The sequence below is a fragment of the Microcaecilia unicolor genome, chromosome 1 (assembly GCF_901765095.1).
Source record: "Microcaecilia unicolor chromosome 1, aMicUni1.1, whole genome shotgun sequence".
In the NCBI taxonomy this organism is placed as follows: Eukaryota; Metazoa; Chordata; class Amphibia; order Gymnophiona; family Siphonopidae; genus Microcaecilia; species Microcaecilia unicolor.
The window spans coordinates 87,547,452-87,619,540 of record NC_044031.1 but is presented as its reverse complement, the minus strand read 5'-3'; the positions used below and the strand labels follow the sequence as shown (position 1 = coordinate 87,619,540).

The window sequence follows — 72,089 nt, the reverse complement described above, 5'->3', positions numbered from 1 at the left end:
ATTATTAGGAAAGGTATGGAAAACAGGTGTGAGGATGTTATAATGCCGTTGTATCGCTCCACGGTGCGACCGTACCTTGAGTATTGTGTTCAATTCTGGTCACTGCATCTCAGGAAAGATATAGTAGAATTGGAAAAGGTGCAGCGAAGGGCGACTAAAATGATAGCGGGGATGGGACGACTTCCCTACGAAGAAAGACTAAGGAGGCTAGGGCTTTTCAGCTTGGAGAAGAGACTGCTGAGGGGAGACATGATAGAGGTATATAAAATAATGAGTGGAATGGAACAGGTGGATGTGAAGCGTCTGTTCACGCTTTCCAAAAATACTAGGACTAGGGGGCATGCGATGAAACTACAGTGTAGTAAATTTAAACAAATCAGAGAAAAGTTTCTTCACCCAATGCATAATTAAACTCTGGAATTCGTTGCCGGAGAACGTGGTGAAGGCGGTTAGCTTAGCAGAGTTTAAAAAGGGGTTAGACGGTTTCCTAAAGGACAAGTCCATAAACCACTACTAAATGGACTTGGGAAAAATCCACAATTCCAGGAATAACATGTATAGAATGTTTGTACGTTTGGGAAGCTTTCCAGGTGCCCTTGGCCTGGATTGGCCGCTGTCGTGGACAGGATGCTGGGCTCGATGGACCCTTGGTCTTTTCCCAGTGTGGCATTACTTATGTACTTATGTACATCAATAAAAATCTTTAATTAATAATTTCTTAAACAACACATATAAATCAGAACATCCTCTGTATGGGGGTCGCCATACCGAAGATTAAAGCTGCTGCTCCACTTCTGTGAAGGAACCACTGCTGAAGTAAGTCTCATATCTTTTTACCATTAGAACCTTTTTATATACAATTGGTCTTTTATAGAGTGGGTTTCTTTCACACCCCTAGGTGTTTTAAAAAAAATATCTTTATTGAAGTGCAGGAAATAAACATCCAAAACATAACGAGAATACAGAATATAGCAGCAGTCCATATGTGAACTTATACAAGTAAGCTCAGTATGCAACCTTTCCGTAGCCATAAGAGAATACAGAACATCCTGCACACTTTTTAAATTCCCCAATGTATAGATCCCCTACTCCCTCCAGCCCCTCCCCCTACCCTTCCCTCCCACCAAATCCTGGAGTATCTTGAGGGCCTGAGGATAACACTTCATAAAGCTGCCAAAGAGATCTATATGCATGTCAGTGCTTACCACCAGAAGATGTAAGCCTCTCTCTCTCTCTCCCAACGAGCCATTTAGAGCATCTTTGCAGTCCAGTGTTGCACAGTTGGCGGGCACTCCACCACCCAGTTCACTAAGATAGTCTTTCTAGCCAGCATTAGTGCACAGAAAGCGCCCCTGGGAGGGAGATAGCCCCTGATCACTTAGTTGAGACTCATCCCCAAGAAGTAACACTCTGTAAGACCATTCAACAGGTTCATACAACATGCGCTCTAAGACACCCAGCACACCAAACCAAAAATCCAGGAAATGATGTACTAGAGTGTCTATCGTACATTGACAGCATACACATTTATTGTCATCCCAGAGACCCATTTGTTTCCCCCTTGGCCTTGTTATAAAAGTTCCATGTAATAACTTGAATTGCATTTCTTGTAAATTGCACTAGGAGTAGCTTTAAAAGCCCAGACAAAGTATTTGGAGAGCATCTCCACCGTGATCTCCTCCCCCAGCTGCTCTCCCTACCACCTGGCTAAACCAGCAAAAGAAGATGTCACCCGGTGTTCCCTACCTATGGCATACCATGCTGTCAATGTATTTGCCTGCGCACGTATCTGACAGAAAAGTTTATCTAGCAAAGAGAAAGCTGGACCATGAGCCCTCACGGGGGTCAGCAACACACAGTAATGTCTCCATTGCAAAAACGGCAAAAAATCTCCACGTGTCAGACGCCAACTCTCCTGCGCTTGTTCAAAAGTAGGAAAAGTGCCCCCCCCCTGGAGTTGTGAGATGCCCCATGTAATGACAACCACCTCGTGCCCAAGCTCTGAAGCGTGCCGTGCCCAGCAGGAAAATGAGAATTTTCAATCGCCGCTAACAAGGGGGAAGGACCTGACGCTCCCCCCAGGCCGCCGCGCCACCACACCCAAGCTCACCTCAATGGACGAAGCAGGGGGTGCAACCCCCTCCTTGCCCTCCCAGCTGGCAACTGTAGAAGGTTGAAAGCCGAGTAAGGGAAAGAACCACCCTCCCAGATAGAACACGGCACAAATTTAGAAGCCCCCGTGTGCAGCTCATGAACCCACCTGAGCAGAGCTGCCACATTATACAGACTGAGATCCGGTAGTTTAAGCCCCCCCCCCCCAGCCCGGGTCTTTGTAAAATCGGCAAATCCAATCCGTGCTCTTTGGCCCGCCCAGTGGCGTTCCTAGGGTGGCTGACACCCGGGGCGGATCGCTGATGCGCCCCCCCCCCCCCCCAGTGCAGTGCGACCCCCACCCCCATGAAAGGACACCCCCCCGGGTGCATTTTTACCTGCTGGGGGGGGGGGGGGTGCCATGCGCCTGTCGGCTTCGCTCGTTCCCTGCTCCCTCTGTCCCGGAACAGGAAGTAACCCCTAACTTCCTCAGTCTGTCTAATTTTTATGGCAAAAGGTTCGAGCGATAGTATAAAAAGCATAGGTGATAGTGGACAACCCTGTCTCCTGCCTTGCTCTAAAGTGAAAGCCAGGGTTAAGGCTTCATTTATCAAAATCTGAGCAGTAGGATCACTATATAAAGATTGAACTCCCCCCAAGAATTCCCCCATAATCCCAAATTGAGACAGCACCCAAAATAGGTAATCCCACAGAATTTTGTCAAAGGCTTTCTCTGCATCCAGGCTTGTAATAATAGCATCTCCTGGGATACCTCCTAGCGTCTGTAGGACCGTCAGTGCCTGTAAAATATTGGAAGAAGCATACCTGCTCGGTACAAAGTCCGCTTGGTCTGCATGGATCAACTCTGGTAGAAATTTTCCCAATCTATGAGCTAGAATATTCACAAATAGTTTAATATCTTGATTGAGGAGTGAGATAGGGTGATAGGAGTCAAGCAGCTCCGCATATCTCTCCGGTTTAGGAAGCACTACAATATGAGCATATGTCAGTCTTCCCCCCGCCTCCCCCATAGTACATAAGTGATTACAGAGTTCCTGGAAGGGAGGACTAATTTTCTCACCCAAGATTTTGTAAAACTCAGGGCTTAATCCATCTGGCCCAGGCGCCTTCACCAGCTTTAGACGCCGCATAGCATGACATATCTCCGACCCCACGATGGGGTCGTTCAGAGAGTCCTGCTGGTCCTGCATCAGCTGAGGCAATCTAAGGTCCTGGAAAAATGACTCCTCTGCCCCCTGTCAGTTTCCCCTTTGTCATATAATGCCTTGTAGAATTTCACAAAGCATTCTGTATCTCCTCTGCTGCTGTTCCCAATCTACCCTCCTGCGATCTTACCTTAACTACTACTACTTGTCATTTCTATAGCGCTACAAGGCATACGCAGCGCCTTAACTATAGCCTGCTTCACACCCCCCCCCCCCCCGTGTCTGACCAATGTGGCCAGCAACTTCTCAGCCTTATTTCCCCATCTAAAAAGATTGTACTTGTACATATGGATATCCTGAGACGTCCTGGCATTCAAAAGGTCATTAATTTGCCTATGTATGGAGTAATATTCCTGTCTCACTGCCTCATCCCTTGTAAGAATATGCTTCCCTCTCAACTGCTGTAGCTGGTCAGACAGGGCCACCAGTTGGCAATTTCGTTCTCTACGGGTTTTTGCTGTATATGCCAGGATGTGCCCCCTTAACACTGCCTTGCCCGCTTCCTAATAAGTAGTGGGGTCAACTGACTCAGGATCGTAATCGAGGAGGTAATTATCCCACGTCTGAGTCAAGAAGGATCGGAAGTCCAGATCTAAATATAAGGTAGGATTCATATGCCATACTTCTCGATACCCTGTCCTCACTTGAATTCCAGGGCTCTGTCCTTTCCTGGTTCTCTTCCTACCTCTCCCTCCGCACCTTTAGTGTTCACTCTGGTGGCTCCTCTTCTACTTCTATCCCTCTGCCTGTCAGCGTACCTCAGGGTTCTGTTCTTGGTCCCCTCCTCTTTTCTATCTACACTTCTTCCCTTGGCTCATTAATCTCATCCCATGGCTTTTCCTACCATCTCTATGCTGATGACTCCCAAATCTACCTTTCTACCCCTGATATCTCACCTTGCATCCAAACCAAAGTTTCAGCGTGCTTGTCTGACATTGCTGTCTGGATGTCTCAACGCCACCTGAAATTAAATATGACCAAAACCGAGCTTCTCATTTTCCCCCCCAAACCCATCTCCCCGCTCCCCCCGTTTTCTATTTCTGTTGATGGCTCTCTCATTCTCCCTGTCTCCTCAGCTCGAAACCTTGGGGTCATCTTTGACTCTTCTCTCTCCTCTGCTCACATCCAGCAGATTGCCAAGACCTGTCGTATCTTTCTTTACAACATCCGTAAAATCCGCCCCTTTCTTTCCGAGCACTCTACCAAAACCCTCATCCACATCCTTGTCACCTCTCATTTAGACTACTGCAATCTGCTTCTTGCTGGCCTCCCACTCAGTCACCTCTCCCCTCTCCAGTCGGTTCAAAACTCTGCTGCCCGTCTCATCTTCCGCCAGGGTCGCTTTACTCATACTACCCCTCTCCTCAAGACCCTTCACTGGCTCCCTATCCGTTTTCGCATCCTGTTCAAACTTCTTCTACTAACCTATAAATGTACTCACTCTGCTGCTCCCCAGTATCTCTCCACACTCGTCCATCCCTACACCCCTTCCCGTGCACTCCGCTCCATGGATAAATCCTTCTTATCTGTTCCCTTCTCCACTACTGCCAACTCCAGACTTCGCGCCTTCTGTCTCGCTGCATCCTATGCCTGGAATAAACTTCCTGAGCCCCTACGTCTTGCCCCATCCTTGGCCACCTTTAAATCTAGACTGAAAGCCCACCTCTTTAACATTGCTTTTGACTCATAACCATTTGTAACCACTCGCCTCCACCTACCCTCCTCTCTTCCTTCCCGTTCACATTAATTGATTTGATTTGCTTACTTTATTTATTTTTGTCTATTAGATTGTAAGCTCTTTGAGCAGGGACTGTGTTTCTTCTATGTTTGTGCAGTGCTGCGTATGCCTTGTAGTGCTATAGAAATGCTAAATAGTAGTAGTAGTAGCCTCGTTCCCTCTCCCTGATGCCAATGCACATCCACCCAAACCAGGCAATGATCTGAAACCGCCCCATCCACAATGTCAGCAGCTACCGCCTGAGAGGGGAAAGACGGGTCTAGAAGCAAATAGTCAAGTAGTGCATGCACATCATGCACCTGGGAGAAAAAGGTGTAGTCATGAGACTCTGGATGTAACAGCCTCCAAATATCTAAAAGCCACAGTTCACGCAAAAGAAAGTTCACCCCCTATCCTTCCAAGCAGAAGGTCTAGCTCTTGCTGGCCTACAATCTATAAGAGGGTCTACTGTGATGTTGAAGTCCCCTCCCATTATTAACTGATATCTGCTGACCGACACCAACTGCACAAGTACACAAGAGAAAAAAGAGTGAAAATAAACATTAGGGGCATATACTGAACAGAGAGCAACTTTCTTACTCGCCACTTCCTCCATCCATAAAACAAAATGGCCTACCGGATCTTGAACCAATTTATGCATGATAACGTGATGTTTCTTATGGAACAAAATAGCTACTCCCGTCTGCCTACTGTTGAAGGAAGAATAAGCTAATTCTCCCACCCAATTTCACTTCAACTTTAAGTGTTCCACCTGTGAAAGATGCGTGTCCTGTAGAAACAATACATCCACCTTCATTGTAGAACAATAAGATAAAATCTTTGTACACTTTATAGGGGAATGAATACCATCCAAATTCAGTGAACCAATTCTTAAGGTTACTCATATATCAGAAAAACATATGGTTATGCATGCTAGCCTATCAGAAAAAATGGTAACTCCGGAAGCGATGTCCCAGTTCCGCCGCCCCCTTTCATTAATGTCCCAAAGAACACCAACAATCCTGTATAACATCCAAAGGATTCCCCAAGTCTCCAGGCGAACCACCCCAACCATAGACCCCTCCTTCTTAAGCCCTCCCCAAACCCCCCTTCCCCTTCAACTTCCCCTCCCACACAGACACTCACAAGATGCTAGTCACACCCCCCACTCAAACAACCAGACCCCCTCACTTCCTCTTGTCCCCTCCAATCCCTCTCGATAGAAAAACCCCAACCATAGCCCAACCACAACCCCCCCCAAGAACAGACAGTGTTACAATATCCCCTCAAAGTAGCCACTCCCCCCACCCACTCCTTCCCCTTCCCAATCAGAACCCAACACAAATGCAAAAGAGAATCACTTTGCTTCCACATTCAGGTCTAACATAAAAACTGTATATGTATGTATGCAAAGCAACAGAAAATCCACAATATCATCTCACAGCTTCTGTAATAAGTAAAAAGTAAAAATGTTCAATGTTCCATCATCTTGGGCTTCCTTTAATCCTGCAGCGACAATCATGAGAATTCCCCCAAGGGACTTTCCTCAGTCCACAGAGTTACTCTTAAAAATAACCTTGCAAAAACAGATAGATACTCTGCCCCGTCTATGCAAACCTGGCTTTGCCAGTTATATATTCACTGACAAAGTATCACAGTGCCATATGAGAGGAAGCAATAAAAATACAAAGAAATAATAATAATAACTCCACACAATTCCAGTCCCCAAATTGTAGGAACTTGCATTTTTGAGGCTAGATCACAGGCGATCAGGCAGGCTTACACAGCTCTTCACTACCCTCTGTATTCTTTAGGTCAGCCTCTCCATAAAAGTTTGGATCTCCTCTGGTTTCTCCATGAAAAGAACATTGCCATCATGGACCACTCGCACACATGCAGGATATTGCAAGGAGAACTTAACCCCTTTAGTGAAAAGCTGAGAACAGTATGGCGACAGGCGCCGGTGCAACTCAGAAACTCTTGGCGAGAAATCTTGGAACAGCAGCACTTTGGTTCCCTGGTAGGCCAGATTTCTGCGCTGTCAGAACTTGACCATTAGTTGGGCCTTGTCGGCATAATTAAGAACGTGGGCAATCATAGGGCGTGGTCTACTATTCTGGTCTCTTAGCACTCCCACGTGGTGCACCCGCTCAGCCCACATCCTCTGCTCTTCCACATTGAGGTCCAACTGCTGAGGAAGCCATGACTCCACCAGATCCCATAGCTCTTTATCTTTCACACTATCAGGTAGGCCAACCAACTGGATATTATTGTGCTGGCTCCTGTTCTCTTGGTCATCAACTCTGTCCTGCAAAAATTTGCATCGCTTCTCCAATGCTGCCAGCTGGGAAGTCATATCGCTGGTGAGATCCTCCTGATGCGAGAGCCTATCTTCTGCTTGCTGAATTCGTGTGCCCTGCATTGTCAGATTTTCTTTAAACTCATCCATGAAGGTGTGCAATGTCGACAGTTTATCATCTAATATAGCTGCCATGTGCCGCATTATTTCTTTGATCGCTGCCTCCTGTAGCGCGGTCACTGGCGGTGCTTGAGCTTGAGGTTCCCCTGTCTTTTCCTGTACCGACGCCATCTTGGCCGCGTGTCTTCCTCCGTGTTTCCTGGGCGCTCGTGGGGTCTTAGCTGGCATACCTGGTACACTGTACTAACTCACCACCATGATTTCACCAGCGGCTCCGTAAGTGTTTGCTAAACTTGAAAGCAAGTAAGTGGGTCCCAAACGGGATGGGAAGCAGGTTTAAAAAGCCGTTTTTTGCAGCAAAGGTGAGGAAAGCAGCCGTCAGGCGTCCACTCAGGTCTCAGCCATCACATGACCCCCCCCCCCCCCCCCCCCCCCCCAGGTGTTTTAATGTTTTTAGTCTTATTTTCAGCCTTCATTTCAGGAATGCTCTTATACTGTGTGAACGTCCCATGACCTCTTTTATAAAGGTTTTTTTACCCTTTTGGCTTTGACACAGATAAAATTAAAAACAACTTCCTTGTGCCTAAGCTAGATGCCTTTATTAGTATGCTTTTCCATTATTCCTCTAGGTCATCTTGGATGATCAGTTGTGCTATCTGGGCTAAGCCCTTTTTTGTCCCTGGCTAGGAATGTTTGCTTTGACTTTTATTGTTTGCTCAATGAGTCTAACCTTTTAGTCTTTTATGTTCTAATTTTATGTGTGTGTTGTTTAAGAAATTATTAAAGATTTTTATTGATATGCTTTGTATATGTTTTTGGTATATCCTATAATTGGCTTTTTTATGTAAATGTAGTTTTTTATTGTTTTAATATTTGGTTATATATCCTTTATTTCTAAACTGAACTGCAATGATTTTGCTGCATAGTTTGCCAACAAAATTAAAAGTCTCCGCCAGGATTTACAGGCAATCCCACCCAGTCAACCAGGGGTGCACAAACTCGCCCCCTGCTGACAGAGACGGATGGGACACTTTTAACCCAATGACAGAGGAGAGCCTTGACAAAATCCTAAGAGACCTTCAACCAACTACCTGCTCCCTCGACCCCTGCCCATCAAAAATAGTGCAGCAGGCAAGTATGGGCCTCATAGAAGGTGCCACAAAAATTGTGAACACCTCTCTTTCTAATGGGCAACTACCAACAGTATTAAAAAGGACAGTGGTTCGCCCTAAAGAAAAACAACTTTGACCAGGACAAACTTGAAAGTCACAGGCCAATATCCAACATCCCATTTCTAGGAAAATTCATAGAACAAACAGTCTGTGTTCAGCTTAATGATTGGTTAGAAAAAAGAAACTGGCAAGATCCATGTCACTCTGGATTCAGACCCCTTTATGGAACAGAAAAAGTCCTCGTATCCCTACTAGATGATCTTCACAGAAACCGAGACAAGGGATTTCCCTAAATGTTAGTACTGCTAGATGTCTCAGCAGCTTTTGACACTGTGGATCATGATATCATGCTAGCACGACTGACAGAAACAAGTATCAATGGAACAGTGCTTGCCTGGTTCAGATCCTATCAGCCATGCAACAATCCATAATGTTTGGCAGCAACTCATCACCACCATGGAAACTGACCTGTGGGGTACCACAAGGATTGATACTGTCACCTATTCTGTTCAGTATCTTCCTCAAGCCACTAGCTGAGCTGATTCGGTCAATGGACATTCAGTTCTACATCTATGCGGATGATGTGCAACTACTCATACCCATTGAACCTGATTTACCTACAGCCTTGAATAAAATGACTACCTGTCTAACATCAATTCAAGAATGGGCTAAACACAACAAACTTTGCCTGAGCCCAAGTAAAAATGAGCTTCTCTGGGTCCCTAACACAAGTGGATACGTTGAAATCTTCTGTTCAGTGTGTGATGGTGGACAAAAAAAGCAAACAGGATGCTAGGAATTATTAGGAAAGGGATGCAAAATAAGACCAAGAATATTATAATGCCTCTGTATCACTCCATGGTGCAATCTCACTTTGAATATTGCATTAAATTCTGGTTGCCATATCTCATAAAAGATATAGTGGAAGTAGAAAAGGTTCAGTGAAGAGCAACCAAAATGATAAACAGGATGGAACTCCTCTCATATGAGGAAATGCTAAAGAGGTTAGAGCTCTTCAGTTTGGAAAAGAGACAGCTGAGAGGAGATATGATTGAGGTCTACAAAATCCAGAGTGGTATAGAATAGGTAAAAGAGAATTTTTTTTTTCATTCTTTCAAAATGTGCAAAGACCAGGTGACACTCACTGAAATTACATAGAAGTACTTTTAAAACAAATAGGAGGAAATATTTTTTAACTCAAAGCAGGGGCGTAGCTAGGTGGGGCCACGGGGGCATGGGCCCCCACAGATTTAGCCCTGGCTCCCTCTACTTTCGACCCCCCCCCACCGCTGCTGCCCCTCCCCTGTCACTTTCGATCCCCCCTCCAGCCGCCCCTCCCCCCTGCCGTCAGGTACCTTTGCTGGAAGGGGTCCCCAACCCCTGCCAGCCTAAGTCTTCTTCAGACCAGAGCCTTCGCTTATTTGTTTCTGTCAATCCTGACGTCCTGCGTGCATGTCCTGTATGTAGCCCCATGCAGGACGTGCATGCAAGACATCAGGACTGACAGAAACAGATCAGTAAAGGCGCTGGAGACCGGCGCTGAAAATTTCGGCTGGCAGGGGTTGGGGACCCCTGCCAGCAAAGGTACCTGGTGGCGGTGGCGACAGGGAAGGGTCGGCAGTGGGGGAGGAGTCGAAAGTGGCAGGGGTCGTCGGTGGCGGTGGGGTCAAAGGTGGCAGGGGGGTTGGCGGCTGGGGGAGGTGGGCTAAACTGTGCCCCCCACTTTGGGCTCTGGACCCCCCTCCCGCCGAGGTCTGGCTACGCCCCTGACTCAAAGAATAAATAAGCTCTGGAACTCGTTGCCAGAGGATATGGTAACAGCGGTTAGAATATGTGGGTTTAAAAAAAGTTTGGACAAGTTCTTGGAGGAAAAGTCCATAGTCTGTTATTCAGATGGGCAAGGGGGAAGCTATTGCTTGCCCTGGGATTGATAGCATAGAATGTTGTTACTACAGTATAGTTTTACAGGGCAGGCTCAAGGGACTGTGGCACCCTAAGCCAACTTTTACATTGGCATCCCCCATCCAAAATCCAATAGCTCTCTGCCTCCCTCTCTCTCTCTCTAAAGTCTTCCCCCACCCCAGAGTGATAAAAAAGGCAACAAAATCCCAAATCCCAGTCCAGCATCACTCCCCCCTCTCTCCCTCCCCCCCGGTGACATCATCTTCTTTATTTCTATTCAAATATTGCTCTAAAACAATGATTTTTAACATCAAGAACAGTATGTTCTTGCACTGTTTGAGGACTTCATGCAGTGTTTTCTGTATTCCAACTTTTCATTTATCCAACAATGGGTTAGTTCTGTTTCCGTGGGATAATCAGACTGTACTGTATTTGGGTTTCTGCCAGGTATTTCTGACCTGGATTGGCCACTGCTGGAAGCAGGACACTTGGCTAAATGGACTATTTGTTTGACCCAGTATGGCTAGTCTGATGTTCTTATGATCCTCTGTGTATGCTCAAGCTCAATACTTTTTTACATATACAGTCTTAGACTTACTCCTGCCAGAATTCTGTGTGACTGTGGAGCACAGAATGTGCGCACAATTCCACAGCCGCTCAGAATTCATCATTTTTGTGCAGAATCTGCGTTGAGAGGAATTGATTGGCTGGCTGGCTGGCCTCCCCAGCCCACGGTAAAGGCTTGCTTGCTGGCTCCCTCCGCCCCCAAGAGCCTTGGTAGGCCCTCCCCAGGCCTACCTGAATATGCCCTGGTGGTCTAGAGGCCTCAGATCAGTATAACATCAAAAATATTTTTTTAAAGATACCGTATATGAGACAATTGCCCGACACAGGCCGTGTTTCGCCCAAAGAAGGACTAAGTCAGGGGCTAGTCTGTATCTTTATGAAAAAGAACAATTATAAATTGCATATCAGGACAAGGAAAAAAGGAAATTAAAAAAAACCAGCACAAACAGCTTATCTTGTTGTGTTTCCAAATCGCCAGTGAGTAACCTGCTATCAAAGCTTGTCTCATAGACGGTATCTTTAATAAAATATTTTTGATGTCATACTGATCTGCTGACTCATTCTTCATGTTGGATTTTGCAGATCGCTTGCCTTGCTGTTTTCTGGGTCTAGAGGCCTCTTCAGGGGCAGGAAAGAACCCCACTGTTTGCTGCTTGCTGCTCTGGGCTCGTGTTGCTGCTTTTTCAAAATGGCCACCCATCTCGGCGCCCATTGGAAAAAGTGGCGGCACTGCCCCACAGCAGCGGCAGCGGGCAGGAAAGAGTGGGGTTCTTTCCTGCCTCGAAGAGGTACTCCCATGCAGCTCTTCCTGCTCCTACCTCACAGGTGAGTGCACGGGCAGCTGAAAAAATATATGGATGGCGTGTGGGTGCAAGGAGAGAGGGAAGGGGGCTGTAAAAAAAAGATGGATGCTGTATGTGTATATGAGGGCTGTAAAAAATGTGGATGCGGTGGGAGGGGGCTATAAATAAAGGTGGATGCTGTGTGGGGGTGGGGTCTGTAAAAAAAGTGGATCCTACAGGTGGAGTGAGGGGTTGCAAAAAGATGGATACTATATGTGTGTGTGAATGGACGGAGGGAGGGAGGATGTAAAAATTGTGGGTGCTATGTGTGGGTGCAGGGAGAAGGCTGTGAAAAATATTGATGCTGGGAAAAATATGGATGGTATCTGTGTATAGGGAAGGGGGCTGTAATATTGGTTAAATTATGACTAATAAACTTGCTGAATTTTTTGGCGCAAATTTTGAATATTTTTTTTTTGGCACAGAATTCCAGCAGGAGTATAGACTATATAAATTTAACTACTATTATTTTTTTCGAGTATATCTAGTGATTGCATTTCGTTATTATACAGCCTGTAAATACAAGCTGCAGTCTTGAGTCATTTGCTTGCCAGGTGTTTTCAGTGAGGGAGCTGTGTGTGGAGGGGATTCCGATACCCTTGTCAGCCCTGAGCTAGTAACATATAAGCATGACTTTGCAAATCCAAAAAGAGATAGTGAGAGACTCTTATTTGTTGTAAGGGAGGCTCCGCACTGAGAAGCTTTTCTAAGATACAATCACAGAACTCCCAAACTATTTTAAATGTATGGTATTTACGACAAAACATGTACAGTGTCTGACCTTCAATACTGTTAAGAAGGACTTTGCATAATAACTAAGGTAAGCACAATACCAGCGATCAAAGCTGGTCCTGACATTGACACAAAACGATGCTTATTTCCCAAATAATGTAAATCACTAATCTCCTATAAATTTTATCAAACAGCAGGGTCCCGAGCACTGTATGCGACACGCCCCCGGCCGGATCGGCTTACTTTACAAGTCCCAAGTGGTGCAGAACAATTGCCTCCCCTTCGTTCATAAATCCGCTCCAAGCTACTGACCGGCGCCCAGGCCCCGCCCATCAGCCCCGCCTCCCCTCTGTCTCCGCCCTCCACGGAGTCCAGTGCAAGCAGTGGCCTGCAAAACTCAGCCAATGAGAGGAGACGTAGCTCGCTTGCTCACCACTGAGCAGGCGCGATGGAGTGAAGGCGTAAATAACTGCTCGTGTTGCCGCCGGCTGGCCGGGGTAGGTTACTTAGTTTGTTCTGGTGTTCGATCGAGGTGCCAGAGTGAGTCTGCTGGGGACCCTGTGCCGGTGCCGGGATGCGGTGGTTGGACAGAGCGCTGCTTCGGCAGTTTCGGGTCTTTCGGTGAGTGTGGGTGAACAGGCGGCTTCATCCTTTTAGTTCCGCTTCTTTACGGTGGAGTTGGAAGTCTGGTAATAAGAGTGTTTTTTCTTAGCCAGTTTATAGTTTAAGAATAAGGTTGAGCTGTCAGAATGCGTGCAAATGGCAATGTCTGCAGTTCTTTTCCTTTCAGGAGCTCCTGAAAGGAAAAGAACTGCAGGCACTGCAGTGTTGTATTTGTGCCTCATGTGAACGGAGTGTTCTCCTTCTTCTAGATCAGTAGGTCCCCAAACATTTCCAGAGAAGGGCCTCCTCATAGGGCATATTAAATCAGCGGGAGGGTCCTCTTTGGTGTTTGCAGAGTTGGTTGCTGTACCCCTAACTGTTCTGTTTAACTGATTAAGCTTTGTCCACCTTCTCCCTCCCCCCTTGCTGCTTTGCCCTGCATGCGACTCCTTGGGTCTGATCCGATGCACAATGTTTACCGTGTTGTTAAACGTTTGTTTTAGACCGGTTCTAGCGGATACCTGGTGAAAATAGCCCCGACCAAAAAAAAAAAAAAAAAGACAAAATAGCCCCCTCCCCCTTCTAACCTGGCCCCGACAAAAGGGCCCACCCCTGAGTATTTTACCTGTTCTGCTCCTGCAGCTGTGTGTCTTCTTATGTTGAGCTACCGGTATCCCACAAGAATGTTGGAGAATTGCCCAGGGGTAGGTGGGGGGAGGGTAGGCAGGAGAAGAGGGAGACATGTTGGGAGGTGGGTGGGAAGGAAGGAAGGGTAAGAGATGCACTTGCAGATCATAGGAAGAATAGGACAGAGATGATAGAACATAGGGGTGAAGAGAGAAATATGCTGCACTGGAGAGGGAGTTGAAGGAACAGAGATCACAGATGAGGGAGTGGAGGGATAAGAGGTGCTGGACCCTCAGAGGAAGTGACAGGGAGTTTTCACTACTTATTTTTGTGAAGGTCTGTGGGCTATTTTGTTGGGGCTATCTTGTTCAGGCTATTGTGTTGGGGTAATGTTTTAGCCAGTCTAAAGCAAATGTTATTTAGTGAACAGTGTACAAAGGGGGGTTTTCATGGCTCTAATACTACTTATCACTTCTATAACGCTACAAGGCATACGCAGCGCTGTACACATACATGAAAAGACAGTCCCTGCTCAAAGAGCTCACAATCTAAATAGGACAGGCAAACAGACAGAACAATGAAGAGGTAAGAGAATTAAAGAGGTGGGGATAAAAAGGTACAGGGCAAGTGACTAGTGGTTAGGAGTCAAAAGCAGCATTAAAGAGGTGGGCTTTTAGCCTGGATTTGAAAACGTCCAAAGACGGGGCTAGACGTACAGGCTCGGGAAATCTATTCCAGGTGTGAGGTGCAGCTAGATAAAAGGAACAGAGTCTGGAATTAGCAGTAGAGGAGAAGGGGACAGACGAGAGATTTATCCACAGAACGGAGTACCCCGGGGGGGGGGGGGGGTGCGTAGCGAGAGACAAGAGTGGTGAGGTACTGGGGAGCGGTAGAGTGAATGCACTTATAGGTCAGTAAGAGAAGTTTGAATTGAATGTGGAAACGGATAGGGAGCCAGTGAAGTGACTTGAGGAGGGGGCTAATGTGAGCATAGCGACTCTGGCGGAAAATGAGTTGTGCAGCAGAGTTTTGGACTGATTGAAGAGGAGAGAGATGGCTAAGTGGGAGGCCGGTGAGAAGCAGGTTGCAATAATCTAATGTGTGCCATTAGCAGCTGTGAACCCCGTTCATATGAGCTCAGTAGTATTTTTATTAGCATTCCAGGTGGTGCACCAAGGTCCAATGAGCTAATTTTATGGCTGCTCTGGAGCTGTTGGGAGAGGAAAGCTGCCTGCTTGTGCTCCCTATCTCTTCTTTCCCCCTCCCCCGTTACCCCCCTGCATACAATTCAGTGGGGGTCCGGTGGATCTCCAACCCACTTCCTGCACTTACCCACCCTGACCCTGCACACCCACAAAATTCCCTGGTGGGCCTTGGACTCCCCCCTTGCACCCTAGCAACGGACTCTGGTGGTACTACTACTACTTATTTCTGTGGCGCTACTACACATATGCAGTGCTGTACACTGAACAAGTAAGTGACAGTCCCTGCTCAACAAAGCTTACAATCTAATCAAGACAGATAAACAGGACAGATAAGGGAATTACTTAATGTGGGAATTATAAAACAAACATGTGAATAGGCATTAAAAGCAGCCTCAAAAAGGTGGGCTTTAAGCCTAGATTTGAAGCCGGCCAGAGCTTGATTTACTGATTCAGGAAGTGTATTCCAGGCGTATAGTGCAACAAGATAAAAGGAACGGAGTCTGGAGCTCACAGTGGAGAAGGGTATAGATAAGAGAGATTTACTCGATGCATAGGTGCAGACTCCGTGAGTGCTCGAGCACCTCCAATATTTCACCCACCGGAAATTCGTTCCCTCCCTCCCTCCGAGTTCCAGGGTCGTCCCTCCCTCCTTCCCAGTTCCAGGCCTCCTCTTTCCGAATTTTTAAAGTCATCTTTTTTTTTTTTTTTGTTACATTTGTACCCCGCGCTTTCCCACTCATGGCAGGCTCAATGCGGCTTACATGGGGCAATGGAGGGTTAAGTGACTTGCCCAGAGTCACAAGGAGCTGCCTGTGCCTGAAGTGGGAATCGAACTCCGTTCCTCAGTTCCCCAGGACCAAAGTCCACCACCCTAACCACTAGGCCACTCCTCCACGCTTGACTTACCTCGTCGAGGTTACGTGGGCCGGCAGCAGCGGTAAAAAACGTGCAGGCTCGGTGCTTGCTTCAGTTTTCCCTTCTCTTGCAGCTCTGGTCCCGCCCTCATTTCCTGTTTCCGCAAGGGTGGGACCAGAGCTGAGAGAGAGAGAAGGGAAAACTGAAGTAAGTGCTGAGCCTGCACGCTTTTTACCGCTGCTGCCGGCCGTCCTAACCCCGACGAGGTAAGTCAAGATGACATTTAAAATTCGGAGGGAGGGGGGCGGCGGAATGCACCCCCTGTAAAAAAAAAAAAAAGTCAGCACCTCAAAGTTGGCTCCTATGACTTGATGAATGGAGATCCTGGAGAGACGTGTGGAGAGGTACTGAGGAGCTGCAGAGTGAATGCTGTTGTAAATCAATAAGAGGAGTTTGAATTGTATACAAAAATGGATTGGGAGCCATGAAGTGACTTGAGGTTAGGGCTAAATGAGCATAGCGACACTGGCGGAATATAAGTCATGCAGCAGAGTTTTGATCAGATTGAAGGGGAGAGAGACGGCTTAGTGGGAGACCTGTGAGAAGCAAGTCACAGTAGTCTAAGCGAGAGGTGATAGCCCTCCACGGTACCTTAAAAAAAGTTGGGCAGGAGCAACAGGTCCTGCCTTGGTGCTGTTAATTTCAAAATTGCAGTGCCCAGCCCCTGCCCGATGCACTGGGCTAAATACCATATAAGGAGAAAAACTCCTTATGTGGAGTTAGCCTGGTGCATTCCAGAATTTTGAAAGTTGTGGTGCCAAGGCAGGAGGGAAGAGCTGTTGCTCCAGCCCAACTTAAGTTACCGGGGAGGGGAGGAGGGTTGCTAGACCACCAGGGTCAGATGCTGAGGGGTGGGGGAGGGTGCTCTAAGGCAGGTGTAATTGTGTGTATAAGCCAGTAAGAATATACACACTTTGTATAATGTGCAAATCCCATCCCCTCCATTTATTCTCAACCCCTAGGTAGTGAACATGACCTAGTTTGCGTGAGGCCCCACTCTGGTGTCTTGAAGGATTGTACAGAAAAACTGCTTCATTAGATGATAAACATTTTAAATGCTTCATTTGCTCTGAGTAGTTTCCTATGCAAATGAAAGAAGCTGAAGTTACTTGTGTGTGTGTGTGTATATGTGTGTATATATATATATATATATATATATATATATATATATATATATATATATATATATATATATATATATATATATAGTTTAAAAAAAAAAAAAGAAGAAAGACAAATGCCGGTAGGTCTGTAAACTGGCATTTGAGGACATATCTGTAACTTGTACCTTTTGGCCAAACTTCTTGAAAAGGAGGTAATTTTTATCAGCTTAGTAGTTTCCTTGAGGATAGCAATGCGTTTGAACAGCAAGCAGGTTTTTGAGAAGTTGTGGGACAAAGTCTTTGCAAAATGTAGTTCTAGGCTTTCTAGTTTGTTGGACAATTGGTATTACTGATTGTCTTAGATTTTGTTTAGGTATGAACAACTAACAGTTTTTTGTCCTGGTTGAACTTATTTTGCAAGGAGAGAACATTTTGGGTTGGATGAGAGGGTTCGTGGTCCTCTGTAAAATCACTGGCCTGGGGTGTTCCTCAGGGCTCCTCCCTGTTGTTTCTGTTGAGCTTTTTATTTATTTATTTTTCAGCCTCTGCTACTTTTTCAGTGGACCCTTTTTTTTATATACACAGGCCGTATTCAATTGTTAGTCTCACTGGGGAATAGTTATTAACCACTTGAATGACTGACTGGAATAGATGGCCAGTTGGCTGTGTACTAGTAGATTACTGCCCAGTGTAATAGAGACTAAATGTTATCCTTCAGTGAGCTGGACTGGCCAAGAATTTCATTAACATCGCAAATTAGACGCTTAAACCCATCAAGGATTTTATTAGAAATTTAGTTTCTATTAGATTGTAAGCTCTTTGAGTAGGGACCGTCTTTCTTCTATGTTTGTGCAGCGCAGTGTACGCCTTGTAGCGCTATAGAAATGCTAAATAGTAGTAGTAGTAGTATTTTTTGGAAAGATGACAGCTCTTTGTAACATCAAATTGTTAAAATGAGGCATTTGGCATTTTATAAGTTATGGCTGGTAAAACAACTCAAACTATATCTGCATTCAGTTATGCAAACATTAATTGTCAGCTCCAGAATCACATTTAGAATCATGTTTTATGTGGCATTGCATAAGTAATTAAAAGCTAAGGGCCTCTTATCAAGCTAGCGGTTCCTGTGCAGCAATGCTGACGGAACCCATTGAAAGTGAATGGACTTTGTTGGCATTACCACACTAGGAGCTGCTAGCGTGGTTTGATAAGTGGGTCCTAAATGACTTTGTAGTCTTTATTAGAAAAGGAGGTGTAGAAAATTGATAGATTATACCTTGGATTCTTTAGAAAGGCACCTTATTTATTTATTTTTTGTTACATTTGTACCCCGCACTTTTTCCCACTCATGGCAGGCTCAATGCGGCAGGCAATGGAGAGTTAAGTGACTTGCCCAGAGTCACAAGGAGCTGCCTGTGTCGGGAATCGAACTCAGTTCCTCAGTTCCCCAGGCCCAAAGTCCACCATCCTAACCACTAGGCCACTCCTTCCTTAAGAAATTTGCCAGTTCTTAAAACATAGCTGCTTGATTAGTGTGTTCATGAGGCTAATATGCAATTTGCATGTCAAATACACTGGGAGAAATAGCTCAAAAGCATCTGGAGTCATATTACACTTAGATCTTAATCCATCTATCACGAAACTCCTAGCCACCCGCCTGGGTTTACCCCATGGCCACTTAGAGGGTCTATCCCCAGCACAGCTCAGGTCTGCCTGCACCTGCCGCTTATGCTCTACACTAGCTCCCTCCTCCCACCGACTGGGTCCCAGCTGCCTCTGGGCAAGTTTCCTGCTCTCAAATTATCTCCAGTGATTCCTAGGTTACTGTGGCCACACTCCCAGTGGTCCCACAACTCCTAGAATGCACCCAAAGTCCCAACACACAAACCACCAGGATTCTTAGTCCAGACATGCAGAGGCAATAAACTAAAAATGTTTGTCGTGAAAAATTAGAACAATGAAAAGGAAAGGTGCAATCAGCAAACAATAACAAGTAACTGAATATTGATCATTATCCATCTAAACATTTAGTCACTACCTGAATAGTGCCTGGGAAGATCAGGAACATAAAAATCGAACAGTGTGGAACAAAATAGTGCAATTAGCAAACAATAACAGGTAACAAATATGGATTAATTATAATATTAACTAAACATTTGCATACTTGGGGACAGGTATAAACAATCCCCTTTCAACAGATCTCCTGAAAAATACCAGATTAACTATAAATTGGACCTTAGAGGCTTACTCAGTTATCATATCAATTATTGAGCATTTCAAAGCCATAGTCGTTATTAGTCCAGAACTTAAATTCTAAATTTTACACAAGTTTTTTTTTCTAATTTTATCCAATATTTAAAAACTTTGCTCAGATACTTCACTACTCATCTTATTATTGGTCCTTATAAACAATACATGTACTTCACATGCCATACCCAAACACCTGTCCCAAGCATGCCTGTGAACAGATTGTGTAAAAGTAGATGTAAATATTCACATTGTGCCTACTTTTTACATTCATAACCGGTGAGGTAATTGTATGAGAGGCCTTTTACCTGTGTAAAACAGGGTTTTCATGGAATAAATTCATAACATTACCCCCCTCTTTTTTTTTATTTTTTTTTAAGAGCGAATGTCCTTTAGCCTTCAGTATTGGTTCGGACAGCTTTTCTGCCAGGCTTGTGCTTAGTTTTGTTGGTGATTATTGAATATCAGAATAAGGGAATTCAGTAAACACTTCCTTTTCCTAGGCAGCAATTTACTTGCCTGATTTCTGTGCCCCTGTGTAGGCTACACTCCACCCCTCCTCCCACCCATTTGTGCTTCCTTGCATCCTCTTAGTTGTAAAGTTTGTAAATTAAACCTCTGGCTTCATCCTGGGAAATTTTAAATTAGCTATGCAAGCTTTATTCCTCTAGAAGGCAAATTCCTTGTCAGAGTTGCTTAGATGGTGCCCTGAGGGCCAAATTGTATATTGGCACAGACAAAAATGAGTGCTAAGTGCTATAAATAGTGCTCTGAGTTGGGCACCATTTATAGGATAGCGCGTAGCACTGGGATCAGTTCCAAAATTATAGGTGCGAGGATTTACACCAATTGAAATCTGGTGAAAATCCTTGTGCCTTGTGTCAAAATTAGGGTCAAATCTGCCATGTTCTGTAATACTGTGAGCAAATTCCTGTAATGCACGGATCCAAAAAGGGGGTGTCCCTTTTTGGATCTGTGCATAAAAATGTATGCATGCATCTTTATAGAGTAGTGCCTAATAAGATGTGTGTGCAAGTTCTGTGATTGCCAATTAGCACCAATAATGCTGTCTAGTTATTGTTACTGGCTTGTTAACTAAATTGTATGCACAAATTTGCACAAACTATTTTGAGCGCCATGTATAGAATCCGGGGGGGGAGGGGTGGGGGGGGTGGTAAATGTATTCAAACAGACACATTTCACTGTGCAAATGTTGATATCTGCTTATGCAAAATTTAACTTATTAGTTCCAAAATTGTTGCCAATTAATGAAAGTGTGTTTGGGTTTGAAAGCTGTCCTGCTTTTGTTCAATACCTTTTTTTTTTCTTTTCTTTAGTGCTGCAAGTCTTAATTCATGGAGGAGGACAAGCAGCTCCGCAAGTGAGCGAGCGCTTCAGTATAAAATAGGAGAAAAGATTCACGGATTTACTATTGAGCAGGTAGTGCTACTTATGAAATTGGAAACTCCCTGCCTCTGAGCATTTTGGAGGTCTTAAAGCAAGCAGAATTTGAAGGCTTAAAAGGAGTAGATGGTTTCAGCTTTATCATAATATTCAGTCACGATATAACTGCATCTTGAGTGTTTTTTGTAGTTTTGGTCATCCCATTTCAAAATAAAGATATAACGGATCTAGAAGCGATATAGAGGAGGATGACAAAGTGATGGGGACTATAGAATAACTCCCATACAAAGAAAGGCTGAAGTTAAATCTCGCGGTGTTTTTTCTAGGCACTTAAACTTAAAACGTTACATAGAGGTGTATTTTCAAAGCGCTTAGACTTACAAAGTTACATTGGCAGGATGTATTATGATGACTTAATGGATAGCAATGTAAATTTGTAAGTGCAATATTTGAATAAAGATTTATAATTAAATAAACGGTTGTTTTAGAATGTGCAAATAAATGTCCACCAGTAACTTCAATCTTAATGACTTTATTCCATGCAGGTTTCTAGTACACAGTTCCAACAGCAGCATTCACCTTCAATCTTAAGCACATATAAGCTACCTGAAAGTGTGTGGCAAATAATCCCCTTTAAGCAGTAGGCTATCAGCACATACCAGGATTCAGTACAGACTCTGTCAGCTCCAGTCTGGGCTCTTTATCCAGGGCACAGTAACCGTAGTTCAATTCCAAATAGAAGCAGTTCATTCAATTCATCATCAGTTAAATCACAAAGCAGCAGTTTCTACCTTTTAATCTCTTTACCTTCAGGAGAGTTCAATACTTTAGGGACTTCTCATACCCAAGGGATTTCACCCTGCTTCAGCTTCACTGCTAGATTTAATACTTTAGGGACCTCTCTTTCCCAAGGATTTTCAGCCTGCAAATACTTTTGGGACTTCCACACACCCAAGGGATTTCAGCCTGCTTCAGTACTTTAGGGACCTCTCTTACCCAAGGGTTTTCAGCCTGCAACTGCTTCTCTCCCTCTGCTTCTCCCTTGGGACTCCTTCCCACCTGCCTAATCAATCCCTGGCTTCTCCTACCACAAGCAATCATTCTCCTTCCATTAGCTTCCCCCACACCCATACCAGCTGAGTTGAGCATTAGACTAATGATGAGCTCCTGCACACAGGGTTTCCTATCTCTCTTTCCCCCTAGTGGCAGCCAATCTACACATCCTGCCAGCTTACACCCATGTCTTCCCCTATTTCAGCTAGGAGTCCAGTCTGGGTTCTTCCTCTCACCCCCTGGCTCCTTGCCTGCAATGCCTTCTGGGACTTATATTTCCAACTGAAAGTGCTTTAACCCAACTGTCCTGGAGGTGACTTTATTACTATATATATATATATATATATATATCAAATGACACTGTAGCCTTCAGGCAATTTTAAATTAATACATTACAAAAAGGAAGGCTCTTATAAAGTACACATCAACGAAAACATAATCATTTATTAAATTGAGAAACAATCGCATCTAAAACACACCCCAGAATTGACTTGGTCACAAAAATAAGGCTAATCTCAAAATTGAGAGAAATGAAAACACATTCCCCCTTCAATTTATGCTAAAAATATTAAAGTGAAATCACAATCCCCTTGTAAAGGTTGTACAAATAATACAGATAGCTACAATACTTAACGCCCCCTGGATTGATCTGTGGGACGAAATGGAAAGAAAAATGTGTTCTTTCCTTTAGTCCCAACAGAGCAATTCAGAGGCTCTCCCTTGGAATTGGAATCTGGAGGTTTTGGTTTGTCTATTCGTTCTTGATTTTCCTGAGGTTTTTAGCTCAGATTGTTTGCAGATACAGTTTATAAAAACAAAACAAACACAGAGCAAAAATCCACAAGAGAAATGAGAATAAGAGCAGTTACTGTTCTTTATGGGAGAGCATAGCCCTCATGCACAGTTTGATTTTCACTGATTATTTCCGTTTTGTGTTCTCTTGATCTGTTTTTTACGAGTTGTCTTTTTTCAGAGGCAGCAGATCTTTTTTTCCTTTGTTTATGCTGTTTTGTTATCAAAAACATTGAGAGAAGCTGCTGCTCAGTATTCTATATGGCAGAGCTCTGTCATTCTCTGTCTCCACCTGCTAGTAGATGGATATAACGTGCAAGTTTCTGGATTGATCTGTTGGGACTAAAGGAAAGAATTATCAGGTAAGAACTAATTTTTCCTTCAGAAATGCTCCCTATTTTTGGAGCAGTGCAACTGAATGCATGGAGCTTCATCTGTGATATTCTGGCTTATGCCAGTGGTGGGGAAGATGCCTAATTTCCCTTGTGGGAGTGTATTGTAAGGGAGCATTATTTGAATGAGTATTTCAAGATAGTGTTGAGATTTTATTCTGTTCCTAATTGGGAGCCAGAGAAGTTCCTGAAAAACTGGTTTAATAGGGATGTGGATTTGGACCTTACCAATAGTCTTGCAGCTGTGTTCTATAAAAGGTTGGAGCTGCTTGAGACAATGGAGATACCATGAATAAGGATAAATTAGTATGGCGGCTGTGTTAATCCACTTTAAAGGCCAATTAAAAAAAAACAAAACATCAAAACGAGCAAAGGGGGAGAGGGGTGTGGAAGAAAAATGAGGAAGGAGGTTTTTGTCTTTGTAAGTCTAAGTTCTTTGAAAATGGAGCCCTATATTTGATTAGCTTTCAGAAGTTCCGTTGGTTATTATGAAACATATTTTCAAAGTACAAAGTTCCATAGTAACCTAAGTCTAAGTGCTTTGAAAATGGAGTCTCATAGTTGATTTAGCTTTCAGAAGGTCCATTGGTTACTATGAAACTTATTTTCAAAGTACTTAGACTTACAAAGATCCATAGTAGCCTAAGTCTAAGTACTTTGAAAATGCACCTATATATATGTTAAAGGTGATACCTTTTTTTATTGGCCTAATTTTCCTTTTTCAATTTTGTTTGTATTTTAATGGAATAAGGAGTTGCAGTAGTCTGTGATAGTGAAAGCATGTATTGAAAATATGGTAGTACAAATTAAAATGAGGCGTTAAATGTGAAACATTAAACAGAATCAAAATCGAGGATTCCAGGCATAGCACTGTAAGTGCAAACCCCAACAAGAACGGTTAAAACAATGACAAATCGAAATGTTTTCCTACTGCAGTTCCTGTCACTTTCTCTCTGTAGATGTTTCTAAATGTTGACTGTTCAGGGTTTAGAATTCGTCCAGCTGTATTTAAATTTGCTCAGAGGACTCTTAGCACAGTGATCACCTGCACCAGAAGGAGCCACCATCCTTTCATCTCTACTTTTTAGAAGTTATATACCGAATATATTTGTAATTCTCCGAGGACAAGCAGGCTGCTTGTTCTCACTGATGGGTTGACGTCCTCGGCAGCCCCCTCCATCGGAAAGTTTACTAGCAAAGGCCTTTGCTAGTCCTCGCGCGCCCATGCGCACTGCGCATGCGCAGCCGTCTTCCCGCCCGAAACCGGCTCGAGCCGGCCAGTCTTCTTTCGTCCGCGCTCGGTACGGTCGTGTTACGCCGTTCGTGCCCCAGAGAGTCGACCTCGCGCGTCCTTTTCGACGTGTTTTCTCTTGTTTTTTCTTTCAAAAAGTTCGGGAAGCGCTCCGGAAGTGCTCCGGAAGATCCTTTCGGGTTTTCTGCCCTTCCCGTAATTTTCTCACTTTTGCCCCGTAAGTTTTCTTTCGTTGACGGGGTAGGCCTAGTTTGGCCTCGGTCGAGATTTTTCTCCCTCTAAATTTTGGTGCTTCAAATTTCGCCATTTCGGCTTTTGATTTCGCCGGCGTGATTTTTCCGCCCATGACATCGAAGCCTTCCAGCGGCTTCAAGAAGTGCACCCAGTGCGCCCGGGTAATCTCGCTCACTGATAGGCACTCTGCGTGTCTTCAGTGTCTAGGGGCCCAGCACCGCCCTCAGAACTGCAGTCTGTGTTCCCTGTTACAAAGGCGGACTCAGGTAGCGAGATTAGCCCAGTGGAACGTTTTGTTCTCGGGCTCTTCGTCGACATCGGCACCGGAGGCATCGAGTGCATCGACGTCGTCAGCGTCCGGACCATCTTCCTTGGCTGCCGCTCCATCGACTGCATCGAGGCATCGGACCTCTGCATCGGCGCCGAGGCATCGGGCGACTGCATCGACGTCGGTGGTACCGAGACTTCGTCTGCTGATGTCGTCGGACGGAGGTGCATCGTCAGGAGTGCAGGTGAGGGCTGTCCATTCCCCTGCTGGTGGCGGTGAGCCTTCGGGTGGGTCTCCCCCTACCCTGAGGGCTCCTGCGGTACAGCCCCCCCGGGATCGACCCTCTTCGGTCTCGGCCCCGAGGAAGCGACGGATGGATTCTACGTCCTCCTCGTCGGTGCCGGGGAGCTCCGGTGACATGCTTCGGAAGAAGTCGAAGAAGCATCGACACCGGTCTCCTCCCCGTGTCGGCACCGAGAGCTCTGGGTCGCCGAGGGATTCGGCACCCAGCAGGCATCGGCACCGAGAGGACCGCTCACCCTCTGTTCAGGAGGTGTCGATGCGCTCCACTCTGGACAGCCCGGAACAGCCTCCTCGCCCGGAACAGGTTCTGACGTCGACGCCTGCATCGACCTCTCAGCCTTTTTCTGCAGCCACTCTGAACGAGAGCCTCCGGGCCGTTCTCCCAGAGATTCTGGGAGAGCTGTTGCGCCCTGCGCCTCCGGTACCGTCGAGCGTGGCGCCGGCTGGCCCATCGCCCAGGTTGAGGTCCCCGACGTCGGTACCGCGTGCGGTGCCGACCGCGGCCACCTCCCAGGAGGGCTCCCCGACTACGTCGGCGGAGGGAGCTTCGCCGATGCGGGCCAGGGAGTCTACCTCTCGACGCCCCCATCGTGGACGTGGCTCCACGGAGTCGAGCAGGGCGAGGTTGCAGACACAGGTCCGTGAACTTGTGTCTGACACCGAGGGTGAGGCCTCGTGGGAGGAAGAGGAAGATCCCAGATATTTCTCTGACGAGGAGTCTGAGGGTCTTCCGTCTGATCCCACTCCCTCTCCTGAGAGACAGCTTTCTCCTCCCGAGAGTCTGTCTTTTGCCTCCTTTGTCCGGGAGATGTCTACGGCCATCCCCTTCCCGGTGGTTGTGGAGGACGAGCCCAGGGCTGAAATGTTTGAGCTCCTGGACTATCCTTCTCCACCTAAGGAAGCGTCCACTGTTCCCTTGCACCATGTCCTGAAAAAGACATTGCTTGCGAACTGGACCAAGCCATTAACTAATCCCCACATTCCCAAGAAGATCGAGTCCCAGTACCGGATCCATGGGGACCCAGAGCTGATGCGCACTCAGTTGCCTCATGACTCTGGAGTTGTGGATTTGGCCCTAAAGAAGGCTAAGAGTTCTAGGGAACATGCTTCGGCGCCCCCGGGCAAGGACGCTAGAACCTTAGACTCCTTTGGGAGGAAGGCCTACCATTCCTCTATGCTCGTGTCCAAGATCCAGTCTTACCAGCTCTACACGAGCATACACATGCGGAACAATGTGCGGCAGTTGGCGGGCTTGGTTGATGCTCTTCCCCCTGAGCAAGCCAAGCCTTTTCAGGAGGTGGTCAGGCAGCTGAAGGCGTGCAGAAAATTCCTGGCCAGAGGAGTTTATGACACTTTTGATGTTGCGTCCAGGGCCGCTGCTCAAGGTGTGGTGATGCGCAGGCTCTCATGGCTGCGTGCCGCCGACCTGGAGAATAGAATCCAGCAGCGGATTGCGGACTCGCCTTGCCGTGCGGACAATATTTTTGGTGAAAAAGTCGAACAGGTGGTAGAGTCTCTCCACCAGCGGGACACCGCATTCGACAAATTCGCCCGCCGGCAGCCTTCAGCTTCTACCTCTACAGGTAGACGATTTTTAGGGGGAAGGAAGACTGTTCCCTACTCTTCTGGTAAGCGTAGGTACAATCCTCCTTCCCGACAGCCTGCGGCCCAGGCTAAGCCCCAGCGCGCTCGCTCTCGTCAGCAGCGTGCGACTCAGCAAGGCCCCGCGGCTCCCCAGCAAAAGCAAGGGGCGAGCTTTTGACTGGCTCCAGCAGAGCATAGCCGACATCCAAGTGTCCGTGCCGGGCGACCTGCCAGTCGGAGGGAGGTTGAAAGCTTTTCACCAAAGGTGGCCTCTCATAACCTCCGATCAGTGGGTTCTGCAAATAGTCCAGCAGGGGTACACCCTCAATTTGACCTCAAAACCTCCAAATTGTCCACCGGGAGCTCAGTCTTACAGCTTCCAGCACAAGAAGGTACTTGCAGAGGAACTCTCCGCCCTTCTCAGCGCCAATGCGGTCGAGCCCGTGCCATCCGGGCAAGAAGGGCTGGGATTCTATTCCAGGTACTTCCTTGTGGAAAAGAAAACAGGGGGGATGCGTCCCATCCTAGACCTAAGGGCCCTGAACAAATATCTCGAAAAAGAAAAGTTCAGGATGCTTTCCCTGGGCACCCTTCTCCCCATGATTCAGCAAAACGATTGGCTATGCTCTCTGGACTTGAAGGATGCCTACACACACATCCCGATACTGCCAGCTCACAGACAGTATCTGCGATTTCAGTTGGGCACACGCCACTTCCAGTACTGTGTGCTACCCTTTGGGCTCGCCTCTGCGCCCAGGGTGTTCACCAAGTGCCTAGCTGTGGTAGCAGCGGCGCTTCGCAGGCTGGGGGTGCACGTGTTCCCATATCTCGACGATTGGCTGGTGAAGAACACATCCGAGGCAGGAGCCCTGCAGTCCATGCAGATGACTATTCGCCTACTGGAGCTACTGGGGTTTGTGATAAATTATCCAAAGTCCCACCTTCTTCCAGTGCAGAGACTCGAATTCATAGGAGCTCTGCTGGATTCTCGGACGGCTCGCGCCTATCTCCCAGAGACGAGAGCCAACAACTTGTTGTCCCTCGTCTCGCGGGTGCGAGCGTCCCAGCAGATCACAGCTCGGCAGATGTTGAGATTGCTGGGCCACATGGCCTCCACAGTCCATGTGACTCCCATGGCCCGCCTTCACATGAGATCTGCTCAATGGACCCTAGCCTCCCAGTGGTATCAGGCCGCTGGGGGTCTAGAGGACGTGATCCACCTGTCCACGAGTTTTCTCGAATCCCTGTATTGGTGGACGATTTGGACCAATTTGACTCTGGGACGTCCCTTCCAAATTCCTCAGCCACAAAAAGTGCTGACCACGGATGCACGGATGGGGAGCTCATGTCGATGGGCTTCACACCCAAGGAAGCTGGTCCCTCCAGGAACGCGATCTGCAGATCAATCTTCTGGAGTTACGAGCGATCTGGAACGCTCTGAAGGCTTTCAGAGATCGGCTGTCCCACCAAATTATCCAAATTCAGACAGACAACCAGGTTGCCATGTACTATGTCAACAAGCAGGGGGGCACCGGATCTCGCCCCCTGTGTCAGGAAGCCGTCAGCATGTGGCTCTGGGCTCGCCGTCACGGCATGGTGCTCCAAGCCACATATCTGGCAGGCGTAAACAACAGTCTGGCCGACAGGTTGAGCAGGATTATCCAACCTCACGAGTGGTCGCTCAATTCCCGTGTGGTACGACAGATCTTCCAGGTGTGGGGCACCCCCTTGGTGGATCTCTTCGCATCTCGAGTGAACCACAAAGTCCCTCAGTTCTGTTCCAGGCTTCAGGCCCACGGCAGACTGGCATCGGATGCCTTCCTCCTGGATTGGGGGGAGGGCCTGCTGTATGCTTATCCTCCCATCCCTCTGGTGGGGAAGACTTTGTTGAAACTCAAGCAAGACCGAGGCACCATGATTCTGATTGCTCCTTTTTGGCCGCGTCAGATCTGGTTCCCTCTTCTTCTGGAGTTATCCTCCGAAGAACCGTGGAGATTGGAGTGTTTTCCGACCCTCATCACACAGGACGAAGGGGCTCTTCTGCATCCCAACCTCCAGTCTCTGGCTCTCACGGCCTGGATGTTGAGGGCGTAGACTTTGCCTCTTTGGGTCTGTCACAGGGTGTCTCCCGCATCTTGCTTGCTTCCAGGAAAGACTCCACTAAGAGAAGTTACTTCTTTCATTGGAGGAGGTTTGCCGTCTGGTGTGACAGCAAGGCCCTAGATCCTCGCTCTTGTCCTACACAGACCCTGCTTGAATACCTTCTGCACTTGTCTGAGTCTGGTCTTAAGACCAACTCCGTAAGGGTTCACCTTAGTGCGATCAGTGCATACCATTACCAAGTGGAAGGTAAGCCGATCTCAGGACAGCCTTTAGTTGTTCGCTTCATGAGAGGTTTGCTTTTGTCAAAGCCCCCTGTCAAGCCTCCTACAGTGTCATGGGATCTCAATGTCGTTCTCACCCAGCTGATGAAAGCTCCTTTTGAGCCACTGAATTCCTGCCATCCGAAGTACTTGACCTGGAAGGTCATTTTCTTGGTGGCAGTTACTTCGGCTCGTAGAGTCAGTGAGCTTCAGGCCCTGGTAGCCCAGGCTCCTTACACCAAATTTCATCACAACAGAGTAGTCCTCCGCACTCACCCTAAGTTTCTGCCAAAGGTAGTGTCGGAGTTCCATCTGAACCAGTCAATTGTCTTGCCAACATTCTTTCCCCGTCCTCATTCCTGCCCTGCTGAACGTCAGCTGCACACATTGGACTGCAAGAGAGCATTGGCCTTCTATCTGGAGCGGACACAGCCCAACAGACAGTCCGCCCAATTGTTTGTTTCTTTTGATCCCAATAGGAGGGGAGTGGCTGTAGGGAAACGCACCATATCCAATTGGCTAGCAGATTGCATTTCCTTCACTTATGCCCAGGCGGGGCTGGCTCTTGAGGGTCATGTCACGGCTCATAATGTTAGAGCCATGGCTGCGTCGGTAGCCCACTTGAAGTCAGCCTCTATTGAAGAAATTTGCAAAGCTGCGACGTGGTCATCTGTCCACACATTCACATCTCATTACTGCCTGCAGCAGGATACCCGACGCGACAGTCGGTTCGGGCAGTCAGTTCTTCAGAACCTGTTTGGGCTTTAGGATCCAACTCCACCCCCCGAGGGCCCTGTTTGTTCTGTTCCAGGCTGCACTCTCAGTTAGTTGGTAAATTTTTTTAGGTCAATCTCAGTTATGTCCTCGCCGTTGCGAGGCCCAATTGACCATGGTTGTTGTGTTGAGTGAGCCTGGGGGCTAGGGATACCCCATCAGTGAGAACAAGCAGCCTGCTTGTCCTCGGAGAAAGCGAATGCTACATACCTGTAGAAGGTATTCTCCGAGGACAGCAGGCTGATTGTTCTCACAAACCCGCCCGCCTCCCCTTTGGAGTTGTGTCTTCCCTTGAAGTGTATTGTCTTGCTACATACTGGACTGGCCGGCTCGAGCCGGTTTCGGGCGGGAAGACGGCTGCGCATGCGCAGTGCGCATGGGCGCGCGAGGACTAGCAAAGGCCTTTGCTAGTAAACTTTCCGATGGAGGGGGCTGCCGAGGACGTCAACCCATCAGTGAGAACAATCAGCCTGCTGTCCTCGGAGAATACCTTCTACAGGTATGTAGCATTCGCTTTAAGTTGCTTTACACAGAAAGGCATATGTTATACTGTAGTTATGGTAGTGCAAAGAAATATTTTGTGTGTGGTGATTTGGAAATGTAGTCTGCAATCTCCTTGTTTACGTTCGCTCTCCCAACCTGTCTGCTCATTTCCTTAGCAGTTGTTTTGGCTGCATAATGGAGTGGGGGTACAATTTTCAGTTTGTCTGTGCATGTGGGTAGGACTCTTTTACCTCTATGGAGATTCTGAATATTATGCCCCATGTATGTATGTACATATAATCCCAGAATGGGAGTGTACTGGATATCTTCTTCCAAGCCTAGTTGCTAAAGGATATTTATATTAAAAAAAAAATGGATAGTCCACTCCTAGACATTGGTGCCAAACCAAATCTAACTAAATGGTTCATATGACATGCCCTCATAGTTTTTAAACAAACAGATGTGCTGGCATTTGACCCAGTTAATGACACAAGGTGGTATTAGGCAAGATCTTCTAACCATAAATCCAGTCCTATCTTTGAAAAGATCTCAATGTCTTTGTTTTTTTCATTAATATATGTGGCACATATGGGTTGTGCCCTCCCTGGCAATGTACTTTATACCTTTATAAGATGCCCTGTTCATTTTTAAACAAAGAACAAATGGGCTGGCATTTGACCCAATTACTGTAATGACATGGTATTATCAGGCAAGATCTTCTCATACTAAACCAGTCTATAAAGATGAGACAAGCCTTTTTGTACTCTTGCAAATCCTGTTTGCTCAGATTTTTGAAAAGATATATTTTAACTGATACATAAATGGCATAGGTTGTGCCCTCCTTGGTAAAGTAAGAGTGGAATGATCATAGCTTTTAGGGGAGAAAACACATCTTTAAAATGTTTTGAAACATATTCACCAGAAAGAGAAGAATTATAGTAAAGTGCCCTAATTAGCGTATTATCCTTTTCTACTGTAAACTTCGTGTTGTGTCTTTTAACTTTTGTAATTTATGGAAGCCACATTGTGCCTGCATTTGTGGGAAAATGTGGAGTAGAAATGAACCATAAATAAATAAGTACTATATTTAATACGAGGGGTGTGTTTAACAATTAATGCTATGTTCAGCACATGCATTAAAGGCAAACCAAGGGACCCGGTATGATTGTGCCTAATGGGGAACGCCTGTAGCTGATCTGATGACGTCAAGCACAAATGCCAAAGTCCCGTGCTTTTACAGCAGACGGAGAGATCCTCGCTCGGCGGGGTTGGATGCCTTGGCTCAACCCTGGCCTCTGGGCCTACTATATGTGTTCCCGCTTTGGCCCTTGATAGGGCGAGTACTCCTGCGAATTCGGCTGCACCAGGGAGTGGTGATTCTCGTGGCCCTAGTATGCGCACTTCCAGCGGATGCTGGTGGAGGGTCCTCTTCCTTTGCCTCTGGTACCAAACCTGTTGAAGCAGGGACCGGTAACCGTGGAGGATCCCTGCCGCTTTGGTCTTACGGCATGGCATGGCTATTGAGAGGGCGCAATTGAGAGACAAGGGCTATTCTAACAAGGTCATCTCCACTCTCTTGCAGGCCCGCAAGCTGTCCACTTCCGTTGTGTATGCCTGGATTTGGCGCCAGTTTGGGGCCTGATGTGTTCCTAAGGCGATCACACCCATGCAGGCTTCTGTCTTGCCGATTCTTGACTTTTTGCAGGATAGTGTACAAAAAGGCTTAGCCTATAATTCCCTGCGGGTGCAAGTGGCAGCATTGGCATTCTTTCGTGGGAAGGTCGCTGGCCTCTCCTTAGCTACACATCCAGACATTGCACGGTTTCTTAGAGGGGTGCTTCGGCTCCGTCCTCCCGTGTGGGCACCTTGTCCGGCTTGGAACCTGGGGCTAGTATTGAAGGCTCTGCAGGGTTCACCCTTCAAGCTGCTACGGCGGGCTTCGGAGAAGGATATGACTTTAAAGGCAGTCTTCTTGGTGGCCATCACATCGGCAAGACAGGTGTCTGAGCTCCAGGCGCTGTCCTGTTGAGACCCATTTCTGCAATTTTCAGAGTCCGGGGTAATGGTACGTACTGTGCTTTCCTTCCTACCTAAGGTGGTTTCAGCGTTTCACCTAAACCAGCCTATTTTTCTGCCCTCCTTTTCTCGGGATAAGTTTCCAGATTCCTTTGGGCAGTTGCACCTTTTGGATGTGCGCAGGACCCTGTGTTGCAGTACCTGCGAATGACCAATGCTTTCAGGACCTCTGATCACCTTTTTGTATTGTTGTCAGGCCCTCACAGAGGGTCTCCAGCGTCTAAAGCCACTATAGCCTGTTGGCTTAAGGAAGCCATTTTTTCTGCATATCTGCTTTCTGACAGGCCTCCGCCTGACGCCTTTAAGGCACATTCCACAAGAGCGATTTCCTCCTCTTGGGCTGAGACGGGCACACTCTCTCTTCAAGAGATATGTAGTGCAGCTACTTGGGCCTCTAAGCTCTCTTTTGCCCGTCATTACAGGCTGGATGTGGTGGCCAGGAGGGAAGCGCTTTTTGGAGCACAAGTGCTTGCGCGTGGTGTGGCATGTTCCCGCCCTATCTAGGGATTGCTTTGATACATCCCATTCGTAATGGATTCACCTGCTGCTGATGACAAGGAAGGGAAAATTAGGTTCTTACCTTGGTAATTTTCTTTCCTTTAGTCACAGCAGATGAATCCATGATCCCTCCCTGATTGACTTTGTTTTGTGTTCAGTTTTTCCTGCAGACATGTTCCCTCATTGGGAGAAGTTGGAAAACAGTCTTCAGGAGGTTGAGTTCGTCCCTCCTTTGTGTTATTGCTCCTGTTCTGGGGCGTTCGTTCGCTGTGAGGAAAGTTCATGTTAAGCTACTTTGCGGTTTAACACTGCTTTGGAAGCTTCAAATACTGAGAGGCAGATGGAGCTAGCCGTCCAAGAGGCACTACGGTTTTCAGTGTTCTCTATCTCCCCCTGCTAGTATGTGGACACAACCCATTCGTAATGGATTCATCTGCTGTGACTAAAGGAAAGAAAATTACCAAGGTAAGAACCTAATTTTCCCATTGTAGGAGGTTCAGGAGGTGGACAGAGGGGGACAGTCCGAGAGCCCTCGCTCAGAAATTAATGGGCCTGGCGAACAAATGGCTGGAGCCTGACAAGAGGTCAGTGTTACAAGTTATGCAAGAACTGGTCCTAGAACAGTTTTTGGAAGCTTTACCTGAAGTAATAAAAATAGACCTGATAAGGAGAGGGTGTGATACACTGGAAGCAGTGCGCTGGGAGGAAAAGGGAGGTTGATCAGGAGTTGAAAAATAAACCTCTTAGGAGTTTCCAGGAACACAAGGAAGCTGGGAGCGGTGACGTAAGACAATGTTACCAGTGTGGGCAGCAGGGACATCTGCGAAGGGACTGCAGGGCCAAATTGGGGTTCACTTCACGCTCTAACCCGCATCCTGAGCACCGCTTCACTCAGTGGGTGGAGAGTGGAGGCATACCTGTGGAGGGCTCTTGGATTCGGGGGCAGATCAAACTATGTGTTCGCAATCCCTATGGGACCGAATTGGGGAAAAGATAAAAGGAGGGAGTAGGCTGGTCTCAATACAGTGCATACATTGTGCCATTTCACGATACCCAATGCACCTAGTAGAAATTAAGGATCCCACTGGTATTCAAGAAATATGGGTGGCCGTACTTCCGCAGCCTCCCCAGGACTTAATTCTGGGGAGGGACTGGGTTCCTTTTGCACAGTATTTAAGGAGTAAGGAAGGTTGGGTCACAACCAGAGCACAGGAACAACAGGCAGGGGGATCAGGGGTGTCCTTGCCACAGGTTTTCCCGTTCCATCTAGATCTCTTTGGGGCTCCGGGAAAAACCAGAAAAGGGTCCTGTCAGAAGAAGAGGGCCCAGTTGCAGAGAAGGGAGGATCTGAATAGGCAGGAGGAGTTCCCAGTGGATGCGTCTGGGGTACTAGAGAGGTTCTCTCATTTTGCTAGGGAGCAAGGAGCGGATGATACCCTGAAATATGCCTGGGAGTGGGTAGGACAGGAGGGTGAAAATACTTTTCCTCATTTCATAGTGGACAAAGGATTATTGTTTCGGGTGGCTCACTTGGGGCCAGAGCGTAGAGTTCAAAAACAATTAGTAATCCCTCATGGGTTTCGGAAGCTGATTATGAGGCTCGACCATGATCACCCCTTGGGGGGTCACAAAGGGGCACAGAATACTCTTACGCAGGTGTTATATTGCTTTTACTGGCCTGGGGTGTATAAAGGTGTTCGAACATAGCCCAGAGAGAGCGCCCTTATGCCCTCTTCCTCGTATAGGATTCCCTATAGCGCATCTGGGATGTCCATTCCAAATTTCTCAGCCGCAAAAAGTGCTGACGACGGATGCATCCCTTCTGGGATGGGGAGCTCATGTGGATGGGCTCCACACTCAAGGAGTTTGGTTCTTCCAGGAAACGCATCTTCAGATCAACCTCTTGGAATTGCGAGCGATCTGGAATGCGCTGAAGGCTTTCAGAGATCGGCTGTCCAATCGAATTATTCTAATTCAGACAGACAGTCAGGTTGCTATGTATTATACAAACAAGCAGGGGGGCACCGGATCTCGTCCTCTGTGTCAGGAAGCCATCAGAATGTGGCTTTGGGCACGGCATGCTTCTCCAGGCTACATATCTGGCAGACGTAAACAACAGTCTGGCCGTCAGGTTGAGCAGGATCATGCAACCTCACGAGTGATCTCTGAACATGGGAGTTGTCCGCAAGATCTTCCAAGCATGGGGCACCCCCTCGGTGGATCTTTTTGCCACTCAGCACAATCACAAGGTTCCTCAATTCTGTTACAGGCTTCAGGCCCCCGACATACTAGCGTCGGATGCCTGTCTCCTGTATGCATATCCTCCTATATCTTTAGTAGGGAAAACTCTGCTGAAACTCAGGCAAGATCGAGGAACCATGATTCTGATAACACCTTTCTGGCCTCGTCAGATCTGGTTCCCTCTTCTACTGGACTTGTCTTCAGAAGAACCTTGGAGATTGGACTGTTTTCCGACCCTCATCACTCAGAACGAGGGGTCGCTTCTACATCCCAACCTCCAGTCTCTGGCTCTCACGGCCTGGATTTTGAGAGCTTAGAAGTTGCCTCTTTAGGCCTTTCAGAGGGTGTCTCCCGAGTCTTTTTGCTTCCAGGAAAGATTCCACGAAAAGGAGTTATGCTTTTAAATGGAGGAGGTTTGCCATCTGGTGTGACAGCAAGGCCCTAGACACTTTCTCTTGTCCTACACGGACCCTGCTTGAGTACCTTCTACACTTGTCAGAATCTGGTCTTAAGACTAACTCAGTAAGGGTTCATCTTAGTGCAATCAGTGCTTATCATCAGCGTGTAGAAGGTCAGCCTATCTCTGGACAGCCTTTAGTGGTTCATTTTATGAGAGGTTTGCTTTTGTCAAAGCCCCCTGTCAAACCTCCACCAGTGTCATGGGATCTCAATGTCGTTCTCACCCAACTGATGAAACCTCCTTTTGAGCCACTGAATTCCTGCCATCTGAAGTACATGACCTGGAAGGTCATTTTCTTGGTGGCTGTTACTTCAGCTCGTAGAGTCAGTGAGCTCCAAGCCCTGATAGTTCATGCTCCTTACATTAAGTTTCATCATAACAGGGTAGTCCTCCGCACTGATCCTAAGTTCCTGCCAAAGGTGGTGTCGGAGTTCCATCTGAACCAGTCAATTGTCTTGTCAACATTTTTTCCCCGTCCGCATACCCGCCCTGGTGAGGACAAGTTGCATACCTTGGACTGTAAGAGATCATTGGCCTTTTACATGGAGCGGACAAAACCCCACAGACAGTCTGCCCAATTGTTTGTTTTGATCCCAACAGGATGGGGGTTGCCATCGGAAAACACACAATCTCCAATTGGCTAGCAGATTGCATTTCTTTCACTTATGCCCAAGCTGGGCTGACTCTGGAGGGCCATGTCACGGCTCGCAATGTTATAGCTATGGCTGTGTCAGTGGCTCACTTAAAGTCAGCCTCTATTGAAGAGATTTGCAAGGCTACAACGTGGTCATCAGTTCACACATTCACATCTCACTACTGCCTTGAGCAGGATACCCGATGCGACAGTCGGTTTGGGCAGTCGGTGTTACAGAATTTGTTTGGGGTTTAGAATCCTCCTAGGCCCATTTCTGTTCTGTTCCAGGCTGCACTCTCACTTGGTTGTGTTTGTTTTCAGGTCAATCTCAGTTTTGTCCTCGCCGTTGCGAGGCCCAATTGACCACTGCTCATTGTTTTGAGTGAGCCTGGGTGCTAGGGATACCCCATGCGTGATGATGTCTAGCCTGCTTGTCCTCGGAGAAAATGAAGATACTTACCTGTAGCAGGTATTCTCCGAGGACAGCAGGCTGGACATCATCACAACCCTCCCTCCTCCCCTTTGGAGTTCTTCTCGTTTGCTTTCTATATAACTGAGGGAAGCATGCGGGCGGGAAGTCACTTGTGCATGTGCGGTGCGTTGTCCCTGCTCTCGCCTTGTCGCTTCTAGAATTTTTAAAAGTTTTGCTTTTAATTCCGGAGCTCCTGGGCCGTCACGGACGACGACCCATGCGTGATGATGTCCAGCCTGCTGTCCTCGGAGAATACCTGCTACAGGTAAGTATCTTCATTTTCTTCCAGGGCATGTAACATGAGATCCCTGAGTTTCTACCCTATGTGGTAAATTTAGGGCAGATGCTGGGCATGTATTGCACAGGCTTTGCACTTAACGCACCATAAAGTTGTGTATTTAAAGTCTGGTAAGTGCAAAAACTTGCTGTACTTTAGTAAACAGGCCCTTAGTGCATATGACACTGACATGTTCAATTTTTCCTATTTAATTTATTTGAATCTTACCTTCCTTTGTTTTCATATACAGGTGACTTCTGTTCCTGAGTTACTTCTAACCGCAGTAAAGCTAAGCCATGATAACACAGGGGCCAAATATCTGCACCTAGCAAGAGAGGACTCCGAAAATTTATTCAGGTATCCGCACTGTGTGCCAGCTAAATTTTTCTTCTGTGAACAGTGCAATATCTACTCTATTTCCAGATATACCCTCAGCAGCCGACTGCGATCCTTCTTCACGATTTTCTTCCGTGAACACTGAAGAGAAGTATTTGTTTAGCACATTTGCTTTATCCTTATCACTCTCCACATTGCTGTGTATGAAATGACTGCATTTTTGTAATTCGTACTGATCTTGTATCTCATCCTGATCTTCCAAAATGAGAGTGAAAGTCGTTCATTTTGTCTTAGTTAATTTATATGTGGATACTTCATATCCTTGCCTGCAAACTGTACGCTTTTTAATAACACCACAAGTGTATAGCTTTTTTATGCTGTGCTTTTGCAGTCTGCATGTTGCGTGTTCTATAAAAAAAATGTTTTTTAGCATGTTAGAATAAGTAAGAATTGTTATTAAATTTGTTACTGGTGTTGACTAACCTAAAAGGAGTACTTGTGTTAACTTGTACACAAAAGACAGGGTATAATAATTTTGATAAAGTTGAAACCCTATTGACATTGCCATTATATTTTTGCTCAAAAAACGTTTTGTTTTTTTTTCATTGGTCTTGCCAATAGAATGTAATTTACCTATGAGTTAAAGTAAAGGTTAAACGTTTCTGTTTAAAATGATATTGAATCTATTTTTTAAATTACCAGTGTAATTGGACATTTTATTGATGTCAAACCTGTTTTAGTTAAATATTAATCCACAATCAATATACCGCACTTTCTTCAGTGTACAGTTTCGGACAACACCAATGGACAGCACAGGTGTACCACACATACTTGAACACACGGTGCTTTGTGGCTCTGAGAAGTACCCATGTCGGGATCCTTTCTTTAAAATGATGAATAGATCACTTGCCACTTTTATGAATGCGCTTACAGGTAAGTGAGGAATAATGGGTGTGGTGAACCTGATGATACATGGATCTAAAGCAGTGTAAGCCATTTTTGCCCTCTGAAAGACAAGGTTCAAAGATCCTACTTTACATTCTAAATTGAATCAATGTTGTCCTTAACTAGGCCCTATGTGTGTGTTGTTTTACAATAGAAAAAAAAACTGTTCAGTTGGTACAACTTGTCAGTCAAGTGGTTACCACTTAGCTTGCTATTGCAGGCCTAGATGGCTACTAGCTCAGCTTTTAGAAGTGAGTTGTTATAGCTACTCTTGGGGCTTCTGTGCAAAAAGTTTGCACACAAGTTTTGCAAAATTCTGCATACTTTATTTGTATTTTTTTTTTGTACAGAATTCCATCCTCGTAAAGCCCAGTTCCTCCTCCTCCAGGCCTAAAATCTATCCCCTCCCTCCTTAGGCTCAACTTTCCCAAGCAACATCACTTTACATGTTCCACTTTCCTCAGCTCTCTGTAGCCTCAGCTTAGCTTGAACCACTTCTCCCCTTGCAAGTTCAGCTGCCAGCTTTCTCTGTCCCTTCCCCAAAGTGGACACCTCTGTTTTCTGTCTTCCTATTCTCTGCAGTTTTCTCTCCCTAACTCCTAGCAAGATTACCAGTGGTATCTGTCCCCTGGGTCTCCTTTCTTCTCCTTGCAAATCATACAGCAAGAGTAAGAGGCGGTGAATGATTGCACATTGTGCTGCATTGTCACCCTGGATCCTACTGCTCGTTTGAACTGCGTGGGATTCCATATAACTGCACAGTGCAAATGACCAGTGAGGCTAAAGACAGCAGAGCAGTAAGAAATGGTTCAATGTGCCGCTGTTTGGGGAGGGGATGGTGCAGAATCAGCATAGTAAAGTAATTCTATGTAAATTTTGCATTTCACAGTTATTCAGAATTCCCTATTCCCACTCCCCCCCCCCCCCCACCAAAGGATTATAAATTAGCAGAGCTGTACAACCATTGGCTTATCCCATTCATTACCTTTGTTGCTTTCTGATCAAAGCAGGTAGACATCTAGCAAGGAATTACAGAAGGAGAGCAGTTTGCTAGGCATAAGTGTTGCAAAATGGTAGCGTCATACGATAAATAATTGCTGAAATAACTGCATTGTTATAAATCAATAAAAATATATTTTATTTCTGAGATTTCTTTAATGATTTTACTGTTTGTCTTAGTATCTTGTTTTATTGCATACTAGCGCCTCTTGGAGCTCTTGTCTGTGAACCAAAAGTATCATTCTTGCTAAAATTGACTCTTGTTTCAGACGTCTTCCTGTATACATCTCATTTTCACATTGACTTTTAGGGCTGTTTACTAAGCTGCGCTGTAGGCGTGTACACATTTTAGCGCGCACTAATGCTGGAGTCACCCATAGGAATATAATGGGTGTGTCTATCAGTGCACGCTAAAAAGTGTCCATGCCTACAGCATGGCTTAGTAAACAGGGCTCCTAGGGAGCTTTTTAATGTAAACTTCCAGATATATTTTTTCTCTTAAGATTAGTTTGAGAACTACATATATAAGGAACTATTGAAAGATCAATTACATTTTGACAGTTCTAGTATGTTTCTGTTGGACTGAATTTTTGTCTCAACAGGAATTGGACAGATTTGAGCACTGTCAAATTCTTATGATGTAGTGAAATTTAAATACTTTGTGGTCAAAGTAAATTTGTCTAAAAATGCAAGGTATGTACTCCAAATTCTTTAAAACCTCTTTTTTTTTTTTTTTTTTAATTTAATTGCAGCTGCAGACTATACATTGTACCCATTTTCAACCCAAAATTCAAAGGATTTTCAGAACCTTCTATCTGTATATCTGGATGCTGTATTCTTTCCGCGCTTGCAAGAACTGGATTTCTGGTAGGACACTTTGTTGCTTAAAAAAAAAAGGTCTGTTTTTTTTTTTTTTTTTTTTTTTTTTTCAGGTTGATTCATATGTTTTCATTTGCTGATCTTATATCAAACAACAAGGTCTGGGAGATTTGTCAGTTATAGGTACGAATTTCTCATTCTCACTTCTTAAACAAAGGAACTGCTTAGGTTTTCATTATACAAAGTATGATAAGATGGCCGACTGGTAGGACGTGCAGCGAGAAGCTCTGCCGAACAACAGGAGATCTCTGCTTTCCAGCACCCTAGCTACCCGAACACGACTACCGAAAACAGCCGACAGATAAAACGCGGACCGGAACGGTTCCGCAAAATCCCACATGGACACAGGGGCAGTCACTCCACGCAGAGGCACATACCTGAGCGGCCCAGGATGCCCGACATTCCATGGCCTCAATGACGCCGAGCCCGAGGCCCAAATCGACGGCCAGCTGTGAGGACGAACAACTTGTGGCCATCGCCCTTGCCGGCATAACTCATCCAAGCGCACGCTGACCCAGGGAGAGCACCGGAGCCCCGAGAACAGATAAGCCTTCTCCATGAGGTGACCAGATCCGCTGGCGCGCTCTGTCCAGGCGCGTGGTGACATGGGAAAGACCCAAATCCCTGGAGAGATGGCCGGACGACCACCCTCGCCCGCCCAGACTCACGGGAGCATCCCGCCTGGATGCGTGATGACCCAGAAGGGCTCCACAACCCGAGACGGAGACGGAACATCTTCCTGAAACACCCAAGAACATGGACCGCCTTGGTCAAACCAAACTAAAGCTCACACACATGGGTTAAACGAGACGGCACCCCACCAACAAAATACCCCGGAAAGCCCACACACGTGGGTTAAACGAGACGGCACCCCACCAACAAAACACCCCGAAATCAGCTCCAAGCTGCGATCCACACACGTGGGCCGCATCGATCTGACACCCACCTCGCTGCACCGAGCCAGAGCAGTGATACCAACAAAGACACAGAGCGAATCAGTGAGCCCAGCAAGGACTAACCGAATCAGAAAATAAACTGTTCAATGGATCTCAACCTCCTAGCACCCAGCCGAACCGATCCTCAATAGACAAAATGCAAGGAGGTCGCACAGAGGAGCTCGGAGGGACCAATGGAAAAGACTCCGTCTCCACAACTTGTACTAAAAACACCTGCACATAAAACGTAAGTAATCCACTTGAGAAAAAAAAAAATTCCCCTAAACAATGGATCTCTGAGTTCTGAAGACAACACAGGAAAGTGGAAATAGACCAACCAAAGACTAAATTACTCTGCTGACTCTAAACCTCTATTAGCATTATAGTATATTGATTGTCTGACTCTAAACCTCTATTATTATTATTATTATTGTTTATTATTGTTTAAATTCTATACCGTCGATTATTGTAAAGCGGATCAAAACGGTTTACATCTTGAACTGTTCATTTCGCAGACTATAGACCTCTAACACTCGTATTGTTTTACATCTTGAAGTGCTCATTTCACAAGTCTAGACTTCTAATACTCGTATTGCACCCTTTAACTTTTTTTTTTTCTGTATTTATAGTACGGACCCATTTTGAATTGTAATGCTAACTTAGACCGATAACACTAACCAATAGACCACTCTAAAGACAACATATTACACCACCGAATGTAAAAATAGTGGTCTGCACTGCTGAATACCACTTTAAATTGCTTACTGTATTACATCAAACAACGCCAATATGAACATTAACAAACTACTACTACTAATAATCTACCTTCTCCCCCTAATCCACTATGCATGGACAACCCCCCACGCAAATAACAATCTACCCAGAGCATATAAACCCTACAGACAACTCGACCACAGTACACCAGGCCAAAAGAACAACAACCATTTAAAAGGAAAAACAACCACACATGGAAATAACCGACAGGGAAGAAAGGACACAACAAAACCAAATACCAAGAGAACAGACAACTAATAAAAATCAACACATCCTCGTCCCAAACTGAACCCTACCAACCAATTAAATTGGGCTACATAAATGCAAGATCAGTAGTTAACAAAATGACAACAATAACAGACTGGATCACAACTGACAAGCTCGATCGCCTATTCATCATTGAAACCTGGATTCACGACCTTAAGACCCCATAATTTTAGATCTATGGCCCCCCAGATTACAGAATCATCCACTGGACAAGAAATGGAAAAAGAGGAGGAGGAATAGCCATAATCTACAGATCCCAGTTCAACGTCACAACCATAGCCGAATCCATCTTGGCCCAACTTGAAATCGTCTCAGTTAGAATCAACCACCCAAACCTGCAGGAACACCTTAACGTAGTCCTACCAGGCAACTGGCAGGACTGCCAGACACATTTCATGGACTTTATATCGAATACATACGTCTCTACCTCTAACCTTCTCATAGTAGGGGACATCAACTTACACCTCGAAGATCCTACTTCAACAAACACCCAAGAATGCGAAGAATTCTTCCAATTATGGGATCTTCATAGGCCAAACACACAGCCAACCCACATCAAAGGACATGCACTATATATCACACACAAATTCGCCCCTGAATTAAACCTAGTACTAATAGATACAAAGTGGACACCCACACTATGGTCCGACCACTATAAAGCAAATCTCTCCCTCCAATGGCGAATGAAAGATACACCCCACAAACAAGAACAAATAACCTATACCACGAGAGGCAAAATAGATCCGTTAATATTCTGGCAACAGTTCTACGATAACGGATGGACTGCAGAGACTGATACAAACCAATTTCTCCAAGAATGGGACAACAGATGCAGAAACATATTAGACAATAAAGCACCACTCCAAACTAGTCTCACACAGAAAGAACTCTATACCGTGGTTTAACGAAGAACTGAAAAAACTAAAAACACAAGTTAGAAGACTAGAACGAGCATGGAATAAAAAGAAAAACGACTCCACACTCAACGCTTGGAAAATATAAATACGCCATAAGACAAACTAAAAGAGTATATTACAAAACTATAATTGGATCAGATTACAAGGACACACATAAATTCTTCCATCTTGTGAGCAAATTAGTAGATACTACATCGGTGACTTCTAACAGCACAGACACACCAGCAGCAGACGATCTCGTGAAATACTTCAATGAGAAAATCATAAAATTACAACTCAAGATACCTACCAATACCATCGACTACACAAAACTACTTGACTGTCTAGACCCAAACCCGGGTGAATACCCAGCGGATAGAACCTGGACCAACTTCGATACACTGTCGGATGATACCATCTCCCAAATGCTCAAAAGGTTCGCCAAGTCTCATTGTAAAATGGACATGTGTCCCAATAACCTAATAAAGACGGCCCCTCAACAATTCATATCTGACCTCACGGAACACCTTGTCACGTCTGTGGCCTTGACCACCCTCAAACTTACCTTATTCCTGGGGGTTAGCTTCCTAGGTGGCTCCTGTTTCTTCTGTCTGTCCTTTCTGAGCTAGCTCTGGCTCTCTGTGCTGGCTGCATCCAGCAGCATGACACTAATTGCCTCACTATACTGCACCTGTAGGTGTTGCCTGGGTTAGCTCTTTCTGTGTGCTGGCTGCTTCCAGCATGACTCTAATTGCTTCACTACATTACACCTGGGTGTGGGAAGCCTTTCTGTGTTTCACTGTGCTTTCTGCCTGCTCTGTGGTTTGTGCCTGAACAGCCTCCGAAGTGCTTAGAGATTGCTGCAGCTGTGCCTTTGCTGTTGAAGGGCTTTATTAAGCACTTAGAGACTGCAGCCTTTGCCTTTGCATTGCCAATGCCTCCGCAGTGCCTTAGGTCCCGAGGTTAGTGTGCTGTTTGCACAGTTAGCTTTCCTTGTCTTTTCTTGTGGGCTTCCATCCCTTCTGCTTTGCGAGTTACTATCACCGGTGGGCCTTGCCTTCAGGCTCAGGGTATTATTGCTCTGTGGGCTTTCAGCTCTTCTGTGTTTATTGCTCTGTGGGCTTCCAGCTCTTCTGTGTCTATTGCTCTGTGGGCTTCCAGCTCTTCTGTGTCTATTGCTCTGTGGGCTTCCAGCCCTTCTGTGCCCATTGCTCTGAGGGCCTCCAGTCTATCTGCGTATATCCCTTTTACCTGTGGGCTTCCAGGCCTTTCTGGGTGTATCTCTCTGACCTGCAGGCTTTCAGCCTTTCTGTGTTTATTATTTCTCTGTGGGCTTCTAGCCTTTCTGTTATCCCTGTGCAGTGGTGCTGCTCCCTGTCTGAGGTTGGTCAGCGGCTGATGCTGCAGCCATTTCTCTCCTTTCTATCTGTTAGCTACTGTAGCTCCAGTCTAACCCTTCCTCTGGCAAGCGTAGCTGTCATTCCCATTCCCTTGAGCTTAGCTTGTATGTAGCTCCTGTGTCCTCTTCCCTGCCTGTCTGCCTTGCTTTAGCCTAGGTACCTGGGAGCACCACTGGATCCTGACTGGTTGTTCCTGTTGCTGGTTCCAGTTCTGGTTTTCCTGTAAGCCCTACTGGCTGCTCGAACCTGAGGGCTCAACCCTTGGGGAAAGGTAGCTAAGCGTAGGTGAAGCCTACTCCAGTGTGTTCCGGTCCGGTGCGTTCCAGTCCCGAGTGTTCCAGTGCAGGACTCTGGTCCGGGGTTCCAGTACAGCCTCATCTCTTCTCTGCTCCGAAGGTGATCTTGCCTGCCACTGCCACTCCTCGGTCGTGGTCCAAGGACTCACGTACCCAGGGTTCCCGGGGAAGAAGCCTGACAGAATGCCAAGGTCCTCGAGAACACGACACACCTGAACTACATGCTACAAAACGGACTCTTCCCAAAGGATAAAGGAAATATTCTACTCACCCCTATGCCCAAAGATGCAAAGAAAAGTTCAAGCGACCTAACTAACTACCGTCCAATAGCATCTTATTCCTCTGATAACCAAAGTAACGGAAGGAACGGTGACCAAACAGCTCTCCAACTGCTTAAACAAATTCTCAATACTCCACAACTCCCAATCAGGATTCTGATCCAACCACAGCACTGAAACAGTTCTAGTTACCCTCATGTCAAAATTTAAACAAGCGATCGCAGCCGGAAAAAACACTTCTACAATTTGACATGTCCAGTGCCTTCGATATGGTTGATCATGGAATACTACTACACATCCTTGAATACTTTTGGAATTGGAGGCAATGTTCTCAATTGGTTCAAAGGTTTCCTAACCACACGATCATACCAAGTGGTATCTAACTCGAATACCTCAGCCACATGGATACCTGAATATGGAGTCCCCCAAGGATCTCCTCTTTCACCGACCCTCTTCAACCTAATGATGACACCTTTAGCCAAATTTCTATCCAACCAAAATCTCAATCCATATATATATATGCAGATGACGTAACGATCTACATCCCGTTTAAAAATGATTTAGGAAATTACCAACGACATAAACAAAAGCTTCCATATTATGCATTCATAGGCAGATGCATTCCAGCTGCAACTTAATGCAGAAAAAACACAATGCCTTATAATCACCTCACAACATAACACAAGTAAATTCGCCAACGTAAATACACCAAACTGTCTCTTCCCGTCTCTGTTACCCTGAAAATTCTTGGAGTTACCATTGATCAACATCTCACACTTGAAAATCATGCGAAAAATACAACCAAGAAGATGTTCTATTCAATGTGGAAACTAAAAAGAGTAAGACCTTTCTTCCCAAGGACCATCCATCTTTCGCAACTTGGTACAGTCATTAGTGCTCAGTCACCTAGATTACTGCAATGCACTTTAAGTCGGATGCAGAGAGCAAATTATCAAACTCCAAACTGCCCAGAACACCGCAGCCAGATTCATATTCGGAAAAACAAAATATGAAAGTGCTACACCCCTAAGGGAACAACTACACTGGCTTCCACTCAAAGAACTTATCACGTTCAAAGTATGCTCTCTAACTCATAAAATAATTCACGGAGATGCCCCAGCCTGCATGTCAGACCTGGTAGACTTACCACCCAGAAACGCTAAAAGATCATCCCGAACGTTCCTTAATCTGCACTTCCCCAGCTGTAAAGGTCTCAAATACAAACTAATGCATGCGTCAGACTTTTCTTACCTGAGTACACAGCTATGGAACGCACTACCGCGCAAATTAAAAACTATCTGGGAACTAACAAACTTTCGTAAATCCTTGAAGACCTACCTCTTCAACAAGGCATACCACAAAGATCAAAGATGTAATTATAACACACCGACACCTTACCTATATCAGAAATGTCTTCTTTATTATAAATGCTTGTTTTATATTTTCTATTATATTATTCACACCTACCTATATCAGAAATGTCTTCTTTATCATAAATGCTTGTTTATATTCTTGATTATGTTACTCACGGCCTGTATGCAACACTACCTGTTGTCTTCTAATCTTTATCTACCAACAACGATACATTGTAAGCCACATTGAGCCTGCAAATAGGTGGGAAAATGTGGGATACAAATGCAATAAGTAAATAAAAGGGCTTTCCTGAAAACATTGTTGTCCTAGCTTATGTACTATTGGAAAAGTGGTTCTAAATTGGACTATAAAGCAAATAATTTAAAATGTAGGATTTAGAAGGAGCCTTGAGGGTTTATTTTTTTGACTCCCATTTCAAAAAAGTTGTGAATGAATGTTTTGTGAATAACTGACTTGGGGGATAGGTTATTATGGTTTGCTAAGGCCCTAATGTGCATTCTTTGCCCCTAAACACGTGTTAAAGTGTACTAATGTGTTGTTACCATAATGCGTATAAATATGAAGGTTATGTAGTAATGAAATGCAAAGCATTCAAATGTACATAAGTAATGCCACACTGGGAAAAGACCAAGGGTCCATCGAGCCCAGCATCCTGTCCACGACAGTGGCCAATCCAGGCCAAGGGCACCTGGCAAGCATCCCAAACGTACAAACATTCTATACATGTTATTCCTGGAATTGTGGATTTTTCCCAAGTCCATGTAGTAGTGGTTTATGGACTTGTCCTTTAGGAAATGGTCTAACCCCTTTTTAAACTCTGCCAAGCTAACCACCTTCACCACGTTCTCCAGCAACGAATTCCAGAGTTTAATTACGCGTTGGGTGAAGAAAAATTTTCTCCGATTTGTTTTAAATTTACTACACTGTAGTTTCATCGCATGCCCCCTAGTCCTAGTATTTTTGGAAAGCGTGAACAGATGCTTCACACCCACCTGTTCCACTCCACTCATTATTTTATATACCTCTATCATGTCTCCCCTCAGCCGTCTCTTCTCCAAGCTGAAAAGCGCTAGCCTCCTTAGTCTCCGCTATCATTTTAGTCGCCCTTCGCTGCACCTTTTCCAATTCCACAATATCTTTCGTGAGATGCGGCGACCAGAATTGAACACAGTACTCAAGGTGCGGTCGCACCATGGAGCGATATAATGGCGTTATAACATCCTCACACCTGTTTTCCATACCTTTCCTAATAATACCCAACATTCTATTCGCTTTCCGAGCCGCAGCAGCACACTGAGCAGAGGGTTTCAGTGTATTATCGACGACGACACCCAGATACCTTTTTTGGTCCGTAACTCCTAACGTGGAACCTTGCATGACGTAGCTATAATTCGGGTTCTTTTTTCCCACATGCATCACCTTGCACTTGCTCACATAAAACGTCATCTGCCATTTAGCCTCCCAGTCTCGTAAGGTCCTTCTGTAATTTTTCACAATCCTGTCGCGAGTTTACGACTTTGAATAACTTTGTGTCATCAGCAAATTTAATTACCTCGCTAGTTACTCCCATCTCTAAATCATTTATAAATATATTAAAAAGCAGCGGTCCTATCACAGACCCCTGAGGAACCCCACTAACTACCCTTCTCCATTGTGAATACTGCCCATTTACCCCACTCACTGTTTCTTATCCTTCAACCAGTTTTTAATCCACAATAGGACTTTTCCTCCTATCCCATGTCCCTCCAATTTCCTCTGTAGCCTTTCATGAGGTTCCTTGTCAAACGCCTTTTGAAAACAGCTCATTAAGTAAATGGAATAATGTGGCTTGTGATAACACCACAAGCCATGGGCCTGGGGAAAAATACTGTCAGTAAAAAGTTGTTTATATTTTTCTATCTCAGGAGCATCAGGCAATAAAGCCATGGCATGTTTCTCCTGGTTAGCACATTAAAGGGTCCTTAGCAGACCCCTGGTTTTCCCATCACCCCTGGACTTACCATAAGGTTTCACTAATGTCTAATGGATTTGAGACAAGAGTAGTCTGTGCCACCCATGGCCAGCTATGGCTTCAAAATGGTAGCCACAACCCCTAGCGGCAGTCTTGCAGTACTACCACTAGGGAATTAAGCTGCTATATAAGGGCCTGATCCCCATGTGTAGACCACCAACCAAGCTAAAGAAAATTTTTTTGACAGTGGCAGCAACTGCAGCTTCCAATGCAACTGTGTAAAGGCAGTTGTCGGGTTCCATCTAGATAGAGGGCCATAGGAAGACAGAAATGGGGGGGGGGGGGGGGGGGGGCAGGAGACAAGCAGCAGGTATAGGCAACAGAGAAGGGCAGAGCAGCAAGCATACTCAATTCCTCCTGAGCAGTATAGGCAGATTCAGAATCTAATGACGAATCTTAAGGGGTGGAATTTGCATCAGAATCATCTCCAGCAGGTGGATAGACACACTTTTCACCCTCTGGTTCTGAGTGATTTGCTCCTGGTCCCCAGCTCAGTTTTTTTGGTGGCTTGAGACTGCAGAGTCATACCTGGTGCCCTTCGAACTTACTACTTCCCTCCCTTCACCTCTTCGCTGTTTCCGGTGGAGCTCTCCTTTTCCAGCACTTTGAATACTGTGTGCAATTCTGGTTACTGCATTTCAAAAAAGATATAGCGGAATTAGAAAAGGTACGAAGAAGGACAACAAAAATGATAAAGGGGATGGGACGACTTCCCTACGAGGAAAGGCTAAAGCAGCTAGGGCTCTTCATCTTGGGGAAGAAACAACTGATGGGAGACTTGATAGAGGTCTGTAAAATACTGAGTGGAGTGGAACGGGTAGTAGTGAATCGCTTGTTTACCATTTCCAAAAATACTAGGAGTAGGGGCACACAATGAAGCTACTAAGTAGTACATTTAAAACAAATTGGAGAAAATATTTTTTCACTCAGCATGTAACTAAACTTTGGAATTTGTTGCCAGAAAAAGCAGTTAGCTTAGCAGGGTTTAAAAAAAGGTTTGGATACTTTCCTAAAAGAAAAGTCCATAAGTCATTATTAAGATGGACTTGGGAAAATCCACTGCTTATTTCTAGGTTAAGCAGCATAAAATCTGTTTTACTGTTCTGAGATCTTGCCAGGTATTTGTGACTTGGATTGGCCACTGTTGGAAACAGGATACTGGGCTTGATGGTAATGCTTATGTTTTTATGTTCTTATTTTTGTGCCAGCCAGGGTGAATGGTGACTCCTGCGGAGGCATTTAAGTGGTTTTTCTGCTGTTGAACCCACCAGCCAGCATCGGGACAGTGCTGTGCATGCAAGCCAGGGTGCAAACCAGGAATCCCAAAGGATGTGGGGGGGAAATGGTTGCCAGCAGCATGTCTTTGGATTTGGCACAGCATCCAAATATGCCGAGGACATCGGGCTTTCTGGTAGGGCTGGTGCGCAGTTTGATTCAAGAGAGCATGGGAACGGGCGCCACTTTGTTGGGGCCAACTGGCAGTGAGGAACAGCCTCTGTCTGATCATGCACGGAGCACAGCCCCCGTTTTACAACTTCAGGGTCCGACAAAGCATTCAACTGCATTGGGATCTTTCTTTTCTCTGGAGTTCTATTGCTCTTAAACCAGGCCTATTTACAGAAGCAGGGTCAAAATTGCTGCAAGGTTCTTCAGTTTCTTGCCTCGCTGCCCCTCAGGCTCTCAGATCTTGTTTAGCCTCATCTGTTCACTCTTGGACAGGGGCGTATCTGGACTCCGGCGGTAGGGGGGGCCAGAGCCAGAGGGAGGGGGCACATTTTAGCGCCCCCCCCCCCCGCCGCCGAGCCCCCACCGCCACCAATGACTTAGTCTCTCCACCCCCCTCCCGCCGCCAACCCTCCCCCGCTGCCGTTCTTACTTTTGCTGGCGGGGGACCCCAACCCCCGCCAGCCGAGGTCTGCTTCCACCTGCCGCTGCCTTCAAACCTTCTTCTTCAGCCGGCGGGGGACCCCAAACCCCCGCCAGCCGCCCCGCGCTGTTTAAAATTCATCTTCGGCCTCCGTGGCCGTGCTGCTGGGATAGGCGCTGTTGAAATCCACTTCGGAGTCTGACGTCGCAGCACGTACAACGTACAACGACGTCAGACTCCGAAGTGGATTTCAACAGCGCCGCCTATCCCAGCAGCACGGCCACGGAGGCCGAAGATGAATTTTAAACAGCGCGGGGCGGCTGGCGGGGGTTTGGGGTCCCCCGCCGGCTGAAGAAGAAGTTTTGAAGGCAGCGGCAGGTGGAAGCAGACCTCGGCTGGCGGGGGTTGGGGTCCCCCGCCAGCAAAAGTAAGAACGGGCACGGGGGAGGGTTGATGGCGGTAGGGGGGGCCAGGGCAAAATCTGCGGGGGCCCAGGCCCCTGAGGCCCCACGCAGATACGCCCCTGCTCTTGGATATCTATTTCTGCTTTCTAGTCCTTATCTGATGTGGCCTTAGTCTATTTGAAGGAGCCGTTAGAGGAGGGAGATGACCCGATGTTTTCAGACATTCAAGAACAGATTACAGCAAAATGGGTCTCACCGGACAGGGGCTGAGAATGGGAAGAACCATGGTTCACCTCTACCCGTTGGTTCAGGAGGAGAAAGAGAAATTTCAGCTTCCCAGGGTGGATTCCCTTGTTACGATAGTGACTTGAGAAGACCACCTTGTTGTTGGAAGGGAGCATTACACTAAATGACCTACAGGATAGGAAGCTAGAAAGCTTGCTGAAACAAGCCTTTGAAGTGGTCTCTTTCGGTCTTCAAGTGACAGTGTACAGCTTGTTAGTGGCTAGAACATGTCTGAAGTAGCATCAGCAGTCTGCAGCACTAGATGGGTGCCACAACACCCAGCTGGAAATGGGCTTGGCTTACTAGATGGATGCTATTTAATGCCATATTTATGAGTTATGGTCGGTAGTATGTCTTTGGCTGTCATGGCACAGCACGTTGGCAACTCTGGTTGTGGCATTGGGCAGCAGGTTCAGTGTCAGTCACATCTAGTTAAACTGCCCTTTTGGGGCAAGTGGCTGTTTGGAGAAGATCTCGGTAAATTGGTGAAAGAACTGGGGGAAATTAAGCCACAGCAGTTGCTGGAGGATAAGCCAAAAGCCTCTGGTAAACTTGAGGGGACTCTCGATTTTGAGACAGCAGATGGTATCAGCCTGGTTGTCAGCAGTATGGTCAGAAGTCCTGCTTTCAGACACACCAATCTTTCTTTCATGCGGACAGGAAGTCCTCCTCTCAGTCAGCTAGAGTGCCCAATGCCACCTGAGCTTTGCGATGATGTGAGGCTGGTCAGCTCTTTTCTTCTGGTAGGAGAACGTCTTCAGGAGTTTCGGGAGGTGTGGGCCAAATTCACGTCAGACCAGTGGGTTCTGGATATTCTTACAGAAGGTTGCAAGTTGTAGTTTACTTTTATTTATTTGTTTCATTTATATCCCATATTTTCTCACTTATTTGCAGGCTCAGTGTGGCTTACATGGTACCGCAACGGCGTTCGCTAGTTGCAGTATGAACAATTAAAGGTGTTATTGTGGTAAAATAAGGTTCGTGTTTGGTAGATACATTGGAGAAGTTAGGGAGGGGGGGATGAGGGTTGAGGTATGTCCATTACAGTCTTTGGTTTTGTAGTGCCGCAGGAACTTAGTTCTCCCTCCTGGTCCTTCTCTTCTTGATGTCTCCAGGTTGAAAGGGAACCAAGGCGGTCGAGGTTCTGGCCACTGTAGATTCCTTGCTGGCGCTCCAGGCTATTGTTTCAGTTCCCCAGTCTGAACAGGGGACAAGGCAGATACTCTCGTCTACTTCATTGTCATAAAGAAGGAAGACACCTTCATCCGGTCTTAAATCTCAAAGGTCTAAACCACTGCCTCTGAGTTTCCTGCTTTAGCATGGAAACACTAAGAGCAGTCATGGCCTTGGTTCAAGTGGGAGAATTTTTCTCCACCCTTGATCTAAAGGAGGTGTACTTGCATATACCTATATGGCTGCCACATCAGAGGTTTCTGCATTTTGGGGTGCTGGGGCCATCACTTCCAGTTCAGGGCTTTGCCCTTCGGTCTCGCCACGGTACCAAGAACGTTTTACCAAAGTTATGATGGTGATGGCGGCCTTCCTTCAGCACAAGGGAATCAAGAGTGCACCTGTATCTCGATAACTGGCACATGCTTGCGTCATCCTATTTGGACAGTGTGGTGGTGACTGACAAAGTTGTCTGCTCTTCTCAAAATTGATCACCCAACCCAGCGACTGCGTTAGACTAACCCCATCACAGGTGCTGGAGGATCTGGTCTTTCTATTTGACACAGCAAGGAAGAGGATTTTCCTCACAATGTAGGAGGTTGAAGCTGGTTTAACAGATTTGTCATCTTAATCAAGGCAGGCCCAGAGTCTGGGGTCAGTGATGGTGGCGATGGAAGTGGTGCCATGGGCATGGGCTCACATTCAGCCATTACAAGAGTCTCTTCTCAGACGCTGGTCTTGGATATCACAGAAGTATGACCTTCATCTTCCTTGGATGCTGGTTGCCAGGAATTTGACAGTTGGAGCTCTATTTCCGATAATGCAATGGGAGGTGGTGACAATGGATGCCAGCAAGTCTGGTTGGGGAGCTCATTATAAGTTCCATCTGGCACTGGGCACCTGGATGGAACAGAGTCTCAGGGGTTGATAAATTGCTTGATGTTCAGAGCAGTGCGGAATGCCTTGCATGACTTCGCTTCCTTTCTGGCAGGGGCCCAGTCTGAGGTTTCTCCAGCAGTGTGATGGTGGTGGCTTAAAACAAGCAAGGTGGAACCCAAGGTCATCCAATGGCGGGGGAAGCGGCCTCCCTGATGAGTTGGGCAGAGAAAAAGCTTCTCTTCTTGTCAGAAGTTCATATCATTGGGTCCTTGAATGTGAAGGCGGACTTTCTTAATAGGCACTCCTTGGCTGTGATTATATGGACGTGATTCAACTGCTGTACGGGGATTCTCTGAAGCAAGGCCAGTGCTCATAGAGGATCCATGCCCCTTTGGTCTTACAGTTTGGCAATTGAAAGTGCTCAGTTGAGACAAATGTTGTTCTGATTCGATCATTGCTACCTTTCTTCAAACTCTGAAATGCTCTATATCCCTGACATATGTAAGGGTGTGGAGGATGTTCGAGGGCTGATGTTCTGAGTGCGGACTTTCTCCTTTCTCTGCTCAGATTGCTCACATTCTAGCATTTCTCCAGGCAGATCTTCAGAAAGGATTGGTGTTGGGTTCTCTAGAAGTTCACGTTACGGCTTTGGCTTGTTCAGGGGCGAGCTACAAAAGATGTCTCTTGCAGCTCACCTGGATATTGTTCCATTTTTATGGAGAGTGGGCCGCTTGCAGTGTCCAAAGTGGAATTTTAATTTGGTCCTTCAGAATCCTCCTTTTGAGCCACTCCAGAAAGCCTCCTTGAAAGATCTTGCACTAAAGACAACATTCTTGGTGGCTGTTGCGTCTGCACATAGGGTTTTGGAGCTTCAGGCTCTGTCTTGTTGAGATTCCTTTCTCCGCTTTTTGGAGATGGGGGTCTCCCTGTGTATGGTTCCTTTCCTCCGAAAGTGGTATCAGCATTTCATCTCAAACAATCTGTGGCACTTCTGTCCTTTTTTTTTTTTACAGAGGACAAAGAAGCCCCGTGTTCTTCCTTGAAGCTTGTCAATGTGTGTAGAGTCCTCATTAGATATCTGGAAGTCACAAATGAGTTTTGCAAATCAGACCACTGTGCTTTTTGGTAAGCAGAAGCATGGCCTTATGGATTCTAAGACCACAATTGGAAGACAGCCAAATGAGACTAGTGCATTGGCTTATTTGCTTGCAGGAAAGCAGACTCCTCAGACTTTGCAGGCTCATTCTACGAGGCATACATTGACATTCTGGGTGGAGACTACCATACCGTTTCCAGCAGATATTTGCAAGGCGGCGATGTGGTCATCGTTGTGTACCTTTGCCAAGCACTACAAGGAAGATGTTGCTGTGCACTCAGAAGCCAGTTTTGGGGCTTTGGCCCTCATGGCAGCGGCGCCAGGATCCCACCCACTTTAGGAATTGCTTTTAAACATCTTACTGGTTCTGGAATAGTGGGAAGCTATGTAATGGAAGGAGAAATTAGATCTTTACTGATTATTTTTGTTCCATTAGTCCTCGCTATTCCAAAGGCCCTTTCAAAGTTTCTGAGATGTTTAGTCGATGCAAAGTAATGGGTCAGATAACGACTGTCACCTTGTATGGTACTTCCTGCATATATCTTGTTCTCTGTACAAGTTGTCCAGAGATGAGAGAGGTCCACATATATTTGTGCGTCAGGTTAATGAGTTGTTTAAGCTGGTTGTATTTATGATTTTCTCTTTACTGCTTGCCTGCGTAAATACCGAGGAGCTGGACTTGATTGATTTATTTATTACCTTTTTGAAAGACTTCACTTAAGGCAGTGTACAGTAAGAATAAATCAAACATAAGCAATAGACAGTTGCAACAGTATGTTATAGGAAATGTTACAGTTCCAAAATGATATTTAAGAATAGAGGGGATCGCTCAGAGCATGTGGTCGCAACATGTGCTGTATTTCTACGTTTTAAGATATATTTTGATTCTATTCTGTTTTATTATTCCCCAATTACCTATAAGGTAATAAGATAAGCATATGTAAGGAAAACGGGAAGTAAATACACTAAATTTGAATTAATTACATTAACCTGCATTGTACGTTTAGGAACATGTGCTTAAAGCATTTGGAGCTTGCACATGTGAGGACATGTGCTTTTCCCAATATAAAGGCCAGATAGTTAACTTTAAAAAGAAAATGTTTATTTCTAATACAGGCAAGGTAACAAGTTTACAATAGAGAGGCAATTTTAGAGAGGATCTTTTACCAATGGAAGTATGCTACAGAATAACAGGTTTACATAGTAACATAGTAGATGACGGCAGAAAAAGACCTGCACGGTCCATCCAGTCTGCCCAACAAGATAACTCATATTTGCTGCTTTTTGTGTATACTCTACTTTGATTTGTACCTGTGCTCTTCAGGGCACAGACCGTATAAGTCTGCCCAGCACTATCCCCGCCTCCCAACCACCAGCCCCTTCTCCCAACCACCGGCTCTGGCACAGACCGTATAAGTCTGCCCAGCACTATCCTCACCTTCCAACCACCGGCTCTGGCACAGACTGTACGAGTCTGTCCAGCACTATCCCCGCCTCCCAACCACCAGTCCCGCTGCCCACCACTGGCTCTGGCACAGACCGTATAAGTCTGCCCCGCCTCCTGATCTTGACTAAGCTCCTGAGGATCCATTCCTTCAGCACAGGATTCCTTTATGCTTATGTTTGATTGTAAATGAAGCTGTATAACTCACATTGATGGAGGCTGCTATGGAGAGTGATGCAGGAGATCCTTGCTGGAACAGGAAGTTTCTTTGTAGATTTGCTGTCTGATGGAGCTTGAAGCCGTTTCTTTCAGGTGGATGTGATGTCAAGCTTGAGAAGTCAGGATTCCAGGAGATTCTAGCTTGCTTTTAGATTTAATCACTTCAGGGCAGCGGCGACTAGGACAGGAGCATCAGGAACAGCCAGGAAGTACTATCCTTCTAAAGAAAGAGCCCCTGCTTTTAAAGTGTCTGAACTGGGCATTTATCTACCAGGCTATTTTTAGACTCGTGTCAGGTGGTTGCCCTTGGTACAATTAGAAAGCTTCTGGGTAGCTGAATTCTGGACATCTAGTTTTGAGATGGAGCATGGTAACAGGTCACATGTTCAATGACATCATAAGACTTCCTGCCTGGACATCTGCTAGTCCATTGTCTGAGAGTGATTGAGATTAGATGGGCTTAGTCTTTTCTGAAAATAGGTGGAGGTGTAGTCTTTTGTTACTGCAGTCTCTGAGATAGCTGCCTTTGGAAAGGAACATCTGCTGGTCCATTGTCTGAGGGTGATTGAGCTTAGATGGGCTTAGTCCTTGTCTGAGAATAGGTGGAGGTATAGTCTTTTGTTAGGTGCTGCTATTTTGGGAGAGGTGTTGATGGCCTTAGGTATTCATCCAGCTTCTCAGTAGTTTTCCAGAAGAGAGGGGGGAAGTAAAGTCTTTGCAGCTGTATATTTTATATGATTTGGATCTGATCCAGCAAAACCAATAACTCTGAGAATTAAACTTATATCATGCTACAAGTAAACATATTCAAATAACAATAGAATACAAAGTATGGCATAGTATACTACTTACATCAACACAATACGTAATAGAACATTTTAATAGGTCAAAGAGTAAGAGAAGTTAGAAAATAAGGTGACTAAAGTTGCACATGAGGTCAGAGATGATTAAATGTTATCTCAGCCAGGGTAGGAGTGGATAAACATGTCCTGCTGCAGTATGTGCAGCCTGTGTTGCTCCTTGTGTGTGTGTGAGACTAAGAAGTTATGTTACTTCTTCTATTAAAGGCCTGGTTGAAGAGCCAAGCTTTTGCCTGCTTCCTGAAGTAGAGAGAGAGTCTTGTGTTAAGTAGAGCCTTTCAGGGAATGCATTCCAGAATGTGGGGGCTACTCTGGAGAAGGCTCGCTTGTGGGTATCGCATTGTGTAGTCAGACTGTTGTAGAGTGCATTACAGTTATCCAGTCTTGATGTTATCATGGCACACACCTGGGATAAGATTTTCCTTCTTGATGTAAGGAGAGGGGCAGCATAGTTGTCGCAAATAGTAGAAGTAGCTCTTGAAGGTTGCTTGGATTTGGGGATCGGAGTAAGTGTTGAATCTAACTGTATTCCAAAGTTCCTGATTTGTAATTTGATGGGGAGTTCATACTTCCCAAAAGAGATTTTGATGTCTGGTACGTGTCCACTTGTGTTAGGGACCCAGAGATGCTCTGTTTTACTTGTGTTCAGACAGTTTGTTGTGCTTAGCCCATTTTTGAATTGATGATAGACAGGTAATCGGTTTATTCAGTGCTGTAGTTAAGTCAGGTTCAATGGGTATGAGTAGCTGCACATCATCCGCAAAGATGTAGAACTGAGTGTTCATTGACCGAATCAGCTCGGCTAGTGGCGTGAGGTAGATATTGAACAGAATGAATGACTGTATCGACCCTTGTACCCCACAGATCAACGCCAATGGTGGCGATGAGGTGTTGCCAAACATTATGGGTTGTTGCCTGTCTGATAGGATCTGAACTACGCAAGCAGTGTTCCATTGATACCTGTTTCTGCCAGTTGTGTTAGCATGATATCATGATCCACAGTGTCAAAAGCTGCTGAAATCTAGCAGTACTAACATGTAGACAAATACCCCTGTCCTGGTTTATTTGAAGATCTAGTAGGGCTAAAGGACCGTTTCTGTTCCATAACTGGGTCTGAATCCAGAGTGACATGGATCATCCAGTTTCTCTCTTCTAGCCAATCATTGTTTGAACACAGAAAGTTTCCCTAGAAATGGGATGTTGATGCCAGGAGAGCTGTCTTGGCTCTGTTTTCTGTTCTCTTGCTCCACCTGCTGGTTGATAGACAACTAGCTCAGGTTCTGGAATAATGGGAAGGACTAATGGAAAGAAGATGATCAGGTAAGACCTAATTTCTCCTTAATGGTTGGAAGATCTTCTTAGTATCTTAACTGGTGGGGAGATAGGACATGATAGTGGCAGTGCTAGGACTAAGGGCACCACACAATTAGAGCAGGCAGCCTGAAAGAGATGCCCTTGATTTTCATCTTTTTCTTTATCCTCAGTCTCTGGTCCAGCATCAGCAGCAGTCCCTCCCAAAGAAGTATAGAGGTACTTCTGATGTGTGGAGGCATTTTAAAGTGCTTAAAGATCGGTGGTGTACAGGTTAGGAATATTGTGGGAAGGTCATTAGTGGAGGGAAGCTGATGGGCCATCTTGCAACCACATATGTAGAAATGGCATTCTTTCCAGCTGTGTTCAAGAGAAGATGCAGATCTTAAGCCCAGGACTCAATCCAGTTAAGGAAATAGTAGCAGCAGGAATACTGCAGATAAAAAAAAAAATCTGTTTTCCTGATCGAGCTTCCGGCTGCCTTCTCCAGTGAAATGGAATGTAAACAGCTGCATAGACCCAAGTCTCCATGGGGCAAGCTGCAGGTAACATAAAAGGTGATGACATGGTGCATCAGGGAAATTATTGCCTTGGATGAGCAGCCTGTGCAGGTGGTTGAGAACTTAGGGTTTAAGAGTCTGCTGCATCTGTTAGTATTCCATTTCCAACTGCCCTGCAGGACAACTTCAGTAGGCAGGTGATGCTCGGCCTAAATGATCAGTTGCATCCCTAGCTTTAGGGAGAGCTGACAAAGACAGAGGTGGTAGTGCGCATTTCATTAGTGCCATCTGGACTAGTCAGAATGCTGCTCTCTTCTTAAGAGTACACATGGCAGCTGGATGAGGCAGGGGCAGTTTATACATACAGTGGGGGAAATAAGTATTTGATCCCTTGCTGATTTTGTAAGTGTGCCCACTGACAAAGACATGAGCAGCCCATAATTGAAGGGTAGGTTATTGGTAACAGTGAGAGATAGCACATCACAAATTAAATCCGGAAAATCACATTGTGGAAAGTATATGAATTTATTTGCATTCTGCAGAGGGAAATAAGTATTTGATCCCTCTGGCAAACAAGACCTAATACTTGGTGGCAAAACCCTTGTTGGCAAGCACAGCGGTCAGACGTCTTCTGTAGTTGATGATGAGGTTTGCACACATGTCAGGAGGAATTTTGGTCCACTCCTCTTTGCAGATCATCTCTAAATCATTAAGAGTTCTGGGCTGTCGCTTGGCAACTCGCAGCTTCAGCTCCCTCCATAAGTTTTCAATGGGATTAAGGTCTGGTGACTGGCTAGGCCACTCCATGACCCTAATGTGCTTCTTCCTGAGCCACTCCTTTGTTGCCTTGGCTGTATGTTTTGGGTCATTGTCGTGCTGGAAGACCCAGCCACGACCCATTTTTAAGGCCCTGGCGGAGGGAAGGAGGTTGTCACTCAGAATTGTACGGTACATGGCCCCATCCATTCTCCCATTGATGCGGTGAAGTAGTCCTGTGCCCTTAGCAGAGAAACACCCCCAAAACATAACATTTCCACCTCCATGCTTGACAGTGGGGACGGTGTTCTTTGGGTCATAGGCAGCATTTCTCTTCCTCCAAACACGGCGAGTTGAGTTCATGCCAAAGAGCTCAATTTTTGTCTCATCTGACCACAGCACCTTCTCCCAATCACTCTCGGCATCATCCAGGTGTTCACTGGCAAACTTCAGACGGGCCGTCACATGTGCCTTCCGGAGCAGGGGGACCTTGCGGGCACTGCAGGATTGCAATCCGTTATGTCGTAATGTGTTACCAATGGTTTTCGTGGTGACAGTGGTCCCAGCTGCCTTGAGATCATTGACAAGTTCCCCCCTTGTAGTTGTAGGCTGATTTCTAACCTTCCTCATGATCAAGGATACCCCACGAGGTGAGATTTTGCGTGGAGCCCCAGATCTTTGTCGATTGACAGTCATTTTGTACTTCTTCCATTTTCTTACTATGGCACCAACAGTTGTCTCCTTCTCGCCCAGCGTCTTACTGATGGTTTTGTAGCCCATTCCAGCCTTGTGCAGGTGTATGATCTTGTCCCTGACATCCTTAGACAGCTCCTTGCTCTTGGCCATTTTGTAGAGGTTAGAGTCTGACTGATTCACTGAGTCTGTGGACAAGTGTCTTTCATACAGGTGACCATTGCCGACAGCTGTCTGTCATGCAGGTAACGAGTTGATTTGGAGCATCTACCTGGTCTGTAGGGGCCAGATCTCTTACTGGTTGGTGGGGGATCAAATACTTATTTCCCTCTGCAGAATGCAAATAAATTCATATACTTTCCACAATGTGATTTTCCGGATTTAATTTGTGATGTGCTATCTCTCACTGTTACCAATAACCTACCCTTCAATTATGGGCTGCTCATGTCTTTGTCAGTGGGCACACTTACAAAATCAGCAAGGGATCAAATACTTATTTCCCCCACTGTATATTGGGGTACACCAGAGGGGAGGGTATGCTGCTCAGTGTGCAGTGGCATTTAAGAAAGGAAATAGAATGTTAGGCATTATTAGGAAAGGAATGGAAATCAAAAATGAGTGTTTGCTATTATGCCCTTTTTTATTGCTCTATGGTGGGACCGCACCTCCAATACTGTGTGCAGTTCTGGTCACCGCATCTCAAAAAAGATATAGTGAAATTTAAAAATGCAGAGAAGGGCAACAAAAATAATAAAAGGGACTTCCCTAGGAGAAAAGGCTAAAGTGGCTAGGGCTCCTCATCTTGGAGAAGAGATTTCTGAGGGGAGGCTCGATAGAGGTCTATAAAATCCTGAGTGGAATGGGAAGATGTGAATTGTTTATTCTTTCCAAAAATGATAGGACTAGAGGGCATGTAATGAAGCAAATTTAAAACACAGGAGAAAATATTTTTTCACTCAATATGTAATTAAACTCTGGAATTCATTGCCACAGAATGTAGTGAAAGCAGTAAGAACATAAGAATAGCTATATTGAGTCAGACCAGTGGTCCATCTGGCCCAATATCCTGTTTCCGGCAATGGCTAATCCAGGTCACTGGTACCTGGCAGAAACCCAATTAGTAGCATCAATTCATGCTACCAATCCCCAGGGCAAGCAGTGGCTTCCCCCATGCCCATCTCAATAAGACTATACTTTTCCTCCAGGTTCACGTCTAAACCTTTTTTTTAAACCCATATACGCTAACCACCATTACCACGTTCTCCGGCAACGAGTTCCAGAGTTAAACTATTTTTTGAGTGAAAAAATATTTCCTCTATTTTTTTTTAAAAGTATTTCCATGCAATTTTATTGTGTCCCCTGGTCTTTATATTTAAAATCGATTTTCCTCCACCCGCTCCACATCACTCAGGATTTTGTAGACCTCAATCATATCTCCGCTCAGCCATCTCCTTTCCAAACATCTTTAGCCTTTCCTCCTATGGGAGCAGTTATATCCCCTTTATCATTTTCGTCACTCTTCTTTCAACCTTTCCTAATTTCGTTATATCATTTTTTTGAGATACTGTGACCAGATGAAAATACTTAAGATGAGGGCAATCATGGAGTGATACAGAGGCATTATAATATTTTTGGTCTTATTTTGCATCCATTTCCTAATAATTTCTAGCATCCTGTTTGCTTTTTCTGGTCACCACCACACACACTGGGCAGAAGATTTCAGCATATTGTTTACTCTTTCCAAAAATACTAAGACTAGGGAGCATGTGTTGAAGCTACAAAGTAGTAAATTTAATACGAATCGGAGAAAATATTTCTTCACTCAACGTGTAATTAAACTCTGGAATTCGTTGACAGAGAATGTGGTAAGGGTGGTTAACTTAGCGGGGTTTAAAAAAGGTCTGGATGGCTTCCTAAAGGAAAAGTCCATAGACCATTATTAAATTGACCTGCGGAAAATCCATTTCTATTTCTGGGATAAGCAGCATAAAATGTATTGAACTTTTCGGGATCTTGCCAGGTATTTGTGACCTGGATTGGCCATTGTTGGAAACAGGATGCTGGGCTTGATGGACCTTTGGTCTGTCCCAGTGTGGCAGTACTTATGATACCTAGATCTTTTTCTTAAGTGCTGACTCCTAAAGTGGACCCTAACACCAGAATCCACATTCGTTTTGACAACTTTGAATAGTTTTGTGTCATCTGCAAAATCACCTCGCTCATTGTTCTGATTTTCAGATCATTTATAAATGTTATATAGCACCAGTCCCAGTGCAGATCCCTACAGCACTCCACTATTCACCCTCCTCCATTTAGAAAAATAGCCATTTAACCCTACCCTCTGTTTTCTGTTATGTTCTTTTATGTTCAATTATGCTATGTTCCAACTTCCCTAACCCCCCCCCTCACACCCAAAAAATAAGGCCCTGGTGGTCCAGTAGGCCACAAGCCCAAATCCCCTCACTTGATGGTCTCTTGCCCCCCCCCCCCCCCCCCCCCCGGCCGGGTAACTTTGTGGTGGAGGAGGGAGTATGACTGCATTCAAAATAGTGGTGCCCTGCCCAGTGCATCTCTACCATATAAGGGAGGCAGCGCTGAGGGGGGTGTGCTACTCCATCCTCCACCGCAAAGGTATGGGGTGGAGGGGACTGGTAGACCATCGGGGGGGGGGGGGGGGGGGTGGTTGGGGCTTTCAGCCCACTGGGCCACCAGGGCCTTATTTTTTGGGTGTTAGGGGGGCTAGAGATTCACCGGATCTCCACCTCCCTGTTCCTGTCTGTCGGAAGGGGATGGTCAGGGGGGCACTAGGCCACCAGTGCCTTGCAATTGGAGGGAGCCCCTGTGTTTTGACAGGTCCAGGCTTTTGACAACCCAGACCTGTCAAACAAGTGTGGGAGGATTGCTCAGGCACAATCCTCCCGCACTGTTACCCATGATCAGAGATAATAGCGTGCTTAAATTTTGCATACTGTTATCTCTGATCATAGGGGCGGTATAGCCCTGTGCTGTTCCAGCCCTATTTTTTTGGTGAAACTTTTTGAGGCTGCTACTGGGCACTGACTATCAGGATTTGTGGAATTCTTTAGGAGCAGTTATATTAATTAAATCAATATCATTTATCTGTTTACTATACTGTCACTTATTGCATTGCAAATCAGAATGGTTTACACATCTAAAAATATACAGTAACAAATTATATAATTTAAACTATGGAATCCATTTTCTGATAGGCTAGCAAAAACAACATCCATACAAGAGAAGTCATTTTTCATCAGTCATACATAATTATCTAAATTATAGCCCTCCTTATTGCGTAAACCAATTTATGTCAGGAGCTCCTTTTGGAGTGACTGCCTCATAACCTGACAGTTTCAGGTTTAACACTGGTTTGAGCATGATTGTTTCAACACCTAAGGGTTTAGTATTAAAGACAATCCAGTCTGGAATTCAGCTTCTATGCATGTCTTCTCAGGTGAAATTCAGTGCAAGATTACTTCTTTGATTTTTAGAGGTGCCTTTGTTTCCAATGCACATCTCGTCACAGAACGTTTATTTTGCTTTCTCCTGACATTTCCTTGGTATAGTGAGACCCTCGGGTAGCTTGCTTGCTCGCTCTCTCTCCTAGATTAAATTTGGCCTGCAGTTCCCAGGTATTTGACCCTTCTGTAACAGAAGAGAACCAACTGAAAGTAACAGGATAGATCATAAGGAATGCCAAGCCAAATGCAAAGCGGAGATAAGGAGGGCAAAAAAGGACTTTGAGAAGAAATTAGCGTTGGAAGCAAAAATACATAGTAAAAATTTTTTTTAGATACATTAAAAGCAGGAAACCGGCCAAAGAGTCGGTTGGGCCGCTGGACGAAAATGGTGTTAAAGGGGCGATCAAGGAGGACAAAGCCGTAGCGGAGAAATTAAATGAATTCTTTGCTTCGGTCTTCACCGAGGAGGATTTGGGGGGGACACCGGTGCCGGAAAGAATATTTGAAGCGGGGGAGTCGGAGAAACTAAACAAATTCTCTGTAACCTTGGAGGATGTAATGGGTCAGTTCAGCAAGCTGAAGAGTAGTAAATCACCGGGACCTGATGGTATTCATCCCAGAGTATTAATAGAACTAAAAAATGAACTTGCGGAGCTACTGTTAGAAATATGCAATCTGTCCCTAAAATCGAGTGTAGTACCGGAAGACTGGAGGGTAGCCAATGTTACTCCGATTTTTAAGAAGGGTTCCAGAGGAGATCCGGGAAATTATAGACCGGTGAGTCTGACGTCGGTGCCGGGCAAGATGGTGGAGGCTATTATTAAGAATAAAATTGCAGAGCATATACAAAAACATGGACTGATGAGACAAAGTCAGCACGGATTTAGTGAAGGGAAGTCTTGCCTCACCAATCTAATGCATTTTTTTGAGGGGGTAAGCAAACATGTGGACAATGGGGAGCCGGTTGATATTGTATATCTGGATTTTCAGAAGGCGTTTGACAAAGTGCCGCACAAAAGACTCCTGAAGAAATTGCAGAGTCATGGAATCGGAGGTAGGGTATTATTATGGATTAAGAACTGGTTGAAAGATAGGAAGCAGAGAGTAGGATTGCGTGGCCAGTATTCTCAGTGGAGGAGGGTAGTTAGTGGGGTCCCGCAGGGGTCTGTGCTGGGTCCGTTGCTTTTTAATGTATTTATAAATGACCTAGAGATGGGAATAACTAGTGAGGTAATTAAATTCGCCGATGACACAAAATTATTCAGGGTCGTCAAGTCGCAGGAGGAATGTGAACGATTACAGGAGGACCTTGCGAGACTGGGAGAATGGGCGTGCAAGTGGCAGATGAAGTTCAATGTTGACAAGTGCAAAGTGATGCATGTGGGTAAGAGGAACCCGAATTATAGCTACGTCTTGCAAGGTTCCGCGTTAGGAGTTACGGATCAAGAAAGGGATCTGGGTGTCGTCGTCGATGATACGCTGAAACCTTCTGCTCAGTGTGCTGCTGCGGCTAGGAAAGCGAATAGAATGTTGGGTGTTATTAGGAAGGGTATGGAGTCCAGGTGTGCGGATGTTATAATGCCGTTGTATCGCTCCATGGTGCGACCGCACCTGGAGTATTGTGTTCAGTACTGGTCTCCGTATCTCAAAAAAGATATAGTAGAATTGGAAAAGGTACAGCGAAGGGCGACGAAAATGATAGTGGGGATGGGACGACTTTCCTATGAAGAGAGGCTGAGAAGGCTAGGGCTTTTCAGCTTGGAGAAGAGACGGCTGAGGGGAGATATGATAGAAGTGTATAAAATAATGAGTGGAATGGATCGGGTGGATGTGAAGCGACTGTTCACGCTATCCAAAAATACTAGGACTAGAGGGCATGAGTTGAAGCTACAGTGTGGTAAATTTAAAACGAATCGGAGAAAATTTTTCTTCACCCAACGTGTAATTAGACTCTGGAATTCGTTGCCGGAGAACGTGGTACGGGCGGTTAGCTTGACGGAGTTTAAAAAGGGGTTAGATAGATTCCTAAAGGACAAGTCCATAGACCGCTATTAAATGGACTTGGAAAAATTCCGCATTTTTAGGTATAACTTGTCTGGAATGTTTTTACGTTTGGGGAGCGTGCCAGGTGCCCTTGACCTGGATTGGCCACTGTCGGTGACAGGATGCTGGGCTAGATGGACCTTTGGTCTTTCCCAGTATGGCACTACTTATGTACTTATGTACTTATGTAGCAGTGTTTAATCTCTATTTGGGTGTCTTCGAGAGATTGAATCTAGTTTGCCTTTGTGAGCATTCTTCCAGAGGTAGAGAGAGAATTCTCTAGATAAGAGCTTTCAGATAAGTCGCTTCCTTTCCTTTTACTCTGAGTTGTTTTTTTTTTGTTTTGTTTTGTTTCCTACAATACAGTTTCATGCTGTGGTCTGCTTTTTTTGATGTACCTTGTAGCTTACTGCACTGGCCATTAGGAGGAGTGGACTTATGGTTAGTGCAGTGGGCTGAAATCCTGGGGAACTGGGTTGGATTCTCACCACATCCGTTTGTGACGCTGAGCAGGTTACTTAACCCTCCATTGCCCCATGTACCCCCCCCCCCCAAAAAAAAAATAAATAAAACAAACAAACAAGACACACACACACACCTTTTGATTGTGAGCCCACCATGGGTAGAAAAAGTACCTGCATATAATGTGGGTTGGGCCTATTAGTCGAGCTTAACATCATAGGTTCCGTTGAGTGTCTTCTCAGCATAGTTTCAGCTTTAATTTATCCAAGTTTAACTGGCCGGACTCAGCCAGGCCTGATGGCCTGGATTCAGCCGAGCTTACCACCTTCCAATCTTAGCCTCATATGCTGTGTCCACCTTATTGGCATATGCTAAGCAGGGTTTATGTTTGTGGGCTGTGTGGAGCTCAATCTCAGTTTGTGGAGCCTAGCCTCTTTGCTTCTCTGTGTAATACAGTTGGTGGAGTGCTAGGGTAATACACCGCTTTGAGGGGTCCTTTTACTAAGGTGCACTGAAAAATGGCATGCGGTAGTGTAGGCGTGGGCTTTGGGTGTGCACCGATCCGTTTTTTAGCGCGCCTTTAAAAAAGGCCTCCCCCCCCCCAAAAAATGGACGTACGGCAAAATCAAAATTCCCGCGCGTCCAGTTTGGGTCTGAGACCTTACCGCCAGCCATTGACTTAGGGATAAAGAATCCAGGTGGTAATGACCTATGTGTGTCAAATGCCACTTGGCGTGCCTCCGTTACACATCTTGCCACCTTCCTGGTTTTTTGGATTCATTTGTTTCACATTTTTTTGCATTTGTTTAAGTGTAATACATAATGGCTGAATTAGGGGTCCATGACTGTAGGCCCTTGACCCAGTACTGTCAGTGCAATGACAAGGCTAAGTATGTTCGTGGTAGGGGGGAATCTGAGGAATTGTGAAAGAAAGCTCTTAATGCTGTATCCCACCCAAAGAAAAGATAAATTTGCAAGCATAACAGACCCTCAAACTCCAGAATGATGCTTTCTTTGGCATGATGTAAGTGCTAAAGCAAATATTAGTAGTAAATTTGGGAGACTGAGATCACATTTTACATACCTGGCTTTGCAGTGAGGTTCATTACTGGTATGGTATATACAAAACATACAAATTTGGTGATATTACCTACCCCACCTCCCCATTCTCCCTTTGCTCATCCCAACCTTTTCGTCTCCATCTCTCCTTTACCATATCCCTCCTTACCCCATTTCCCCCAACTTACCCTATCCTGTTTACCTTCCCTTATCCTAATCATACATTATTAAGCTTCACCATTACTATGTTTTATTACAGTTTGAAAATTTTCTCTTCTTATAAGACTTTGTATTTCAAATTACTATGTAAGCCGCATTGAGCCTGCAATGTGTGGGAAAACGCAGGGTACAAATATAATAAATAAAATATTGCCTTTAAAGAAACCCTTAAAGGTTATGTTTTTTTTTTTTTTTACTGTTAAGGATAAAAAAGCAGCTAAGGGATGTTAATGAGATTGTGCTGTCAGTGGTTATATAAAATAAGGAAACGTCTAAAAAAAATAAAAAGACCTCTAGTAAAAAAACTTGCTTGACCCTGTGTTTGTTTACATTTGCTTATAACTGAAATTAGTTAATTTTTTTTTCTTAATTTTCATAGGCAAGAAGGATGGAGACTAGAGCATGAAAATCCAACCGATGCGCATTCACCATTGGTCTTTAAAGGAATTGTCTTTAATGAAATGAAGGGTGCTTTTGTAAGTTGCATTTACTTTTCAGAAGCTGGTTGAAATATATTCCACAATTGAGCACTGGGTGAGAAAGCTGCTAAAATTATTGTAGTTTAACTTTTGACTGAGATCAATCATTCATGCCTTCCTATATTTTTAAACTTTCATGACCCACACATCCTTCAAGGTTGTAGCTTCTTTTTCTTGGTTAGGAAGTACTTTCTGTATTTTTGTTTGCTCATGTATGTTGAGCATCCAAGTACCTTTTTAAACGTGTGAAGTTTGCTATATAATGCAAAGTTGGGAAGTGATATCAGTTGTGAATATTGCAGAACTAATGGAGTGGAAGAGTAATTCATGATTTTTTTTTTTTTTACATTGAAAAGTAGTTTTTTTTAAATTTTTTTTTTTACATAATAGAGAAATAACATAGTACATATTACTTTTTAACCATGCTGTAAACATCTAGTTTAATATACTTGAGTAATAACTTAGTAATAACTATGTTTACAAAGGTGCGCTAGCAATTCTAGTGTGCCCTAAAAATTAGCACACATTAACCGTATAGAGGACCGTAGGAATATTAAGGGCATCTACACGGTTAGCGCACATTAAAAACACTAGCATGCCTTTGTAAATAGTGCCGTTAATGTAATACAACCCCAACTACTGAACCAAAGATATAATGCCACTGATGTAGACAAATAGCACCTTACACAAACACACACGTTTTTTTTATTAATATTTTATTTATATATATGTATGTGACTTTAAATTTTAAAGAGAGCCCTCAGACAAACCACCACTTTTAAGGCAAACTCATTTCTTTCTGCCAGGTGGAATAGCATCTCTTTCATCGGGCAATCTCTTGTAAGTGATATGTGCTATTACATCAACACAACAGTGCTCTAAAGTGCAATGTGCTCCAAATCACAACATAACTTGAAATACTGAAACGAGAACTTATCTTTAGTCGTTGTTTGTTCCCGTATTCATTTTTTCATTTACTCTTCCATGTTTCGCTATAAAGTTTTATAGTCCTTGCCACTCTGTCCATAAAAATCAATAATCCGTAAGGCTTGATCCGCGAGGCTTCCCCTGGTAACGCCCGACACCACGGCTATGCCTCAGTCAAGAATAATTTTTTATATTTGAATAGTAGCGTTGGGCGTTTAACCCAGTCCCTGAAGAAAATAGTGAAACCCGCGGTGTTGGGCGTTACCAGGGGAAGCCTCGCGGATCAAGCCTTACGGATTATTGATTTTTATGGACTGAGAGTGGCAAGGACTATAAAAATTTGTAGCGAAACATGGAAGAGTAAATGAAAAAATGAATACGGGAACAAACAACAACGACTAGCGATAAGTTCTCGTTTCAGTATTTCAAGTTATGTTGTGATTTGGAGCACATTGCACTTTAGAGCACTGTTGTGTTGATGTAATAGCACATATCACTTACAAGAGATTGCCCGATGAAAGAGGTTCTATTCCACCGGGCAGAAAGAAATGTGTTTGCCTTAAAAGTGGTGGTTTGTCTGAGGGCTCTCTTTAAAATGTAAAGTCACATACATATATATAAATAAAATAATAAAAAAACTTATGTGCTTGAGTAAGGTGCTATTTGTCTACATCAGTGGCATTATATCTTTGGTTCGGTAGTTGGGGTTCATTTATAATACCAAAGATTCAAGGGAATTTCAGTGGTTAATGTAATAGAACCATTAATCACTAGTTACATATGCTCTCTGGCTTTTCCTAAAGGATTACATTTTTATAAATTAATTTTTTTAAATGTCTACTAAATATGTGCCTTTTTGGGTTGTCCATTTCTTCATTCTTGCATGTTGTCTGTTTCACTAAAATGTTTGTGATATATCATTTAAGACCAGCAGTGAGAGTGTATTTACGCAGAAGCTTCAGAACAAGCTTCTTCCAGATCATACATATGCTGTGGTATCTGGAGGGGACCCAACGTATATTCCTGACCTTACTTGGGAGCAGCTTAAACAATTCCATGCGACTCACTATCATCCAAGTAATGCCAGGTATGGAACCTCTGCTTTTATCACTATGCTCTTTATGGTTATACACAGCCGGTGTTTTTCTTAAAATTAGCAATTACATAGCATCCCTCTAGACAAGCACAGATGGGTATGCACTCCTACCAGCAGATGGAGACTAAGAACACACTGAGTTTCAAGTAACCCTGTAAGTAGGCTGTCTCCTGAAAGTCAGTCTGTTCTGTGTCTCAGCTGATGGTAGCAATGGGTAAGCCTGTGTAGTCCCGGTCTGTAGACCTGGGGGATCTCTGTCTTGCTAGACAGAGAAAAGAAAACTTGTTCTGGTTCCTTCCTGCCTGCTAGAATGGGATTGAGGCTTGAGTTTTTTCTGCCCTGGGGGTGTTTAAACTTGGATAGCTTGGTCCCCCCCACTTCCCCCTTGCTGTGGTCTTCTAGTGGGCTGCCTTTTGGGCTTGTACCTCGGTTTGCCTTCTCTGCTATGGGGCTCACAAACAGACTTGAGTGCCTGAGGGGTCTGCCTGCAGCATTGAGCTCAATTAAAAAAAAAAATTCCCTTACTGTTTGACTCGTGTGTTGGCCTGCAGCTTGCTCATCACAGTTCTGTGAGTTCTCTCCTATTTTCTTCTGTCAGGTGCTTTGCCTTGTGGGGCTTGTGGTGTGCAAAGGAAGATGTCTTCAGTGTTTGAAATTCTGTTCAGTCTGTCAGTGGCATAGCTTAGATTCAGCAGGACATTGCTTTTATTGTTCTGGTTGGGGGGAGGTTCAGGCACCAATTCCGCCGGTGCTGGTTGCTCCTGCATTGAGCCCTTCTCGCAATGACCTGGCAGCGGTAGAGAACACTTGAGGGACAAGTACGGGTGGCGGCTCTGATTTTGGGATGAGCCACCGCCATCTTGGATTCCTTGCCGGTGCTGGAGCTCCCGCTACGTCTTGAGTATATGCTTTCGGCTGTTCCTCCTGCTAGTGCCTTTACACTGCCATGTCCTTCCAGGGTGGATTTTCCTCTAAATTTTGTTGTTTTGCCTTCACAGAGAAGGGCGCTGGTGAGGGGCAGCAACCACGGGGGGACGATTTAGGAGCTGCCTTCTTTACCGCAAAATGCCATTGTGTAGATTGGGAGTAGGGGTGGGCCTGGTTGGAAACTGGCCCTTCCCATTCGGAAGAGGATTGGGACCGGACCATGGAGGATGCTTCATATCAGGAATCTGGTCCTGGGAAAGGATGCTTGGATGGAGGATTTGCCCCTAGGCGAGGACTCTTCTGTTGTCCGGATTTTACATAGGAAGGAGCTCCAGGAGCTCAGTTTCCAGGTCTTTGTTGTGGTGAAATTTGAGGACACCCCAAGGAGGCTGCCCGGATGGTAGATCCCCTTTTGAATGGCATCTGAAAGTCCTCCGGGTCCTTCCCTATCCTATGCATTAGGATATTAGAGATGTTCAGACTCTGGAATGTGCCTGACGGCTTGCCTGTCCATGGTACGCCTTCTGGTGGACGGTGGCACAGTTCTGAAGGATCCTCAAGACCGTCAGATGTAGGCACTTCTCAAGCAGAGTTTTATGGTAGCGCTAGTGGTGTAAGTGGCAACTTGTGGAGTATTAGTATTTGAAGCCTGTTTTCATTGGGCAGAGTTCATCCTGGTCAGGGAGGCAGATGACTGGTCTCTGGTGGATCAGTTTACACGATTTCTGAACTTCAGGCCCTTTTGTGTCGGGAGCCGTTCCTGGTGTTCTTTAAAGACAGTGGAGCTCTGATTGGTTCCTTCCTTTCTCCCCAAGGTCATATCGACGTTTCATGTTAATCAGTTGGTATCTCTGCCAGTTCTGAGAAAACATGCTGGGTCAGAGGAATGACACCATCTTCATTGTTTGGATGTTCAGAAGGTATTACGAATGTATCTGTCTGTTACCCTGGAGTTTTAACAATCTAGGAAAGGAATGGAAAACAAAAATGAGGGTGTTATAATGTCTTTGTATTGCACCATGGTGCGACCACACCTTGAATATTGTGTTCAATGCTGGTCGCCGTATCTCAAAAAGATATAGTGCAATTAGAAAAGGCACAGAGAAGGGCGACAAATGATAAAGGGGATGGGACGACTTCCCTATGAGGAAATGCGGGTAGGGCTATTCAGCTTGGAGAAAAGGCGGCTGAGGGGAGATATGATAGAGGTTTATAAAATAATGAGTGGAGTGGAACGGGTAGATGTGAAGCGTCTGTTTATGCTTTTCAAAAATACTAGGACTAGGGGGCATGCGATGAAGCTACAATGTAGTAAATTTAAAATGAATCGTAGAAACGTTTTCTTCACTCAACGTGTAATTAAACTTTAGAGTTTGTGATAAAGGTGGTTAGCTTAGCAGGGTTTTAAAAAAGGCTTGGCCGGCTTCCCAAAGAAAAAAATCCATAGACCATTATTAAATGGACTTGGGGAAAATCCACTATTTCTGGGATAAGCAGTATAGAATGTTTTGTACTTTTTTTGGGATCTTGCCAGGTATTTGTGACCTGGATTGGCCACTGTTGGAAACAGGATGCTGGGCTTGATGGACCATTGGT

At 45.4% G+C, this 72,089-nt stretch overlaps 1 protein-coding gene across 1 annotated transcript; it reads left to right on the top strand.

The window, feature by feature from the left end:
- Window positions 1-13,147: 13,147 nt before the first annotated feature.
- Window positions 13,148-70,219, top strand: LOC115467832 (presequence protease, mitochondrial-like). Its single transcript, XM_030199353.1, has 8 exons — window positions 13,148-13,289; window positions 20,706-20,808; window positions 37,179-37,285; window positions 38,046-38,197; window positions 39,961-40,075; window positions 67,444-67,540; window positions 69,397-69,557; window positions 70,165-70,219. Exons 1-8 carry the CDS (start codon window positions 13,243-13,245, stop codon window positions 70,217-70,219), a joined length of 837 nt encoding a protein of 278 aa, XP_030055213.1. The 5' UTR covers window positions 13,148-13,242.
- Window positions 70,220-72,089: the final 1,870 nt, after the last annotated feature.

Coding starts and splice junctions, on each gene's coding strand:
- LOC115467832 (XM_030199353.1), top strand. CDS start 13,243: ATGCGGTGGTTGGACAGAGCGCTGCTTCGGCAGTTTCGGGTCTTTCG. Junction 40,076..67,443: donor TTGCAAGAACTGGATTTCTG/GTAGGACACTTT, acceptor TAATTTTCATAG/GCAAGAAGGATGGAGACTAG. Junction 67,541..69,396: donor ATGAAATGAAGGGTGCTTTT/GTAAGTTGCATT, acceptor ATATCATTTAAG/ACCAGCAGTGAGAGTGTATT.